Source organism: Lampetra fluviatilis, chromosome 7, assembly GCF_964198595.1.
Source record: "Lampetra fluviatilis chromosome 7, kcLamFluv1.1, whole genome shotgun sequence".
Lineage (NCBI taxonomy): Eukaryota > Metazoa > Chordata > Hyperoartia > Petromyzontiformes > Petromyzontidae > Lampetra > Lampetra fluviatilis.
In genome coordinates this window covers 15,453,153-15,525,241 of record NC_136281.1, presented here as the reverse complement: position 1 = coordinate 15,525,241, position 72,089 = coordinate 15,453,153, and the positions used below count along the sequence as shown (strand labels likewise).

The window sequence follows — 72,089 nt, the reverse complement described above, 5'->3', positions numbered from 1 at the left end:
GCGCACTTGCCCACGTGTCCCCCGCGCACGTGCCCACGTGTCCCCCGCGCACGTGCCCACGTGTCCCCCGCGCACGTGCCCACGTGTCCCTCGCGCACGTGTCTGGCTCACACGTGTCTCTCGCACGGCAGTGTCACCCCCCCGCCCCCCCCGTGGAAGATCATGACCCACGGGAGCAGATATCACAGAATTATCTCCTGCGATCCATTGAGACAGGCGCAAGGGTGACGTAATTGCGAACAACTTGCGCCGGACAGGAAGAATGTGTGCTGCTGGATTCCATTCCCGATAGCCAAGTCGGGTTCTCCGGTTTCCTCCCACAGCTTAAAAGACTAAGGACGTGAAATGTGATTGGTGTTGGTCAACCATTCCAATGCAGGAGCCAGCCGAAAAGAAAACCTCTCACAACTCGGTGTGGTTTTCCTGGTTAAATAGGTATAGATTAATAGCGACCTCTGGTCCGCACGGTACAAGGTGATCCAGATATTTTGTGACCCCACCCCCCCATTTAATTATCTAAAACTTTATTTTAGTTGTATGCCAATGGGTGTGAAAACAGAAATGAATACTCACAAGGGAAAAACTCATGTTGTCAATGGAAGCATTTTTCCACCCGCTCTGCCTTATGAGAGCAGTGCCCGTGGCATGGCACCCATGGTTTTAATTCTCAAAGGTGGATTTGAGTAAAAGTAAGCGCAGCACCAAATTTAATGTGACGGGATTTCTTGTTGCTGCTGTTGTTATTGTTGCAGCATTAATTGCTGATCGGGCTGAAGGCATCAACTGCCATTAATATTATCCAGTTGAAGCACATGTAAGCTTCCTGTTTATTGTTTAACAATTCAATTATTTTAATAAATACAAATTCCGCCCAACAAAAATATTTTATTTTAAAAGCGCTTCTTGAAATGTGTGCCCGATGTGCATTTTGCGTTGTTGCTGCTGATTCGTGTTGCTCCGACGATTTCCTCGCCGAGTCACACAGCCGTCAGCCGCCGCGTTGGTTCCGCTGGTGCGCAATCGAGTGTCAATTGCGGAGTCGCTGTAAGTGTTTCACGCATTGCTGAAAACGCGGTGCTGAGCAGCGCTCAGCTCAACAACCGTCTGCTCTCTCCGAGTGCTTCTTACTTCCACCTCGATCGCGCGGTCTCTGGACGCCCTTTGCCGGCAATCGCTGATTGTGCGTGAGACGTTCGCTTTGACCAAGCACCACCCCCGCCGCCACCCCTGTGCCCTTGTGCCCTTGTGAGCATCAGATCCGTCTCCCCAACTTCCCTTCAACACGCGGCTTACCCCCTCCCTCTCTGTCGCTCTGGCCAACTCGGCGAAGGGCACACAGACGCATGTAATGCAGTGCTGTGTTTCTTCTGAGTGAATGATTAATCGTTTCCTCCCCCCCCCTATTAACCGGTGTTGACAGCTGTTGCGCAATGTTGTGACGGTACCGAAGCTACCCTTGATGTTGTGTTTGTGTTTTAGTTTAGAATCCCAGCGTTGCGTTCAGCGGCAGCCCGCAATGCACTGCGGTGGTTTGGGCTTTAACGGTGCGCAGTGGTTCAGAGGCATCAGCTGTGCTGCGTTTCTTTTTTATTTATTTATCTCGAGGAGAACTTTGTCACCCCTCGTTGTTGGCTCCATCCATTACTTTGTCCAACGTTCCGCGAGACGTGCCGGGGCAGGATTTCCACCTCGAGGTGCTCTGCGTCGGAGACTTCTTCTTGCTCGACGCATTTGCGAGTCTTGATATGGGGGAGCTTTTTTTTCTTTCATTTGTGGATGACGGCGCCACTGATTGGACTTGTCTCTCGAACTGGTCTCTCTGCAATGCGAACGTGGACAGACACCATGCAAGTACTTGTAGCCCCGCCCCCCCCCCCTTCTGATATTGTAAGATGTTCTTCTCCTGAGGATCTCCGTGGTAAATAAATATTGGGTAACACGGTGGCAAGATGTAAACTACCTCGCCTGGTATACAGAAGGCCGTGAGTTCGAACCCGACCCTGACGCCTGCATTATATTTGGAGTTTGCGGTGTCTTTCTCCCCGTGGTGGCGTGGACTTTACTCCGGGACCTCCGGCTTTGCCCTCCACATTTTAGGATCAACATCGCCACCGCGTTCAGAGTATATTGGCCGCTGTAAATGTCCACATGACGAGCCATTTCGTCGCGCGATCATTTGCGGTGGCCAAGTCGCTTCTGAATAAGAGCCATACAGCTCAATGGGCCTTTCCTTGGTAATATTTCTTTGAGCGGTTATCAATCCGGCTTCACCCCATCTCAACGACGTAAGACTCACGGGGCGGCTGAGATCACTGTAAATGCGCTGCTTCATGTAACGGCAGCGTGTGACGTTGAATACTGAAAGCCGAGTCCGGGAAAAGCCTCGCCGAATCTCAGGACGAGTCTACATGATGTGGGGGGTCCTGCGTTGCGATGGTCGGTCTGTACCCCGCCAATGAGCGTTCTGATTCCGCGTGGGAAATGTGGACCGCTGTACCTGGACAAACACCGCGCATTCGAGGAATCGTCCGGGCAGGTGATGGGTCCACTCGCTGCACTGCGACCTCTTGACCACCCCGTAGCCCCGTGCATTGAGAGCGTCGCTTCGCTGGTTGATGTGAGCGTGAACCACCAACCCCCCCTGGGTTGTTACCGCGTGTTCTTGGGTAAGATGATCGACGTTTAGCTCCACTAACGGGGAGCTTCTTCAGTTCCCGAAGAAGAAACGCTCCGAGCACGTGGAGCGAGACTTCGGATATCGTGACGAACGACACGCTGTGTGGCCACACAGCAGGGCCGCGAAAAAACCCTACGGAGTAGTAGTATAGGGTGCTTCAAAACAATTGCAACACTTCAGAGAATTTGCAACAATACCACGAGAAATTTGCCTCCGGGCTCTGGAAACCACCTGGAGAAGATTCCAGGCACGCGTTGACAACGATGGCGCACAAGCGGAGACTTTTTTACTTTTTGAAGCTATTAACATTACATTTGTTATAATGTCACAATGTTTTCCCATTAAAAACGATAGCCCCTATGTAAGTGTTCACATTTTTTCGAAGCACCCTGTACTACTGCAACCCTCTCCTTCACACCGTTGATCCGCCAACCCCACGCTTGGTTCCACGCGTGCGTCGACCCCGCCAGACCAGAGAGAGAGAGACCGCAACACGGGCAGCCTGCATCGCAGTTTATTCCGGGCACTCGACACACGTTCACCAAGCGAGTGGCATTGTGCGACGCAGCGGAGACTTTTGCGCCGTAAACCTCCAAAAAAACACACACGCAGCACATAACTTAGACTTCCGTGTCCCGCAGTAAAACACAAAAACAAAAACCCGCGACACATCGAACAGAATGCGCGCGTGAGCGGCCGTGCGTGGGTCTCCGAGCGAGTAAGCAGGCGGTGCATTCATTGGGGGCACTTCATGGGATCGGTACCAACAACAACAAAAAAACCAACAACAACAACAATTCAACAACAAGAGGCGGTTTACAAGAAGCTTCGCTGCCTTGCTTTTAACTTCACGAGGAGCCGTCGATGGTGCCTTGGGGCCCACACACGAGCAGCCCCCCTGCCGCTCACACAGCATGACACGTGCCCCCCACAATTGCGGCAACGTGCAACTGTAAGAATTGGCAACGTCCCCGTGACTTGCGCGAAGGAAACCAATCCAGGATGCACGCGTTGCATTCGCCCCTGCGTTTAAGCCCTGCGGACTCACCCTACGATACGTGGAACGGGGTTGATTTGCAATCTTCAAAGGCAGATCATAGAATGGCTATACACCTCACTCCATCTCTCTGGCGAGGTCGTGGATGAGTCCATATAAATATAGGCACCATCCTCGACCACTTGTAACAATAATAAACTGCTTTCTCCCAACATAGCAGCCGCACCCGAGACCTCACGAGGAGGAGGACCCCTCGGTTTGGTCGTCCGCTCGAGACGCCCGCTGGGAGCTGTCGCGCGGCAGGTGTGGGCGTCTCGCAGTCCACGCAGGAGACGCGGCGAGCGCGCCACGAGCAACGCGTTCTCTCGGTGGCCTACTTACTCCGCTGCAGCCGACAGTGACCGCACCTCGACCCGCTGCTTTTGGTGCGACGAGGGGTGGGGGGGGGCGCATTCTCACGACGACATTGCGATGCTCCTAGCGTGATCCACCAACCCCCCCACTCCCCCCCCTTGCATCAACTCCAAAGCGCTGGGAGGGAGGGATTGCATCAGTAAAATGTGCGTCACCAGCCCCGCTGCTGTCCGCGTTGATGCTGAACGAGGGTACCGTGTGTGGGAGCTGCCACGGGGTCGACCCATCCCCCCATCCCACAGCCGCCCCCCCCCACCTCCTCCACCGCAACTCCGTGAGTCCGCGGCACCCAGAGGGGCTAACCCCCCGAGTTCACAGCGTGGTGGTGCGTGAAGCGCAAGTCCCGTTGCGGTAGACGGCGTTGTTCGCCTCCACCGCCTCGGGCAGGCTCAGGTCGTTGCGGCTGAAGGCTTTGCTCTTGAGCGCCGTGGCGTAGTAATCGACCGGCTCCTCCATGCCGCCGTCCATCCAGCGCAAGCAGATCGTCCTCTGGAAGGAGCGCTTGAAGTTGTCCGAGAGGAAGCCGTAGAGGATGGGGTTGGCGCAGCTGTTGGCGTAGCTGAGCACCACGAAGAGCTGCGTGACCGTGGGGTCCGTGGGCACGCCGAACACGTAGAGGATCTGGATGACGTAGAAGGGCATCCAGCAAATGACGAACACGGTGACCACCATCACGACGAGGCGCGTGATCTTGCGCTCGGACCTGCGCCGCTGCTGCCAGCCCGCCTTGAGGGCGACGACGCGCATCTTGACGATGATGAGCAGGTAGCAGAGGCAGATGGCGACCACGGGCACCAAGAAGCCCACCAGGAACACGTAGATGATGAACGCCACCGACCAGTTGGCGTGAGGCCACATGAGGTTGCACACCACGGGGCCCGAGTCGGTCGCGGCGTCGTCGTCGTCGTCGCCGCCACCGCCACTCGTTTCGGTGTCGGCGAAGATGATGATGGGCAGAATGACCACGAGCGACAGACCCCACACGCACACGTTGGTCATCTTGGCGATGCTCGGCCTCCGGTAGCGCGCCGCCTTGATGGGGTGCACCACGGACACGTAGCGGTCGACGCTGAGCACCGTCAGGCAGAAGATGCTCGTGAACATGTTGATGCCGTCCACGCTGAGCACGAGGCGACAGAGCAGCGAGCCGAAGGGCCAGTGGTGCATGGCCGCGGACGTGGCCAGGAAGGGCAGCTGAGCATGAAGAGTTCGTCGGCGATGGCCAGGTTCAGGATGTAGATGTTGGTGGCCGTCTTCATCTTGGCGTAGCGGAAAATCACGTAGATCACCATGGAGTTGCCCAGGAGTCCCACGAAGCACACGACCGCGTAGATGAAGGGGATGACCACGGCGCTGGCGTCGCTGTCCGTGTCGTTGTAGCCGTGGCTCGTGACGTTCGCCCAACTCATGTTTGTCAAGGTCCGTGGCACCATCGCCCTCCGCTGCTTACGAGCGAGCCGAGGCTGTGTCTCGCGCTCTCCTCTCTCTTTCTCTCCGGACTAACCCCAACCCCCCCCCCCCAGCATTAAATAAATCCTCCGATGGGTGCTGAATAACCAAAACTCGTGCCTCGTCTACGCGCATACGCACGCACGCGCACGCGCGCACACAATCGAGTGAATGAACACACCGACAATTAAACACCAAAAAAAAACGGTGGAAATTGATTAAGCCAATGCGCCGCGCTGCAACGCGCCTTCAATTAACCGTGTGGCGCAAAAGGCTGTGGCGGGTTCCAGAGCACGCGCACACGGGTACGCGCACACGGGCACGCGCGCACACACACGGGCACGCGCGTGCGTTCCTTCCCCTTCCCGCTACGGCTGTCGCGTGCGCACCTCGCGGCCAGCCACCGCTCGCTCGGGTCCCCGCGGACGTCGTCTCTCCGTTGTGCGTCCGTGTCGCCCTGCGTGGTCCTCCAAGTCGCCCCGTGCGCTGCTGGCGTCGTCGTGTGCGAGCGAGCGGGTAGCGAGCGGGTAGCGACGCCCAGACCCTGGACACTCGAAATCGGCGGGGGCGGCGTGGAGGGTGTGGGGAGCGCTGCCGTCCTCGTGCCGTGGTCCGCGGTTTTCAGGTGCGCGGCCACCACCACCACTACCACCACCACCCCCCCCCCCCTCGGCATTTATTCCCCGCGCGGCACATGCGCGGAAATGACGAGCACGCCATCTCCAAGGTATCTTGCTTGCTCGAGTTGCCACTGGCAACAACGATTTCTCTTTTGTTTTGTTGCATCGTACTACGGTAGTCACTGTTGTTGTTGTTGTTGTTGCTGTTACGTTGTTGTTACTATCGTGGACTGAACGCTATATTGGGTTGTTGGTGCGGTCTGAAGGCCGACTGTACCGGATTACCTTAACTGGGACGTTGACATTTAAGTCAGGGCAAGCAACTAATTACTTTATTGTTTCTTATAAAACAGGGCGCGCTGAACCTGATCATCATCCCGTCGCTGCATCATTCCCTCAAGGCGTCGCCTTCCAAGCGCTGCTGCTGCTGATGATGACGTGCTCAAATACCCGATGCGTTTGAGGTTGAGTCGACCATGGGGAGGCCCGGACTGCGTCAAGATATCAATTAGCACTGGTGATGTCCGTCGTGGTGGGGAATTGAACTCGGGTGTGCGGGATCGTGGGCTTTAAACGATCGCTCCGCGAGCAGTGGAGAGAAAGTTTCGTGGAGATTTGAAAAGAAACATTGCGCGCCACGTGTTTTAAAAAATCAGGAAATCACCTGATATCCGAAACATTCAACACTGACTGTATACTCTTTGGTTCTTTCGGTAGTCACGTAGAAAGAAAAAATACATTAAATAATAGCATACGTTTTGATTGCAACAAAAGCAATCATAATCAGGTACAAATGAAAGAGAAAAGAAACCTAGTAAACTTAGAAATTCTAGATTTGAAGCTTTCGTGACTGCAAGGATTCATACTCTTTGCTTTTTTCGGTAAAGTCACGTAGGTTAAAAGAAAATAAATAAAATCACGACGTTTCGGAGGCAACACAAGCTTCCGTCTTCAGGTGAAACCGTCACAGCAAAATTGCTGTATCACTTGATTTGTTTTGTTTTCTTTTAACCTACGTGACTTTACCTAAAAAAACAAAGAGTAAACCTAGAAATATAATGCAATACAACACAGAGAGTCGGCTAACATAACAGCCAACACCCTACCTGGTTGATTATCGTTCTTCCAAAGATTGCTAAATTTGAGAGAAAGACAAAACACAGCCACGGAGACACACAGACAGACACATAAGTAGAGAGAGATAACACAGAGACACACAGAGAGAGAGACACACACATAGGCGCACAGAGAAACAACGCCTCTGTGTCGAGGCTTTAAACAAACATTTTACCACACTTATTTTACCAGATAAGGCCTACGTAGATCTTTTTCAGAAGCGACCTGGCAATCACAAATGATAGCTCAACGAAGTGGCTTATCACGTGGGAATCTATAGCGGCCAAGAACTCTCTAAACGCGTGACGTTGATTCAAAACATGTGGAGGGAAAAAACCGGAGGCCCTGGAGAAAAATGATCGCGACCACGGGGAGAGAAACATGCAAACTCGGGATCGAACCCACGACCTCCTGTGTACTAAACGAGGTAGTTGACATTTCGCCCCAGCCATATCGACTGCATGAGAATTAAAACAATTTGCATGAACTTTTGAGTTGTCCCGAAAGTAGCCTAAACATATATTTTAATGAACCCATGGAGGCATGGATGATGTCCACTAACTTTATGTTCAGGTACTTCGTATTTTTTCGTATAACTTCAATGTACACATATATACTTCAATGCTCGTGTTGCTATGTGTATTAGCAAAACGTTCACTTATCAAACTGCAAATCCGAAAGTTTGAATCGTACTTAGCTGTGACAGTTTCTAATAAGTCAGTGGAACTTTGCGCTTTTGCTACGTGTCCGTCCTGCGTGTGGGAGGCTGTGCGTTTAACTTTGTGTCGTCTCGGGAGTAAAGGTCTCATCACTCGACTTCCCCCTCCCCCCATCCTCATCAAGGATAGCCAAGGCACTCGTGGCTGAAAATAAGTATTCTGCCGTGAAAATACATTTACGATATCCTTCCTTGTTTTTTCTTTGTAAATTAGGCCAACGTGAATGCCAAGGTCAAGGACACTTATTTGGATTGCTCAGTCTTGGTGCTGCTGTGTTAACCTCCCCCCCCCCCCCCACACACAAGATGCCACGTGCAGAGCGATGCATTGCGCGCACACAACGATCCGCAGGGTAAATTCAGGGCACGCGTCCACAGCAGGCGAGGAGTGCTGCCAACCCGTACACTCAGCTTGGCAGCAGTCTGTGTATGTACGTTGAACTTCTTTTGCATCGCACGTAGCCGAACGCGCTAATCGGAGGTGCGGGGGAAGGACAACAAACAAGACGCTAAAAGCAGTTCTCAATAAATGAGTTTTCAAAACATCTAGATGATGATTTAAAAGTGCATACCTCCAGTGTTTTCCTGTCGGAAAGAAGAGCGTTCCAGACGGCCGCAGAAGCGCATCTGAAAGCGCAATGCGGTCTCCCTCCAGTGTAACGCATGCAGGCTGTGTGGCGTTAAATAATGTGTGGTGCAGACAGACATATGTGTGGGCAAGCGCTGATGAGATGCTGATAGGATGCCCGCACTCGCACCATTTAAGTGTGAAAAGTGTAATAAGCACGTCAGATAATGCACCATCTCTCTGCCGGGTGTAAAGCTTGTATTAAATTTACTTGTCGAATGTCACACCATCAACTGCAGCAAAGTAGAGTCATTGTCTGAAGGTAATTCAAATGATAATTTGTTAATGTGCAAGGTGTTCGTCGTCGTAGCAGATGATATTGCAATGGGCAGCAACACTTTCATCAAATATTTAAAGTACTAGGAACATGAATACTGTCGTAATAATACACGTCCCCAATTTAGGCATCGATTTTTAGTTGCTACTCAGTCCAAATCAATACCAAAGAGAGACAGATATCATGCAAGCGGTTTAATGGCATTCATATCACATGCAGAAAGTAAAGCCATTGACATCTGGCTTCCAAGATCTTGGTTTTGATCAGCTGGGTGCTATAACTTGATTATGGGTTGAGCTAAAATCTGTCCTCTGGCTGAGCATGGACGCTGGGCACAATGATCACCTTTCATGCACTCGAATAACATTGAAATGAATCCCCGGTACTTTACAAATGTTTGATGTAGACACCTCCAAATGTTACATACGTGGGATTTAACATGACGATTAACCTCATGGAACAAATCGTATGTTCACTGCAAATATTTCGATACACTTAATGAAATGTCATTCTCGGTTATTTTCTTTTTTAGGGCTGACATTTATATAGCGCAAGGCATCAGTTTCATAATCTATATGTGAAATGCTGGGTGTAACACACTTGGGATATTAACACGATTGAATTGCACACTCGCCCGCTGGGCTTTTAAAGTCACCACACGATGTGAGGAAAATGTAAATTGATAATATTTGTCTCCATGAACCATGACAAGATGAATTAATTTACTTCATTTGCAATACATTTCACAACTGAAATCCATATTAAATGTTCAGATTTAATTATGTTTGTTAAGCAGCCCGTTGAATCTCGTAAAATAACACAGCAGTAGATTTAGACCGTACGCTTCCCCTCGCATCTTGGAGATTGCCGTGGTGAGCATGTAGAAATACGCGAGGCGATGATGCAATGCACCAATTTCACAACGAGTGAAACAAAACATCACTGGCAAGGCAAAGGTAGGTTGTGAGTAACAATACTCCAGCCCAACCTCTCTGCGACCCGCAGCCAGCTCGCAGGCAACCCTCACAATTCGTCTGCTGTCCATCGTGCACCATCCATTAACAAATTAAAGCGACTCTAAATCTTACGAACCGACGACAGTTTCGTGGACCATTCCGCGTGGCCTTGCAGACACCACCGTGACCAGCAGACTTGGATACCGCTTCTCTCGCCGTTCCATTGCTGAGTTTGCGAGCTCACCCGAGCAACACCCAACGCAAAATATACATTATGTCACTGATGATGGCTTCGTATGACCAATGAATAGCAACGATTACAGATTAGAGTTCTGAGTACTTTAGCCGCTCGTTTGATTTGCTTTGAGAATTGGTGAATTGCATATACACATTGCCTTCAAATGTATGCTTGGGGTAGTGCGAAGGTCTAACGGTCTGTGGTTGGTGTTTGCAGCTGCAGCAGCACACCGGAGCGTGTTTCGTTTGCCACCTCTTAGGTATCCACATCTTTCGTGGGTTTTAAGCACTGCCCATTGCTTCTGTGGAAGATGGAAGTGTGTTGGTGGTGGGCTCGCTGATGAGCTGCGTGTTGTGTAAGCCAGTGAGTTGGTGGTGGGCTCGCTGATGAGCTGCGTGTTGTGTAAGCCAGTGAGTTGGTGGTGGGCTCGCTGATGAACTGCGTGTTGTGTAAGCCAGTGTGTTGGTGGTGGGCTCGCTGATGAGCTGCGTGTTGTGTAAGCCAGTAAGTTGGTGGTGGGCTCGCTGATGAACTGCGTGTTGTGTAAGCCAGTGAGTTGGTGGTGGGCTCGCTGATGAACTGCGTGTTGTGTAAGCCAGTGTGTTGGTGGTGGGCTCGCTGATGAGCTGCGTGTTATGTAAGCCAGTGAGTTGGTGGTGGGCTCGCTGATGAGCTGCGTGTTGTGTAAGCCAGTGAGTTGGTGGTGGGCTCGCTGATGAGCTGCGTGTTGTGTAAGCCAGTGAGTTGGTGGTGGGCTCGCTGATGAGCTGCGTGTTGTGTAAGCCAGTGAGTTGGTGGTGGGCTCGCTGATGAGCTGCGTGTTGTGTAAGCCAGTGTGTTGGTGGTGGTGGGCTTGTTGATCCGGTGTTTGTTAGGCACAGTGCTTGAACCCCATGCTGCTGAAATTCGCGTCACGCGGAGTTTGTGCCGCGTGTTTCCAAACAGGCCAGGGAGAGGCCTCCATAGAGCTGTGCAGTGACAAAGGGCTCTGCATATCGGTGTTAGCCACCACCCTCGTGTCGCCACAAAGTCACGCAAATTGACGATGCTTGTCTCAATGAACTGATAAAGACGTAGGTGACACTTACTGCAAGTGGGTGAGCTTTCTTTTGAGCCTCGTTTCAAACGGTGTTAGACCAGAGGACGAGGCTCAAAAGAAAGCTGTCTCTGGTGTGGACCAATCAGTTTCAAGGACAATGCATATATTATCAGAGTATGTTTTTTGTTTGCATTCTGACCACAAGCATTGTGGTTAATGCAGACATGATTCCTTGTAAAAGGTTTCAGTTTGGTGTTTTAACATCTTAGCACCTGTTTTGTTTTGATTTAAAGCTTTCGTGACTGCAGGAATTCATATTCTTGGTGCTTTCGGTAAAGTCACGTAGAAGGGAAATAATAAAGTAATAATATTGTTTTATATTTTTATTAATTTATTATTTCCCTTCTACGTGACTTTACCGAAAGAACCAAGAATATCTTAACACCTGTTTTGTTGCCAGAAAAAAGGAGAAAAAGCTATTATCATAATAGTTGCAATTCATTAAACCTCAGCCCTCCTTAGCCACCAACATGTGAACGCTAATGCACTCACAACTGTAAATTTTATAAAGCATTTAGATTTTTCAAGTCAAATAATTTGAATTAACAAATGAATATCAAAGTCTCATTTCCACTCATTTAAATTCATGCTTCTTAATAGCCAATTTGAGGCAACACCCTTTTAGTGACCTTATGTGTATAAACAATATAATTGCACGCATTCCAACAAAATTAGCCACAACACTAAACTTACTGTGCACAAATACGCGTTTATTTAACACTGCAAATAAAATTGTAAATTACCGAAATGAAACGAGGGTCACCCTTGGACTAAAATGAACCACTTCCAATTAAACTCCACCTTGAGTTGCGAAATGTCAGTGGGTAAAGCAAATGTATGAAAAAAAAATTGGAAATCGAAAATGAAATGGGTATTTCATGCAGAGCGAAAAAATATATACCCCCTATATATAAAGGCACGATTGCAATCAAGGGTAATTATGCTAGAAAAGTGAACAAACCGAGGGCATAATGTGAAATACAGTATTCTCGTATGAGTTTTTTTAATTGACAACACGCCTCTTTGGCAATAAACATTAACTTAGCAACTACAGTGGTCTTATAACCATGTTTAGTATTTGACACATCTTTTGGCGTATGTTATTGTGCAAATGTTACACCAGTGTAAATAAAAGTGATCTCGGTCTTTAGGATTACATGCAGATGCCATTGTAATGTGGTAAGGCCTTCTTTAATGAAAGCAAATTATACAAATAAATATAACATGTCGAATGTTAAATTGACGTGAATTAGAAATACTTGAAGGTGATGTCCTGAACTTACTGGTATATGGAATGAGTGTCAATAAAGCTTACTTTGCTTTCAAAGCCATTCTATACAGACACGTGTATCTGTCTCCAGGTGTATCCGTATACATGATGGCTTAAGATCAAAGGTTCAAGGTAATTTACTGGTCCAACGAGATTCTGTGTTTTCTCACAGGGATCATAATTGATTTTCTTTCGAGGGGGGGGGGGGGGTTCTGTTCTTTTTTTTTGAAGGACTTTAAAGACGTGTCACCATGTGGGTCAAATACCAGTAACAAGTTTCTATAGGTTCTAGATTTGAAGCTTTCGTGACTGCAAGGATTCATATTCTTGGGTTTTTTCGGTAAAGTCACGTAGGTAAAAAATTAAATTAATAAAAGTAAAATAAAATAAAAATCACGACGTTTCGGAGGCAACACAAGCTTCCGTCTTCAGGTGGAACCGTCACAGCACGCTTGCTGTATCAAGTACTTGATAGAAGCTTGTGTTGCCTCCGAAACGTCGTGATTTTTATTTTACTTTTATTAATTTTAATTTTATTACGTGACTTTACCGAACAAACCCAAGAATATAGTTTCAATAGGCTTCAACTTGTGATCACTGTCAATGTAAAAAAAAAAGGATAATCACATTTTCAGTGACTCTTTTCTCCCCGTCTGTATCTCCACCGCATGTTTATAATCGGATATCGCATCCTCCTTTTTCCCCAGCTTGCCACGGACTTCTGCCCTGCACAAGTAGGTAACTGCATCGTGCGGCTGAAGGGTCAGAGCTGTAACACAAGGGCAAAGCCATTAATGCCACTGAATGGGAAGGCCTTCATTCAGCAGTGGCCTAACAAAGGACTACAAATTATTATTTTATTTTTAAAGACTTTAATTTAAATCAACACAACAGTGTTAATGTTTACAATACATGAGCTATATTCAGATAAACACATTTTGAAAGCCACAATATTTATACAACGCGCAGATTTCATGTATGCCCCTATCTTCCCTCCTAAATGTCTCCATTATGTATGGTGATGTGATGGTTGTGGCACATCAATAGGCCAATGAATACATTTATATCGCCTAAGCTAGATCAAGGTTACATCCATAGACATTTGGTCTTTGCTGCAAACACAAGCTTTCTTCATTCTCAAACATGTGAATTGGCACTTGGTTAAAGTATTTATTTTTCAAGAGAAACCTGCATCGTCAGCCCGCTTGACGGTTCAAGGACTTTCATAGAGCAGACGACTGTGAGCAATGTTTGAAAAACTCGTATAGAGTGAGGTTAGTTTTTAAAGTGGCTTTCAACGTTGTTTACTGAAATAACGGTTTCAGTCACAATCCTATACAAATAAGAAAGGTGGTTCAGTTTACTCGCAATCCTAATAAATAAAACACTGAAATCCACAGAAGTGTGAATAAAAAAAGTGAAAACAGCAGTGGAATGATATTCTTGGTTCTTCCACGTAGAAAGGAAACAATACAATAATAGAAATATAAAACAATAAAAGCATTGGAATGGCTTTGTTTTCTGTCTGCGGAATCTTACCTTCAGTGTAGTCTGCTTCCGCTCGTTTGTACTGACCGAGCATGCAGTGAAGGTTTGCACGATTGAAGTAGATATGTGACGTTTGTGGGCTTAGCGTGGCGGCCTTGCAGAAGTCAGCTAGAGCCCCCGTGGCATCGCCGCTCAGCGAGCGGACGATGGCCCGATTCAGGAAGGCACATTCATCCATCGGATCCAGTTCCACCACTCGGTCATAGTAATCTAGCGCCTGCAGTGGTGAAGGTCACACACACACAGGTTCAATTACTACAGGGGAACATTAGCACAAGATGGGTCATCATACGCTGTGCTTGTGCATCAAGTCAATGCGAGGCATATACCAGATTTCATATGTTGATGTACAATTAATATAATAAAAAACACAGCGGGCCGTTGACATGTGTTTAACTTAAATTAACTTTAAAGTATAAATCAATGCTCGGATGTATTCCATCATAGCAGTAATGGGGAATTGTACCGAAATAGAATGAGCCTGCTTCATTGGTTAAGGTTTGTATGTATGTATGTTTAACTTCTTTCACACCGTACGTATCCAACTGTGCTGATCGGAGATGTGGCAGCTCAAACCTCCACTCTAGCCCGCCATAGCCATCCTTCATCACTAACTTATCATGTGTAAGTATTTACAGCAGTGTCAATCCGACGCTGGATGAATGCTTCCCCGGGACTTTCAGTTTTGGGGGCTGTTAGGCCATACCTCACCAGCCTGAGTATTGGTGCAGGGGGGCCTTGGATTGATTAAAAGTATTACTTGCCACCGATGTCAGCTACGGCGAACTCAGGCTAACAGGTTCGTAGCGCAGTGTGACAACCACTGCACCATGGACGCCACCCTCAATTGAATAAAAATACCAAATTGAAGATGTTCCATCTGCAGGTATATCTCATATCTATTGTATTATATGAATAGCAGCTTTAAAATACATGAACAATAACAACAATCTATGAATGTCAATCAATTGTTTTTATTCAATTGATTTTGTTTATTAGTACAACTCATTGTTTTTTTTACAAACAATTACAATTTTAATTTTAGACAACGTACTTTAGTTAAGGTACTTCTATCCGTAATACATGTGTTTTTTTAAACAACTTGATTATGATGTGCTTGTTTTTAATATAATTATTTTCGCAAACGAAATACATTTCTTTTAATATTACGACAGTAGTGGTTGGTCACGACGACATGAACTGTCTGCAAAAACTTGTTTTCATCAAGTTAAATACGTGGAAAAATAAAAGGTAAAGGTCGCAGCACTGAAATTGCTTACTGTATTTGGCCTACTCTTCTACACTGGCCTGACATCTTGAAAGAGTAAGGGATTACGCACAGTTTATCCCACCACAATGTGAACTGCTGATCGTCTGTGATGTACCCGCATACTACTGAGTCGGGCGGGGGGGGGGGGGATTTAGAAAACGTACCTATGGGACCCTTTTTGCCAGTACCAAGATGCTAAAGTCCGATAGAAGGCTGTCTCTTGTGTAGGCCAATCAGTTTCAACGACAATGCACACATACTCACAGTAGATTTGTTTGCATGTTTTGCACGTATTATGTTAAACTTTTTTCGTACCGTACGTAGCCAAACCGTGGTGCTAATCAGAGGTGCGCATGTGTGGTTAATGCAGCCTTGATGTTTAGTTTGGTGTTTGAACATCTTAAAACTTGTACTATTTCCAGAAAGGTTAATGCCTAATCTTTTTTTTGTTTTCCCTTAGCAAAGTAGCCCATTGTTTCAACTACCATGCTGGGATATCCAACCGGTGGGCTCTGGGTCGAAAGTCAAAGTGTACGTGACCGTTATACCACGGCAGGATCTTAAAGAAGCATTTGCAATAAAAAATATTGCAGACGAAACCTTCCTGAGTTTATATTACATTTTACTTTACCCTAAAAAGTGTATCAAAACTGTATTGCACGCATGTGAGTACACACGTATAATGTAATTGATCATATTCAGCATGCACTATATTGAAAGTGGCAAGTGGTGGTGCAGTGGTGAGCGCATCGTACTAAGTAGCCAGCGACACGACTTTGATTCCTTTCCATGGCTAAAATCGGTGGTAAATTTGATCTGAATTGGGACTTGGAAGTATGGTTAAAATAATACCCATGAACCACAGTGTGGGGAGGCCTTCATCCGGCATTCAATGAACAAAGGACTGCATATTATTCTATTAAAAGTTTGAAAACATTGCTCTCCCAAAATGTATTGTGATAATTGGTACATTATGTACAAGAGTGTGCAGTTCTTTGCAATTTACAATCACTCTAATTAGATGTTCAAATTCTCGAGGTGTTCCATAAAAAGGAACCCATAATAGCTATATTATTATTCTCTTCTTTTCTATTCTCTGATATACTGAATGTGTGTATTCATTAAAACTTCACGGCAGAACAAAGTCTTATTGCAAACTGAAACATTTCCATCCCAACCACATTTATTTTCATTCTGAATTCAACTTTTACACGAATGATTCATGTTGAAACAAACGTTTGCAGAGCCAGATTCGTGCAATGTTTTTGTTGTTGTTGTCCCGTCTCTATTCACAACAATGGGTCAAATGTCCAAGGCAATGTTGTTCGGCCGTCTTGCCGAGAAACAAAATGAGCCCTCTGTTATTCGAAACACCGAGTGTGTCGCCTGGCTCCGGGACGTGAGCGTAACAAAAGGGTGCCTCGTTTGCAGCGTCAAGACCACCTGCGTCAGCTGGCGGCCGTGCAGGTACACGTTGGCGGCGTTGTAGTAGGCGAGGGCGTAGTTGGGATCGGCGACGATGGCTGCCTGGTAGTCGCGCATGGCGCTCACCACATCGCCTGAACCCTGGTGGATCGCGCCGCGGTTTGTCAGCACCTCCGCCGACTTCCCCAGCTGCGCCGCGGTGTTCGTTCGGGAGGGGCGTGAAACCGTGCACACGCGCGTATCGCCCGGGTCAGTTGCGATGGCCATTGAAGCAACACGTGTCCAAGTAAATTTTTTGGCAACAAAAAATAACGCTCTCCCTGAGTTATAATGATTATGATATAGGCAGAGGATTGTATTAAATAATTTACGAGCTCATTAAATATGGTACTTTTATTGTAATGCAAAGTACATTATTTTTCAAAGGTGCATCCTTAACTTGTTAATATATAAATTGTTGCTGCAATCATGATCATAAGCAATAGATAGGTTTATAAAATTAATTATTGGTTTTATTGTGTTTAGAGAGGGCGTACCATACATGCTTCATAACAATATATTATTTATTATAATGTAACGCAACGCATTACATCTATTTAACGATTGACTTATTTTGAAGGCCCATATGCACGACACTTATTTCTTCACATGTGCATATAATATAAACTAGCCTTTTGCCCGTCCAAAGACGTGTGTATTGTAGTAAATCTGAAACTTGCAAGCGAAAAGCAGAGCACGACGTGATATTCATTGCATCAATTCGCATTCAATTTGTAGGGCCACGGTGACAAAGACTTATTTAATTTAAAGGTTCTAATCCCTTGTTCATCATGACGTCCTTTTTACTTTGATGTCTCAACAGCGTTACGGAGATCACGTGACGTGAGGGTTCTGCCTTTGTAGTGAGGGTTGTAAGTTGACACTGAGGAGGGGGGAGGAGGCGCCTCGCCCCCCCATGTGGAGTGACGTCACCTGCTAATTATTATGAATGAGGGGCGGGGGTGTCCATTTGGAGACGTCACCTGTTCATGATTATTAATGAGGGGGGCTGTTTGATGTGTAGTGACGTCACCTGCTCATGATAATTAATGAGGGGGGGGGGTCCATGTGGAGGACGTCACCTGTTCATGATTATTCTTTGGGTCTTTCGGCAAAGTCACGTAGATAGGTTCTTTCAAACTATCTCCGTAAATTTACCGAAAGACCCAAAGAATATTAATTCCTGCAGTCACGAAAGCTTTAAGGCAAGATCTGTTCATGATTATTAATGAGGGGGGCTGGTCGACGTGGAGTGACGTCACGCGCGGGACACACAGACATTCTTGGCTCATTATAGCATGGAATTAATATTGAAATGCCTTGATAATCACGGTGACTGATAAAACATATGTATTGCACAAGCGTTACTTTGAGCAACCTCTTGACACTTTTCAAACATTCTAATAGTCACCACGAGTTTATGCTTCTGTGTTCAATGTGTCAAAGGCGATGTACAATCCATATGAAGAATGGCAAACTTCCACCTTCACGGCTGTATTGATGTCTTGCAGTGCGGCAAACGTGCTGTTCATCTGGAGGTTTACAACTGCACGGCCCTCAAATGCTTCAGCGCATCTTGTGTTCAGCTCAATTGCTGTTGTGAAATGATTCCAAGCCTTCTGAAATCTTCCATTCGCCTGCAAAGAAACAGGGGGAAGCTTTTAGATTCTTACGTAAAATGATTTCTAGGTCGGTGTGCTGCTAATTTTGTACAATTTAAGTATGGATCATCTATACTGCAGTTATGCTCATATACAATGCTGGTAAAATCCTATGAGCTTTACATTGTCATTGTTAATGTTGTGATTTAAAAAGTTAAATTCCAAGACTCTCACAATATTCTCGAACATTGTTGGATATAAAATATTTCTCAACTTTTTCATTGACTGCCTGGTAGTAAAGCTTGAATAATTCCTTTTTGCAATTATATTTTATCAGCCATTAGCATGTTCCAATTTTCTAGAATTTAGCTATAATTTATCTGGTATTTTGGTGGTTTATGGTGTTTTTAAAAGTACAATACACCTACAGAAATAGTGCATACCATTACTAATTATCAAAATGTGGTGTGAAACAACGTGTCAAGAGCTGATGCGGTACATAGCTTTCTTTAAAACATCAGAAAAAAGAGGTTAATTAAAATCCATAATATCTCACAATCTTTAGAAAAATAAGTGCAATTGTGCATTATTAGAAGAGACATTAACAATAGACTTTTATCTGAATGAGCGCTCACCTGGTTATGAATTAACGTCTCGTTTTTTGTACGTTTTCAACCGATTCCCTATACCTGTGTAACGACATAAATGGGCTGTTCTATGGCTACAGTGGGTGTACTATACACAAGGGCTCACTAGGGGGCAGACTCCGGATGTCACGGAGGTCGGATCAGGACATGACACTCTGGATGAACCGGAAAGAGCACGTGACCGGAGGAGGGGGCACGGGGGTCTCCAAAAGGGGGCGAGTGGGCCACGTGATGTGGACCCAGAGTCTTCGCGAAGGATCGAGAAGGGGGGCGTGACCAGAGGCGGAGCTCGGTGACGTCACAGGAGATATAAGCCGAGCCCCGAGAAGGAGCATGGCTTCGATTTAAAGCTTTCGTGACTGCAGGGATTCATCTTCTTGGTTCTTTCGATAAAGTCACGTAGAAGGGAAGTAATAAAATAATAAAAATAAAACATAATAAAAATAATTCTCACGACGTTTCGGCTGACGCTGTCTCCCCGACAGACCTGGTCTTCACCTGAGGACGGCTGCTTGCGTTGTGGCCGAAACGTCGTGAGAATTATTTTATTATGTTTTATTTTTATTATTTTATTACTTCCCTTCTACGTGACTTTACCGAAAGAACCAAGAAGAAGGAGCGTGGCTGTTCAACCCGGGAAGAAGTCGTCTTCTCCGATCTTCGCTCTTCAGTGCGCAGAGACACGACGGCGTGTTGGCAGTTCTGGTTCAACCATATAGAGTCCGCTAAAGTGGTTAGGTGGTAAGGAACGGTGGCCTCCACCTTATGTAGTTAACCTGTAATGTACATAGTCGCTCGGAATGTACATAGTTAACCTTGAAACATTGAATTTAGTTATTTTTTTTTTTACCTACGTGACTTTACCGAAATAACCAAAGAGTACTTGGAACATTGAATAGTGTTGGTTGTGTTAGAGAATAAACTCCCAGTCTTGGTGTGCGCCTGATTAGAACCCACTACATCTGTAACATGTAAAGCAAACCTACCGATACTCGCTGTTCGTATCACGACCAATGTAACCATGATTGTAACTAAGATCTGTACCGTATAACAAAAGTAGTACCATCGCAAGACGCCCATAAAATATAATACAAATCTCCATCGGAGGTCTCGGATTACGACTTTGCCTATGTTCTTTAAGTATTATTTTTGGTTGAGCCTTGGATAAAAAAAGGTTTGTAATAGGTTGCTGTAGGGCTATGTAGTGGGGAGTGCAGAAATAAAAATGTTCGTACTTCTATGCTACCACGTATGCGATCCCCACCTTTAACAAGCACAGTAAAATAACCCCCACGACTACCGTGGCATGGGGAGGCCCTCATCCAGAAGTGGATTGTTGGTTGTAATCAACACGTAAGTATTGATGATAATGAGCTATTGTTAACCTTCTTTCGTATGGACCACCTGAACGTGAAATTGCAGTCGTTGTTTTTCAGCTACATCAGCCAATACAAGAAGAAGAATTGTAAAACCAACACGACGGCTCCGACTGTTGCTTCGTTCCAACCTGAAGGCTGTAGGCCAGGTTAACCCTGGCATGGCCGCTCAGCGGGTCGAGATGCAGCGCTCGGAGGTAGTCACGCTGAGCCGCCCTGGTGCCGGACGCGTGGCCGTAGTTCATGAGGGCGTTGCCGCGCCCAACGTACGCGCTCACGTAGAAGGGGTCCGCCTTGGTGGCTTCGCCAAATGCAGCGACGGCTTCTTTCACGCGGCCGAGCCTTGGGACGAAAAGGGTTTTGCTGCTTAATAACAGCGGGCAGCGAGACGTGCCAAGGGAAGCAGAGAATGGCATGGGAAATAAATGGCAGCGATAATAAATGAAAAGAGAATCTGAGGCCACTTACTGGGCAGCAATTATAAAGAAAAGGAAGGAGTAGAAGAGAATGGGGTTGGCATCTGCCCAGCAGTGGGAAGTTACAGGCTTATAATAAAGGTTTTGTTTTTGGGTGAGATCACGTAAATAAAAATGTGTCATTAACCCACCACCACCACCACCCGACACAGCCAATTAGCAAGGGTTGTCACGTAAACAAAACGTGGAAATTAGTAACGACTTTAGCACACTGGTGTGTTCGAGAGTAAATCTCACAACATTAACAATTGGAGTACGACGTTTGACTGGTGATTACAACCAGCTTCATCAGGTTTTTTGCCCAGAATTTTGAATCGTGAATAATATCAGTAGCGAAAGCCTACGAGTTACAGGCTGACAACAGCAGCAGCAACAAGGGCCCAGCAATTGGTGACCTCCTTGACATTTATATTTACAAATATTGTTTGTATCTTATACCTACTATAATCACCCAGGAATGTCCGTCCTTAATGCTCGACCAGCCCCCCTCATTAATATTCATGAGCGGGTGACGTCACTCCACATGGAGCACCCTCCCCCCTCACTAATAATCATGCGCAAGTGACGTCACTCCACATCGAACAGCCCCCCTCTTTAATAATCATGAACAGGTGACGTCCTCCAAATGTACAATCCCCCCATTATTATAACCTACTATGAGCCAAGAATGTCTGTGTGCAATGCTCGTGACGTCACTCCACGTCGACCAGCCCCCCTCATTAATAATCATTATAAGGTGACGTCCTCCAAATGGACACCCACCTCCCCCCATTCAAAATAATTAGCGGGTGACGTCACTCCACATGGGTGGGGGGGGGGCCGAGGCGCCTCCTCCCCCCTCGTCAGCGTCAACTTACAACCCTCACTACAAAGGCAGAACCCTCACGTCAAACGGTCTCCGTTAACGCTGTTGAGACGTAGAAGTTTAAAAGGACGTCATGATGAACAAGGGATCATAACCTTAAAATTAAATAGGTCTGTGTCACCGCGGCCTTACAAATTGCAAACGAATAAATGCAATGAATATCACGTCGCGCTCTGATTTTCGCTCACAAGTTTCAGATTTACTGCAATACACCCGTCCGTGGACGAGCAAAAGGATAGAATATATAGTCAAGATGTAGGTGCACATAGATCACAATTATGCAACTAACCTGTGATAGCATATTCCCAATGCCTGGAGCAGTTTGGGGTCTGGAGGACCGATCTTGCTGGCTGCATAAAAATCCTGTATCAAGGCAGAGATGTGAGTGATTATCTAAACGTATTACTGGTATCATGACATTCATCTATATGTGCATGAAGTCATCTTCGTCACTCAACCTCCGACAACGATAATCACCTTCAATTCGAAGTTGGCTTTCACAATCTCGTGGTGAACTTGTTAATATCCTTTACTCTAACATGTGATTTCACTTGGTTTATTTATTTATGAGGATGTAGCTATTGTTTAATTCAACTGTTCTGCAAAGTCCAATTTATAAACGTATATCTCACATGGAAAAAGTAGCAATATATTTTTTATCAGTTACATTTCCACGAATTATGAATGTAATGCTTTATATTTAAATAAAAATTTGCATCCCTTTGAAAATCAACTGATGAATGAGGGCCTTCCCATGTCACGTCGGTAGTGTGGTTTGTTTGACCATACTTCACCATGCCGGTCAGTGTGGGGAGGGGGGGGGCGCGCAAGTAAAGCTTTAGATATCTTAACTCAGCCACTGGTTTTACCTGTGGCCAGGAATCGAACTGAGCTTGCAGGGTCTACGGTGCAGTGTGATCATCACTACACCATCATTCACACCTCCGACTAGGAACACGCTGTATGGTTTTAAAATTGCGAGCACGACAAAATTGCTGTAGAATTATTTTTTTTTTAATGACTGCCAATAGCAAGATTGTACTTTAATTGTAAATTAATAGAAATGTTCACTATCACTTCCAGAATTTGCTTTTAACTGATTAAATAATTTGTCCATCAACTGCAACGTATATGAATTATGTATTCATCATATAACTGTTAAGAGATTTGCCGGGGGGTACATCACACCTCATCACATTCGTCAATCACACTGCCTTCTTACTCTTTGGTTCTTCTCGGTGAAGTCACGTAGGTACAAAATAAACTAAATCACGACGTTATTTGAAGCCTTGCCTTGTAACAGAAGGTATATACAGAATATATATTCGAATAATTTGTTTGCTATAGAGAAGGGCCAATGCCCGAAATGTCACTAATTATATATTTTCCTTTATACAGCCACGGTGTTTAATGATGTGCTAATTGTGCCTGAGCACCGGTGCAAACGCAGCAGCATCACCACATAATTTGTGGTCGGTGCTTACATGTGTTGATTCTGACGTGCTAATACTACTACTACTACTTCGAGGCCAAATTTAAAATACAGAAAAGCACGAGTGTAATTACGTGTATCACTAATGATAATAATTATGATGGGTAATCATTTAACTATTTACACAGGAGAACGACACTGAATCGTAGGACTCTCTTTTTGCAGGAGGGTCCTGCAAAAAGGTTTTTTGTTAATTGAAGATGTGTTCAGCCAAATTAAGGAGCTCATTTAACAGGGGGGGAGGAAACCAGATCACCCAGGTGCACGAGGGGGCAACATTATATCCCATACAGATGGAAACAGATTGCGATTAGTCGCGATTACGTACATACATCTGGGATGTATACAGTGTTTATGTATACATATACTCAATTATTTAATGCAAGTAATGGCACCTGGGTGCATTCTGCTTAGTCCTTTATATGCACGTCATATAACTCTAAAACCGATTATAAGCAGTGATCTATGAAAGTTTGTTCAATGCTCCAGGCCCAGCTAATAGCTGCGCATTATACGCTATGTAGATAACCTACACTTTTCTCAATCAACTCCGCTTAGTGAAGCGTTATCTCAACTGTTGCGCAATAACACAGCTCAACAGTTTTAGAAATTCATCACAAGGCTTTCATTTATTCTGAAGATTTCTATTGCTTGAGTAATCACATGCATTAAGTAACAGTACCTAAACCCCTTTTTATAAAAGACAACACAGTACATTGTTTCTTTCCTGGGTAATGTATATCCTTGTGCTACTAAATTGCACTTTATTTGGTCTTAATCATTCGTCACCAGTTAAAGTATAAAAAATTACAAATTTTTACATTAATTTGTAACGTTCGTGTAGCTGGAACAAGATAAGATGAGGATTGATAGTTCATAAGAATACCTGTTAGATAATAATAAACCATTAATGTCTATGTTACATTTATTTTGCACAGCACCGCTACTTAGCCAACTGTGCTAACCGGAGGTGCGGGGGAAGGACAACACATTTAACACAAAAAGCAGTTCTAGATTATTTAAAATGACAAAGCTCCAGTGGCTCTCTAATATGCAGTGACCGTCTTTGTTCCATGCAATATCGATACGGTGGAATGTTTACGTATAAAGCACGCCAATGTCACCGCATCTCAAGACGTACATTCTATGGTGAGATTATTTCAGAGGGGAGAAAGCGAGAGGATGTAAATGTCAAGTTGTCCCTAGTGATGAGGCTGGGCTTGTCCACAAGGTAGCTGGAGATGCCTGTACTCCACTGATCATTCATAACGATGATGAAACGGGTATACAGTTCCGCTTTTACTGCCCTCCTCATGTCGAAAATGATTTGCATTTTTTTATTTGAGTTAGTGGTCTAACACAGCTGAGTGCATTGCACGTGCAGTATGGTGTGGTAACGCGACATGCAAGACATGATGGGAGCGGATATCCAATGGTGACAAACGTCTTTTTTGCCGTCTAGAAATGATTCCTTGTGGTTGTAGTATTACCCTTATTTTGCCTAGCCTGCACGCACTTGTCTGCACGCGAGTTATCTCATCATTTAGAGAAAGTGTTTCAACCATTTGAAATAGGACAGCAGGATGATGAAAGTGCATTCGTAGAGAAGGGACAATCAATCACAGGCAGAGGAGAAGAGGGCAATCTAGAGCCTACACTTGAAAACAGGAATTGGCAGGACAAAGATTCAAGAGGGAAACACACAAGGAATACATCTTGACTTAAAGCTTATGTGACTGTAGGAATTCATATTCTTTGGATCTTTCGGTAAAGTCACGTAGATAGGTTCAAATTAATTAAAATAAAATAAACAAAAAACCAAGACGTTTCGATCACAACACAAGCGATTGTCATCAAGAGAAAGAAAGAGGTAGAAAGCTGCTGAGGCAGACTGTTTTAAAGGTTTAAGATGGGTGTAGCCCAAGGGTCAAAAACGGCGTGGGCAGGGCTAGTGATGTAAGACCATCCAGGCATCCACTCTACGTCCGTCCTTGTGGAAGAGGTACGTAGATGACACGTTCGTCATCTGGCCACATGGCCGACCAGCTCTGAACCAATTCCTCCACCACATTAATTCCATACACCCAGCCATCAAATTCACCATGGAGGGGGAAAAGGATTGCAAGCTACCATTTTTGGATGTTCTAATCGAAAAGAGACCACATGGCTCAATGGGCCACTGTCTACAGGAAAGCCACCCATACGGATGCCTATCTAAAACCTGACCCCCACCACCATCCATACCAGAAGAATTCCCTCATCAAAACTTTACACCATAGAGCTCGATGTATCTCTGACCATCATCACCTAGCCAGTGAACTGAAACATGTGCACCAAGCTCTCAAGATAAATGAATATTCGGACCACACAATCTGTAAAGCTATCACCCCAACTGTTGGGAAAGAACCATCTGAGGACCCAATCAAAACCATCACCTTGCCATATATAGCAGGGGTCACCTAAAATATTTCCAAAATCTTTAGCAAACACAAGATCCAGGCTTGATTTAACACAGTACATACAATTTGTGATCTGATCCCATCTGTGAAGGATAGGATCCCTGACATGCAATACCCCGGCGTCTACAAACTAAGCTGTGTCTGCGGCAGTAGTTACATTGGGGAAACTAAGCGACATGTCTCGGACCATGTTCGTGAGCATAAGGCAGATTTGAAACACGGTAGGACCAACACTTCAGCCGTGGCTCATCATTGTTTGCGGCTCGCTCACACGAAATTGATTTCTCTAAGACGAAGGTACTTTGTAAGCCCACTGGCTATCAACAAAGATTCGTTCGTGAAGCCATCCACATATACAGACACAATTTCAACTGAGAAGATGGGTACAAACTCACCAATCATTGGAAGGACGTCATCAACCAGTTTAAGTCATGACTGGCAGTGATGTTCTCATCCTGCCACCTACCGATGTTAGTTTTTATTTTCACAGTGGCTTTGGCTCTCCGATTTAACATTAACAGGTAAAAAAAAATGTTTTAAAGTCAACATAGCCACCTACGCGTGCCGACCTCGACGTGGCGGCGGATCTGCGATCTCACATTAACATCACTAGCCCCGCCCTCGTTGTGGAGGCCGCTCTCCGATCTCACATTAACATGCTAATTTATCACATTAACATAGCCACCTCCACGCCCTCGTTGTGCAGGCCGCTCTCCGATCTCACATTAACATGCTAATTTATCACATTAACATCACTAGCCCCGCCCTCGTCGTGCAGGCCGCTCTCCGATCTCACATTAACATGCTAATTTATCACATTAACATCACTAGCCCCGCCCTCGTCGTGCAGGCCGCTCTCCGATCTCACATTAACATGCTAATTTATCACATTAACATCACTAGCCCCGCCCTCGTTGTGGAGGCCGCTCTCCGATCTCACATTAACATGCTAATTTATCACATTAACATCACTAGCCCCGCCCTCGTCGTGCAGGCCGCTCTCCGATCTCACATTAACATGCTAATTTATTACATTAACATCACTAGTCCTGCCCTCGTCGTGCAGGCCGCTCTCCGATCTCACATTAACATGCTAATTTATCACATTAACATCACTAGCCCCGCCCTCGTCGTGCAGGCCGCTCTCCGATCTCACATTAACATGCTAATTTATTACATTAACATCACTAGCCCCGCCCTCGTTGTGGAGGCCGCTCTCCGATCTAACATTAACATGCTAATTTATCACATTAACATAGCCACCTCCACGCCCTCGTCGTGCAGGCCGCTCTCCGATCTCACATTAACATGCTAATTTATCTCATTAACATCACTAGCCTCGCCCACGTCGTTTATGACCCTTGGGCTACACCCATTTTTAAACCTTTAAAAGTCTGCCTCAGCAGCTTTCGCCCTCTTTCTTCCTCCTGATGACGATCGCTTGTGTTTTCATAAAAACGTCGTAGTTTGTCTTTATTAATTTGAACCTATCTACGTGACGTTACCGAAAACTTCTCATTGACCAGACATTGACTAGGGCTGGGGTCAGCAACCTTTCAAAGAAGAAGAGCCATTATTTTTTTTGTCTTTGACCAAAATAGTTCGAGAGCAGCATCACACGTGACAGCTACTTGTACACACACACATCAGGTATACAGAAGACAAGCATATCCTGACCTAAATAAACAAAATAGGTGAAAAAATAAACTGTCTATTTAGTTTCTACCAACCCCCCCTTAATTATTAATACAGTTTGTCTGTACATTTTGTTGTCACCATGACATTCCATAGTGACCCACTTGATGGTCATGTTTCATAAACTGCTTATTATCTTTGCGTTCAATTACGTTGAAGATTCAAAGTTTTGTTGTTGTTGTTGTTACGGCTGCCCGCAAGCGGGCAGAGCCAAAGAGCCAGCATGCGGCTTGGGAGCCGCAGGTTGCTGACCCCTGGACTCGGGGCCTGGTAGAAGGCGTTGATTGCCAGGCAGACAGCATGTGGAGGGGACTGGAGCAAGGCGCGTTGGCAGGAGCGAGTCTGTGGGGAAGACTAACCACAGCGATGGTGATCTTGCAATGGACTGAACGGCTTTATTTGCAGCCACTGGATGCATCTGAGGATCGGGCGTTGATGTGGTCCTGATTAGAGATGTGGCTGAAAAATGTGGTGGCGTTAATTTGGATCATTTGGAATATGGAGGTGAGGGATTTGGGCAGGTCAGAGGAGAGTTACAGTGGTTGGATCAAGACGTGATGAAGTCACAGGTATGGTTTCCTGCAGCAGTGAGGGATGAGTGAGGTGGGATAGAGCATCAACAGAGATGGAGGCTAGGGGAAGAAATAAATGAAATAATAGCAGAATCAAACACCAGCGTGCCACTGGTATTTTTTCTTAAACAGTACACAAGCAGACACACACACATCAACAATCTTACAAACGTTATGAATGCATGCGTACACAATCCTGTAATAAAGTGTTAAAGGAAACGCTACCATTTAATCTGATGTTTATATTATTTAGCCTATTTACATAAGGCACATAATCTGTTAGCAGGTGTTTTTCTAATTTCACCGATCTGAGCTCTCTATTCAACAGATATGCATAATATTGTATATATCTATATTAACAAGCCTGTAATGTTTACATCAATTAATTATCATCAGCCATGATCTATCCGTCTGGAACACCCTCCCTTCCGATATTAGGAAGCCACTGGAGCTATGCACTTTTATAATCGAGATTGAAAACCGCTTTGTTTTGTTTAGTTTCTTGTCCTTGCCCCGCACCTCCGATTAGCACGGTTGGCTATGTATGGTGCAAAAGAAGTTCAACACACATATATACAGAGATTCAGTGATGAGATCAGCTCGTGCGCTGATCCTTGCATATAGCGTGACCGTGACAGATGGGGGTGGCTTGGGAAGATCTTCATTAATTGACATGGCGAGGTATTCAATTGTAAAACCAGTCACGAATAAATATGCTTTACCCTTGTAATTGACAAATACAAAACCCACATTGTCGCACAAGGGGTGCTATGTTCACAATACGGTTTAATACCCTGCAATGTTCCAGACTTCCAAAACAGCTACGCATACATAGAACCAATGTTCTATTTACATTGACCTTTTGAGAGGTATGTTGACTCTGTGTGGGAGGGATGCAGCATCTCATTTTTTGTTTTCTCATATTTCCCAGCCACTATCTGGAGTGTGACAGATAGCGGTAGGGATTGTGGCTGGTAATGTTTGACAATTGTAACCTGACATCAATGGAGCCACCAGTCTGATGCGTCAAATGAACCTCATGGCGGGACCCCGGGGTCCCATAAGCCCCCCCCCCCGGCTCTCGCATAAACTGCGTTGCGACGTCATTTTATGTCTGTTGAAGGCGAACGACACGGCAATCTGTTCCTCTCGACGAGCTCTACACGATGCGCTAATCAAAGTTTAAAAGTTATTTTTTTCTGCGCATTCGTCCTCGCTGCACTTGGACGACACGACAATAGAATGATCTGTGCCAGGTGAGTCGCGGTGTTTATGTGCGCGGTGGGACAGAGTCGCCATGAATAAATTAATTATGATTTTGACTTCCGTTTATTCGGGACCCCGGGGTCTCGCCATAAGGTTCAATTGTTGTGAAAAATAATTTCCAAAAGTGTACAATTTATAAGAAAAATAGCAATAGTGTATATTAGAATTGTAAACTTGTTTCAAAGATTTTTGGCAAGAGGTAATTTAATTGTGTTTGGCATTGTAGATCCTAAATAGTGTAGCATGGTCAAATCAACACACATTTGTACATGGTAAAAAAAAATATGTTAGACTTTTGTTAGATTTTCTTCTTTAATGGTCGTTTTACTTGCTTAACTCTGAGAATACATGAATTATATTACTTTTTCACAGAGCAAAACAAATCTGTCATGATGCTAAAACTGGAGTCAATTAGAATATAAAATTATACCACAATCTTGGTTTTCGGGTAATGACATGGCTTGAAAGGCACCAAGCAATGAACAAAAGTTTTACTTTTAGCATAAAGATCCTTTTTTGAGCATGATACATTTCTGATCACAGATTAAATAAGAAAGTGCTGTGCTCATTTTCTTTGCATTCACAGTACCTGCTGTGCATTTTGATAGTCTCCTTTGTCAAAGTATAGCAATCCTCGATTTGTCATCACGTTTCTGCACAAGTCATTTTGCTTTCCAAGCAAGGCAATGGTGCTGTAATCCTTCACAGCCTGCATTGCGAGAAAACAAAAGCTTAAAGAAGACCTTGAGGCAGAGGTCACACATGCATATAGCACATTTCAATGACAAAAAAAGTCATATACTGCAAGATTTTCTTTCAATAATGTCAGTCACTTATTTTCTCCACATTCACATTTAGAGTGCCAATTTCGTCTGGTACTCCCAATCATTCAGGGCAGAAGGCATTGTGAGTTTGCGAAACTAAATTTTTCTGACCACCCAATATTTGCGTTGGCAAGTATGGGCTTCTTATCCTCTAAAGTCCAGTTAAGCTCACTTTTACTAAATTACAATGACATTTGTTGAGCATAATATTATGCAGTCGATATGATTATTTTCATAATCAATCATTTGCTTATACAGCATTTGAATGTGTTGAGATTAGCAATCCAGACAAACATTGTCCAGTACATTGAATGATAATCACAAAATGCATTGAAAACTAATACCATATATTTAAATAATATCTGCAACTGTTATCTGGAGTAATTTTTCAACTCCCTTCTTGTTGGCATATCAAGTTGCTGGTTGAGTTCATGCATCAACAATGCAATTACTGGGTTGGATTTTTTTTTAAATCAAATGCTACCAATGATGAACGGGGATCATTTCTGCCTGAAAGCTATATCAGGGATTACACATTTTACATATGAGCCATTAGAATAAAACAAACACGGGCATTATTTCCCAAGGCAGAATACAATATTATGAGATGTATTTGTTTCAGGATGACTAAGACAAATACGTCCTAAGAACACTGTTAAATGTGAAAGAGGGTACAATTATTCTACTAATAGCACTATATACGCATTACTCGTACATTAAGAGATAATGTAATAAACACAGAAAACTAAAATATCAAAATTATATCTGCTGCATTGAAATGTACTGCAATAGAAGATGACATCAGTATTACATAATGCCCTTCTTTTATATGCATATTTTTAAAAGGAAATCATTGGTAAGCCCCATATATCACACTTCGCAATGCTGTCATTTTTCTATAAATAGGGAATTAATGACCTTGTGCACACATGGATAAAACATTGCTCATGGCTAACAAACTGACTAGCATGCTGCTGCTGTACCAGCAAGGTCCTGGCTGGTGTGGAAGGTCAGGTGTGCTCCTGCAGTCAAGGCGGTGGATGTTAACTTTAAGGACTCAATTTCTCACACAAACCGCTATCCGGCTGATGGATGCGAGATTACTCGGCTATCCACCACACTGTGTGCCCTGAAGAATACACGTGTGTGCAAAATATTAATGCAACACGCCCAAGCAGCAAAGTACACTCAGGAGCATCGTAACGCAATGATGTCCCCATTGATTTTGTTGCTACCTTGTCAGTCTCATGAAGCTCTTGATAGCAGATGGCACGGTTGTAAAAGGCCAGTGAGCAGCTGCCGTCCAGGTAGATTGCAGAGCTAAGGTCTTCCACTGCTAGCTTGTATGCCTGTGGCGGTGGTGGCGATAGACTTATTGAGGTCACACACCTTAAATATTTGCTTACAAAACAAGGTATTATACGCCTTATTATCCGGATTGTAAGACGCACTTCCCCCCCCCCCTCCCCCTTTATTTGAAAGCAAAAGTAGGCAGTGAGTTTGAGTTTCATAATTTGGTGCGAGTGTGACCAGATTTGTAAAACTTAATGGACACACGGGCAATTGATAGGGGTGCGTTTTACTGTCCGGAGCATCTTATAATCCAGAGAATACAGTATATATACACATACACACTACATAAAGCTAACTTTATTTCATGCAGAACTGTGTATCCATGAAAATAAATACGTATGGAAAGTCAGCCTATATATTTTTTGTTTATATACCGGCTTCTGCGCACGCACATATACAGCATATACAGGGTGTTATATTCAACAATTGAGCAGGAATAACTGTTTCTGACAAATTAATCTCGTATTATATTTATTTTATTATGACACGTATTTCTATCAGAATATGCACAAAATATGTGTTTGCATAGGCTGACTTTCCCTATACTGTATACGTGCGTGCAGAAACTGTTGTGCTTTGAGACTTCGTATTTCTGCACAGAGTAAATTTTCATTTAGCAACTATAAGCTTATACATGACATTTCACACCTTCTAACAATGGTTGGTATTGAGATGTCTTAGCTTAGCGTAATACAATGCAGGGACAATATTTGTAATTTACAACTTTTCAAATGTTCACTATTTAGATGTCAAGATTGTTAACAGGTTTTAATGGTATGTTTGTATGTTGATCTTCTCTTACACCTTATGTAGCCAACCATGCTAATCGGAGGTTTTAAAGAAATTAGTCTTCAATCTAGATTTAAAAGTGCATAGCGCCAGTGGCTTCCTAATATCGGAAGGAAGAGCATTCCAGATGGCCGCAGAAGCTCATCTGAAAGCGTGCGATGCAGTAATACTCTTAGGTTTTTTTTCGGTAAAGTCACGTAGGTAAAAAAAAATAAAAACATTAGAAATAATGATAGAAATAAAATAATAAATCACGACGTTTCGAAGGCAACACAAGCTTCCTTCATCAGGTGTAAAAAGGCACAACAAAATAACTGTAGTTATTTGCAGTTAAAATAATTACAGTTATTTTGCTGTGCCTTAAAATAACTACAGTTATTTTGCTGTGCCTTTTTACACCTGATGAAGGAAGCTTGTGTTGCCTCCGAAACGTCGTGATTTATAATTTAATTTCTATTCTTATAAATATTATTTGTATTTATTATTTATTTAGTTTTACCTACGTGACTTTACCGAAAAAAACCTAAGAGTATGAATCCTTGCAGTCACGAAAGCTTCAAATCTAGAATTAAAACTGGTGATACGATATTGGAATACACGTAAATGCTCTTACTCAATGGATACAATTAAGAAAAAAGCACATACCTTGATGCAATATTTAAGTGACCCACGATACAGGAATGCTCTCACACAGCTGGGCTGTATCCTCAGCACTTCATTACAGTTCATGATGGCCTTTGTAAATCTGCCCTTCATGCCATAGTATGCTGCACGGGTCAGATACGCCTGCAAACAAGATCGTCTTACAATGTAGCACGCAACACGAGCAAAGTCCCTTCGGTCATTGTCAACATTTTGGAATGTATATCTTACACGGTGGAACATTACTATTTTAATACACAAAACATTAATATAAATGATTGACAGCCCTTTTGTCAATCCACATGCTGGATCAAGATCTCCACGTTCCACGTTTGACCATACTTCACTACACTAGTTAATGTGGGTTGGTGAAGGGGGGGGGGGGCCCAGGACTTATTTTGATATATATTAGCCACGGCTGGTATTGAGACTCTGTTTACTCGGTTGGAACCACTATTTCAACCATTTTTTAAGAAAACAATATCTCTAGTGATATACTTGGCCACTGTATTAAATGTTTAATTGGTCCCAATGCATCTCAATGTGGTCAATAAATATGTAAAGATGTGCTTTGATTATGGTGGGTGAAACAAAACTATCAATAGCTTAATACTATGCACTGGCAAGAAGTACACAAATACAAATGTAAACATTCCTCATTTGTCAAATACTATCATTTTAAATAGACCAATGTGTACACAAGACAACTTTGCTAGTAAAACCCTTATAGGTGGAAAGGATTATAGGAATATAGGGTACAATATAATAATTGTAATTCACGTCAATGCCATACCCACTCTGCTTTTTCGAAAAGCTAAGTCAAGTGCTTGAGCACCGTTGTTCGAATATTGATGTGTTTGTTTTTAAGAGTTTAGAGAATATTTGTACCCGTCAAAACCAACTGCATAATATAAATAAGCAATGGCAACTTCAACATAATACTTCTGTAGAATCCTCTTTTGTTACCTGAATATGGTGTGGGTTGAGAGCCAATGTCCGGTTGATGTCCAGCAATCCTGAAGAATCCTGCAACTTCAAGCGACAGATGCCTCGCTTGTACAAGGCCTCTTGGTGCTTTGGCACGATATGCAGAACAGCGCTGAATGCCTTCAAAGCCTTTAACAAAAACACACAGTGCAACGAGTCTGAATGTTAAGAAGCCTGGGGCATAGGCTTCAATAAATATCTAAAAAGTGTCATTCCATTTTGGAACTATGATTACTTTTTAATGGCTTAAAATAATGTTTTGGCACTTTGCATAAATAAGGTTATTCGGAAGTCTTTCGTATAAAATAACAACCCTTCACGTGCAATATTACTATTTCAACATATTACCGTGGAATACAAATATATTTTGTCACCACATTCGTAAAAATATAACAATTAAACACAAATAAACTGATAAAGTATTCTGCAGTCGTGTATTCCATTGGAACAATTTTAGATGCACTGTATTTGCATTTAGATTGCCCTTATGTGTGTATAGGGTAATGAGTAAATTTTAAAATGAGCATGAGATTAAATTAAATGTTAAACAATGCATGTTTATGCATGAACACAAAAAATCCCCAAATATATGCACAAGGAAACTTGCATTCAATAAATGATCATAGCATCCAATGCTTAATTTCAGCCAAAGAGTCCAGAACGCCGTGGCAGGAATTATTTTGAGACACCACATCCATCTCACCCTTTTCGTTAGCACACTTGACAACAAGGGTGCGTCTCTGCATCTAATTAGGGCACATTATTATAGGATTGTTATGGGTAGGCACACCTTGTATTTTAGTGGTAGTGCCTTGTGCCAATAATCTCTACCCCAAGACAGCCTAGAAGTGTTTCGGAATATATCAAGTGAGAAATTAAGCCCCGACAGTAACTAATGTAGGTAATCAGGCAATGGCCTCATGCAGTGAGCAAAGCGAGGGGGTTCGACACTGAATGTTCATGCTAAATGGTGACCATCATAACATACAGCCTGAATGACAGGTCTGTCCTATTTGCTTGCAACAACACAGGAAACAGGTGGGAGGATGTCTTGGTGATGCTTATTGGAGAATAAAGACTTCCAAGCCTATTTCTGAAATTATTTCATAACTTCCTGCTGTGGTAAATCAGAGGTCATTGGTGGCAGGCCACCAAGGCTTTTAAAAGTGACACATTTCCCGCGGCATTTGATAGCTAGCCATCGAACAAAGACGGCCACTGCATCACACTCTTTCAGATGCATTTCTGCGGCTGTCTGAAATGCCCTTCCTTCCTATGTTAGAAATCTAGATTGAAAATGTAATTGTTAAGAACTGATTTTTGTGTTTAGTTTGTTGTCCTTCCCCCGCACCTCCGATTAGCATGGTTGGCTACGTACGGTGCAAAAGAATTCAACATACATCCATACACAATCAACCCATTATACAGCAACGATTAAATAAAATCTGTTATGGTCAATTTTGATGACATTGAGTTAAAATTGATACCTCTTTGAAGTTAGTTTGCTCTATTAGACACAGCCCCAAAAGGAAATAAATGTTGGCCCTTGAGGCATCAGCTGACTGCTGGTCTTTGTTGACTGAGTTGCTCAAGTGTAGCGCTTGCTCAAAGCTCATTTTTGCCTCCTGCAACACAACATGAAAATAATTTTTAACACATTTTATGAAAGCACTCTTTAATGTTCATCATAATGAATTATTCAAACTATTAATTGTGACAGTTTTTGGAATGTGGTATATGCATTTGGTGTATCAGCATTCAAAACTAATAGTTGTGTATTTTATACATTATGCATTAGAGAAAGGTGCAATATTTTCATTGAAAAATATGTATGAACAGTAATTGAAAATGTGTTAACAAGAAAGGCAGTGGAAAACGATACGGTACAGCCGTATCGTTTTTCATTTACATTTTAAGGTCAATAATGTAATTAAAATGTCAACGGTGTAATTACCGACAGCAGTAAAAATGATCCAAGCCAACTTTATAAATTGCATCCACCTTTTCCTCAACCTCCATTTGATTCATCTATGCAGGTGGGCTGTTTTACATTACAGACATTATATACTTAGTCACAGGGCTTGAATCATGTGTATAAAATTGTATAGATATATCTTTACCAAACCACACTCAAGTTATCTTTTTGTAAACGAAAGTCAAAGTGTAATACAGCGTGAACTACACTGCTGGTATGTCAGCAGTGAAGCTAAATATCATATTAACTTATTTCGCAAGCCTATTTGCTGACCTCAGCAACTGAATTGTCAATGTTATATTTGATCATATTCTCGGAAATGTAAGTAAGATGAGTCCAAGATAAACATAGACACGGCGTTAATTTATGATTTTAAATTAGTTACAAACAAAATCTTATTCCAATACACTTGCAGAAAGCCCACAGAGATTCAATGTTTATAAATTACTATGAGGGAGTTTTCTACCAAAATCTAGTATTGTTAACGTTATGTGTAACCAACAATAATAGTCATACTCTTTGGTTCTTCCGGTAAAGTCACGTAGGTATAACATAAAATAATTTATTTTATTTTAAACCCACAGTCACGAAAGCTTCAAATCAATAATAGTCATAGGTAGGAATACTTATGCATTACATGATTTTGAAAAGCGGGTCACGTCACATTCCCAGGATATTATGAATGGTAGAGTGGATAAGCAGCACTGGGTATGATAAGTCAAATTAGCTGAATTATAATGAGAGCTCTCATTACTCTGATAGTGCATTCTCTTTGTGCTGTACGCCTTTTGGCGTCCTCTGGTCTAACACCGTTTTGAGACGAGGCTCAAAAGAAAGCTGTCTCTGGTGTGGACCAATCCGTTTCAAAGACAATGCATATATTATCAGAGTATGTTTTTTTTTGCATTTTGACCACAAATATTGTGGTTAATGCAGACATGATTCATTGTAAAAGGTTTCAATTTGGTGGTTTAACATGTTAACACCTGTTTTGCTGCCAGAAAAAAGGGGAAAACCTATTCTCATATTTTGGTACTGGCAAAGGAGGTCCCATGATGACGATACACATCCACAATGTTTTTGTTGACACTGCATTTGCAGTAGTGCCTTGAAGGAAAAATATATAAGTGGTATTTTGGACAATAGCACATAGAACCTATAGCACATAGAAGCTATGTGCCAAGAAGAAGGACTAGTGCCTGAAACATGACTTATTACATGTTGTTATGCGTTAAGGACAGGGTTACTGATGCACGTGTTGAGTTTTTGCTTCGTAGATATGGGGATGAAATGGAAGTTTTCAATGTAATCCACCACAATAGTGCAAGCACATTTACTGCCTCTGTCTTTGCTGCGATTTTAAGCGACACTTATTTAAATGTATAAGTATGACACTCTAAACTCAATTGTATGGTGATTCATCCATGGGGAATTGCATATACTGGAGTTGTATGGAGATGGATATTATGCCGGGATGATACACAGCTCAGTGATTACTGTATTGCTACCACCCAGTGTGGCAATTTCGAAAACACATTTTCTTTAAGCGTTTTATTTCTGAGAATCAAACAAATGATAGCGAGTTCACGGTGGTAGCTTTTCATCGAAATGTTTTAATCTAAAAATGGTGCCATTGTATATTTGATAGAGAATATGTATTTGAAAAATAAACCGTGATATGAAGCATCCAGGAAATATGAAAATAGAAACAGTGTCTATAAAACAGAGTACACACCCCAGTGTATACTGCGAATGGTGGATATTTCTCAAGGTGGATACTTGTAGCATATGCCACCCGATGTGGTAGCATCCAACCTCCTTGGCTCATGGGGGCTATTGCAACCAGCAGCTTGATGTTACCGAGACATGTGTGAAAAAGAGCTTCATAGCTCATCGGATTTTTCAGGATAAATAAAGTATTCTGATTCTGAGAAGGCGATGCAATCTAGTTTCGCCAATAGAACACAACGTGTGTGCGTGTGTGCACTACAAAGCTATAGATATATACAATATATATTTGGCTAATTTGCGATTTATAGAAACGTGGCATGCATGTTATACGCTGTATTGCGAAGCCTATCTTGTGGTATGATGAATACATTATTTTTTCCTCCTTTTGTTACCCTACCGATGTCATCAAACTTCATATTCTCATTTCCAGTTCTGTGCAAATATATGCTTTACAGACTTTGTGTCCAAGATAACACTCGACAATCTAATGCTATACTCTCTTTTTCTATATAATGCAACAAAGTTGCAGAAGCTCAAGGGAGGCAAGATGCAGGTGGATGTAACTTCTTGCTTAATGAGTCATACAAATGTTAATGCTCCCACTCAAATTGTTCCGCAGTGTGAGGACACATTTGAATGTTCACGGTGTGTCAGCGAGTACGGTGAATTCACACCACCTGGCTTATTGCCTTATGCTGTAAGCTTTTAGTTACGGTATACACACAAAGTGCTTGCCACAAATTCACCACAATACCTGGCTAATCTCGTCAAGGAGCATAAACCATCTTGCAATCTTTGGTCATCCTCGCAGCGGGCTTTTGGCTAGCCATCGAACAAAGACGGTCAATGCATCGCGTGCTTACCCGTACCCGGCCGCACCAGGGTCGCAAACGGGTACCCGTACCCGGCCGGGTACGGGTAGCCGGGTATCGGGTAGGGTACGGGTATCGGGTACCCTATTGCGACCTCTGTTTCAGTTGCACTTCTGTGGCTGTCTGGAATGCTTTTCCTCCCTATGTTAGGAAGCCACTGAAGTTATGCACTTTTGTGTCTAGATTGGAAACTTATTTCTTTTTTGTGTTTAGTTTGTCCTTCCCCCACACCTCAGATTCGCATGGTTGGCTACGTCCAGTGCGAAAGAAGTTCAACATACATACTACATACATGCAAAGTGATTTTACAATGATATATGCATGTACCTTTATATAATTGTAGCATTGTGGTACGTGGAAAAGGACAAAAAAATTCACCTTTGAATGTGATTTAACACGAGCCATCCTTATACTTACTGCAAAGGATAAATCCGCTGTTGGAAATTGAGATTTTTTAACTTATAAAACCTTTTTATACCCCATAAATGATAATGCATGAAGTGAATGTTCTGTCTGCTGTGTCTAATTATGGTGTATTATTTATCTAAACACGTTTGTTTTCTCGGCGTTTCTAATTTCTTTTGGAAAAATCAGAGAAAATTAAATTATGAAAGACATCAACCGAAATACTGCGTCCTGTGTATTTATGCAAAATATGTCTCTCCCTCTCTGAAATGGCATGTTATTACCTGGAACTGCTTGGCCTTCAACTGAATGTTGCCGAGCAAGGCAAGCGTGGTGACTTGCGGCTGCATGCTGCACATGCCAGCCAGACACTCGATGGCCCGCTGATGGTCCTTCAGAAAGGACTGGATGATCGCCTGCTGCATTGAGCACAAGCCCAACTCTGACAGATGGTACCAACACATTAGTATAAGTTGTGTACAAACATCCAGCATTAATTCGCACGACGACTCAGATAAGCACTTTTGAACTTGAAATTTGAATTCTATATAAAGCTTGATACTGCCCTCTGCAGTTCGTTTTGTGCAAAAATGTTTACAGGTATTCCTCTACTTACGATGGAGATGCGTTACGACGACCCCATCGTAAGTCAAAAATATCGTAAGTCAAAGATGGCCAAGCCTACCCAGGAGTCTTAAAGAATGGTGATAATTTAGCAAAACAGAGCAATTTACAGTACCGTACTGTATCAACTATATACTGTATGTATTTATTAATTACAATACTGTATTGCACAGTAAAATGTAAAGTAAAAAACCAAGGTAAATTATTAGCCTACCTATATGAACTGCAATTCAACAGAAAGTTTTTTCAGGAAATAATCCTATCTGCTACAAAAACCTTTAACATGCAAAAAAAAGGTGTCAGTTTTGTTGCCAGATAAAAGGGTAAAAACACAATTATCACATTTTGCTACTGGCAAAGGAGGTTCCAATGGTCTTTAACATGCATTGAACGTATCGTATCGTGGTAACCCTAAAATTAAATCGCTAAAGCTACCTATTATACATGCATTGAACGTATCGTAACGTATCATATTGTCCTGTACTCACCAAGATTAGTACGCTGCTGCGTTTGCCTGCCGCGCGAAATTTAAAATAATTTACAATTTTGTCGTATCGCTATCGCCATCGTAAGATCGAAATATCGTAAGTCGGACCATCGTAACTCAGGGACAATCTGTATTTAATGTTAATCTAAGAAAGACTGCATACTCTTTGCGCATAATAATACTTATATTTTATATAGCGCCATTCATGCCAACATCATCCCACAACGCTGTACATTAATTATATATAAGGACCAAATCCCAATCACACGATTAGCTACACACGGCGCGAAAGAAGCCCAACACACGTACGTGCATATCAAGCAATTGAAAACCCAATAACCAAGCAAAATCTAATATGAATAAACAAATTAGGAAATGTGATTGATTCATAGATTGATATCGATTTGTTAAAAGCCACGATAGATCGAATCGCGTGTGCGAGAAGCAATGTTCTTTTGGTGTATGGTATATTATCTTGACATCTCTGATAAAAAAAGAGCTTCAAAGCTCATCGGATTCCTCCAGTATAAATACAGTTTATGATTCTGACATTAAATGCCAATAATATGGCAATGTGAAATTTAGGATGTTGAAGAAAACTACAAATTGTAAACATTTTAAACGAGTCTGTGAAAATAAGGCACAAAATTATTGACTCCTGAAATATATTGCTGCAACCAATCGTGATGTCATCTTACACAACTGAAACATATTGCATCTAAATATGTTCAAATTAGATTTGAATTGCATTTAACACTATCTATTTTATGGTGATTGACAGTTTATCACATCACATTCATTTCCCAATATATACCACATTTGCATTGGAAGTCTACTTCGCATACTAAAATGCCTTTAAAAAATGCAATGCTTTGACAAAAATGTGTAAATGAGCACAATTGTTCATGCAAAGGCAATGGGTGAATGGAAAGACTGATAGAAAAATCTTGCAATAATTGAACTTTTTGGGATATTTAAGATGAATATCAAGTCAATTGACATACGTTTCGTATGTAAATTAGAACATTACAAAATCAGAAACCTGCAGCCTTGACTATGTTCCAATGATTCTGAATTTCTTCATTATGTTTTTTTTAAACCCTGCACTTTATCATCTATTCTATGTCTTATATTCCATCTCTGAATCTAAACCAATACTCACCAAGCTTTTACTTTCATGACAATGTTTACATTTTAAACATGTACAAGTCGCATTATTATGGCGTATTTTTGTATTCAATATGGAATTTATGAAATGTTTTCTATTATACCAGATATTATGTTGAGCTTTGTTGTGTCAACATGAAATATTTATCTGGGATTCACGATAAAGGTTACACTTTATGCTGAATGACATATCACATTGAATGTATGCAACAAATGTGTCTTATAAAATAATGTATGTGAATATACAATGGTCACGTAACAAGGATATCCATGAAAAATATATTTGGCTCCTTTATCCTTAATATAGACTTACTATATACCAGTGAAACTATTCAGAGATTACACTACATATACTACATATAATGCAATATATTAACAATTTAATGTAATATACCGATAAAATGTAAACTCACCTTTAATATAAAAGTGTAGTGATTTGTATATTCAAGGTCGATATGGGTCAGAGCCAACGCAAATTGCATCAATAAATCTGCTTTTAAAAGTTCCATATTTACTCGTGCATTTGTGTACATGTATGTAATGCAGAAGTGTGTGCGCGTGTAACCTCACCTTGACTCATTTCTAAAACGTGGCACAGGCAAAAGACAGCCAGTTCCTTGTTGTTCATTTCATACAGATACTGCCCTCTGCAGAAGAAAATACGAAATGCAAGCACATTGCGTTGACTTGTCATTGGGTGGCCCTTTCTGCCACGTCCTAATCACGTAATGAATAGATTTTAGGGGTGTAACGTCTCTAATAATATTTTTTTATACAAAAGTTAAGCATTTGTTAAATGACCTAGTTTGCTCAAAGTCAGGCACACATGGACCCAATGGCTTGACAGTATAATTTTTTCACAATTATATTCTCAACTGACAAAAAACGGCCCTTAAATTGTATGTTGTTTGTGTATATCATACATTTATTATAAACTATGTCAGCGATTAGTTAAATCTTTGCTCATATCTACATTTAATCTCATTTTTCTTTGGAAATGTTCTTAAAAAAATAGCTCTACATTGGCCTCTGATTTATATGTTAGTGGTTTATGCTGTAAAACGTTTGGCTAATTATGATCAAATACTGTGGTGGCAAAAACTGCATTTCTGTCAAAATGAATACAGCCCTCTCTATTTTGAATCCTGCACATTACCATACTTATTTTGAAGATAGTGACTATATGAATCAATCACATTCACAAAAATGAAAGCCATTGTTTACTTTAATATTTTGTGAAACTTATAATATGAATAAGTACGTAGAACAATCTCAGATACCTACCACATTGCATACAACAGTTGTATACAAAAGTTGCTCTGCCATGCTTCTATGGAATACATTTTCCAGCAGAACACTTATGATGATCAACAAGAGATTAAGTGACCGTTTTATATTCGTGCAATTTCAAAAAAATCATGCAATACATCGAACAAAATGTAGAGCAATATGTGTAATTCTAGAAATCCCCGCATAAATGTACACATACATTCCATTAGAGTCTTGAAACCAAAACACTTCGAATGCTGATGAGTTAATGACATTATAAACACACGAATACTTTTCATCGTCAACGTTGTTGCATAGATGATGTTAATATTTTATGGGCTCAAGAAAAAAAAAGACACGGTTGCTAAAGAATGGCTTTAAAAGGTAGCGAGTGATAATCCAATACTAATACCACAGTGTCCAATTACTGCTTTTTTTTCCGTGCCTTAAATGCTAATGTTGTTTGCTCTTCCCTGGGTGGCAGCAGGAGTTAAGGAAGGGAGATGCGAGCATTAAACAGAGCTCTCGGAGACCCCTTTTATTGTGCTCAGGCTCAGGGCCCCGTTCCCGGGGGGAGACGCGCAAGGTGTTAATCTGCCGATTGTCTTGCGATGGGGTAGGGGGGGGTAGCCAATGTTGGCCATTGTGCATCGTCAGAGCTGATGGACAGCAGCAAGAAATGGAATCCGTGTGAGAGAGGGACCCGCACGAGAAGAGGGAGGGAAAGGTAAACAGAGATTAAAGCTTCATTGTGCACGCCAGGCAGGGGGCCCTTTGTTGAAATGGTAGGGGAAGAGAGAGAGATGGGGGGGGGATAGGAGTGGTAGGGTAGAAAGGGGGTAGGGATGCATCAATCCCATGCTGGGGTGGGCGTCTCCATGACAAGTGTGGCAGACCTCGACTCTTCTATCCCAAAAAAATGACAAATGAAGCAAAGGCCGATATAGGTCTTATCATCCATGAAACATGATTGCCTTTGATTCCACATTAGTCTTTGATTCCAAAATTACAACATCAGAATTACGTGGTCTTCGCGTGGCAGCTGTATGAAGGACACAAATCCCATTGTTATACATGTACAGCCGTTTTTTCAATCCACTGCTGGATGAATGTTTTGTCGTGCCATGTAAGTCATGGAAGTTTTTTAATCAACCACACATCACCACGCTGGTCAGTGCAGGTCAGTGAAGAGAGCAGGGGCCCATGACTGGTTCAGTTGTCACGAACTAATGATGTTTGCCGTGGCTGGCAATCAAGAACCAAGTTTGCTTGGTTCATAACACAGCGTGCTAACCATTGCGCTACCACTACACCCCCCATTGTTATAAAACGCACTGTCAATTCAATGTTGCATGCTACAACTGAGCGGTGAAGCAGCGGGTTCGCGCACTTTCGTTATAAGCCCGGCGACACGAGCCCAGTTTCCAGCCGCGGCTAACATCAATGGCGAGAGCAATATCTAAACGGGATCTCGCCGTCCCCATCACCAACCCGCACTACTGCCCAGCGTGGTCAAGTGTGGTGAGAGGGCCCATATGCCTCCCTCGCACCCTCCTTTGCCTCCCCAACAACACTCTCCTCAAAGCATCACTCTCCACTGCGTCTCTCCCACCCATAACGTTCACCCCCTGCGTGGGACCCTAACTCCTCCGTTGGCTACGCACGGTGCGATAGAAGTTCAACATACATATGTACACAACTCGCTTGGTGGTGTTACTCCATTTTCCTCTTAGCCCTCTCGTATTCCCATGTTCAACCCCGTCTGACTGTACGCTAATACCTTCCCCTGTTTTTTTTTTCAATAATAAAATACTTCTGATAAACAAGATAAAAACATCCATAATAGAGGTTTTTGGGGGTTAGATCGCGTAAATATATAAATGTGTCGTTAAAACCCGCCACCACCCGACACAGCCAACTCGTGAGGGTTGTCACGTAAACTAGTTGGCTGTGTTGGCTGAGTCGGGTGGTGGCGGGTTTTAACGACACATTTATAAAGCCTACGTGTTAAAGATAAAAACACCATGCCTGACATAACGTGGGGAGACCTTTCATCTGGCAATGGTTTGATGAAGGGCTGTAAATTATTAATATAACAATTACAATTTAGGGGGACTTCACGTAAGAAAAGGCGAATATGATCAAATGTATGATGTATGATATACATTTGATTATCAAGAAATATTTCCCATTGCACTAAAAATCAATCGCCATCTATGCACTAAATTTCGATTTAAAGCTTTCGTGACTGCAGGGATTCATCTTCTTGGTTCTTTCGGTAAAGTCACGTAGAAGGGAGCTAATAAAATAATTAAAATAAAACATAATAAAATAATACAATTCTCACGACGTTTCGGCCAGGACGGCTGCTTGCGTTGTGGCCGAAACGTCGTGAGAATTGTATTATTTTATTATGTTTTATTTTTATTATTTTATTATCTCCCTTCTACGTGACTTTACCGAAACAACCAAGAAAACATCTATGCACTGTTGAAGAAAAGGACAATTGAGCTACTGCTATTGTATACAAGTGTGGGTTTAATGCATTTACTGTGGACATGTATATAGCATTAAATATTGGCATGAGTAGTAATAGTTTTAAAATGAAAATTTTAATATTAAAAACACTGTCAATATTGGAAGTTACCACGTCCCCGTAACTTAGCAACCAAAAACATTTGACACAAGCTCACTCCCAGGCCGTGCACTTTGGCACCAAGCGCTCATCAACAGCTCCAATCAGATCATTATCCTGGCCTTTGGACATTTTTCTGTCGGAACGCTGAGAAGACAAATCAGGGTCTGGCCTGGGAGAAACTTAATCCAATTGTAAGCTGCCGGCAAATGCACAAAGCAAATGAAATCCTGAAACTCTTTTGCAGAAAGCTGACCTCCCGCAGAAGCTAAATGGCCGCAATGTTCCGGCCTGGCAGAGGATTTGTGCCGTGGAGCGTCTCACCTCATCAGGTAGAGGTGGAACGAGGTTGGCTGCAGGTGGATCGCCTTGGTCACATCACAGAGGGCGCTGTGGAGGTCGCCAACCTGTTAGAAAATGTAAACACGTTTGACAATTGAACATTACTTTGTAAAAACAGGAACAGAAAGAGATACAAAAACGTTGCATCGATCGGCATTTCAGAGTAATACAATCACTGAACTTGCAGTGTTTTATTTGTATATAAAATGTGTTTAGTTATTTCAGCCCAAATTCACCATTGCTTTCCAAACTATATAATATATGTATATATTTTTTTTCCTTACAGTAAGTGTGACAATCTTTATAATATTTATATATATGTCTTGAGTTGAATAATGAACGAAACTGGTGGGTGGCCTCAGAATTCTTAGCAACTGTTCTTTGACCCATTGTGAAGCCTTCAGTGTGGTGATCTTTGATGTCTTGCTTGCGTTTGTTTTGGGTGTCTTCTCATTGATTCTGGTCCCTTTTGTTACTATAGATAGTGGTATTTGCAGATCATCCTTAGCTACCAACCAATGCATTCAGTCCTAGTTCATTATACAGAGCAACAGCATTCCACCCAGTTGCCAATCAATGCAACGTGGTAACCACATGCAGTCAACTTTAAATTTGCATCAGTGCGATACATATACACATCATTGATGACATGTTGGGGGAATTTAAAACATTATTCACTTACACAACATCTTCATACAACATGTTGCAAAAAGAGTAACTTATTATTGGAAGAATATACGTGAAATTAAGTTCTGCTTTGATTGTTTTACTTTGTTCTATGTTCCAACACTCTCTAATTTGGGGGAGATCACTCACAACTGATCTTGGATTCAGATTCAAATTGGAAAGAGATATTGCATTTCCATGGTTATCACCTCGTTTCAAAGACCGCGGTTGACCTGGTGGAATTAACACACAGAGTAGAGAAAAACGTGGCAAAGGCCCGTGTGCCCAGCAACGCGAATCCCACCGCCTCTCCCCATGAACACGAAAAGAAGCGCGTGGCAGCAGCTTCGACCAACCTTATGGTATGCGTCAGCCCGATGCACGTAGGCGCGGGCGCAGGTAGGCAAGGTCTTCAAGGCCGCAGTAAAACACTTTATGGCCGCATGGTATTGCTCCTTCACCGTGAGCAGGATCAGTCCTAGATTCATGTGGGCTAGAGCCACAGTCCTTCCATTCATCACAGTGTAAGTAAAAAATACTAATTTACAAGCAAATATATCATAAAGGTAAATGTTTAAATCAGTACAGAAAAATAAGCGTTGCACGATCTTGACTCCACAGCTATTATTCGTTTTGGAACTGAAGAATGTATGCATATATTTACTTAATAATATAATGTAGTTCAAGATGATCTTTACACATTAAACAGAATGGAAATGTGTACGTGAAAATCACTTACGTGTGGGATGCTAATACAAAGGTCATTCCATTCATTTCAATATTCCCTCTTTTTTTAAATGCCCAAAGTAAATATGGTGAGCTTATGGACACATATTATCTTATTATAAGTGGATTATGTTATCGGAGTCTTGATGATAGCATACTTTGTAACCAGTCCGTTGCGTTATTCAAAACTCTTGTACACAGCTGCAGATGCCACGAAGAGGCATCTTACAATTATTATTCCCTTTTAGTGATTCAATTGAGTGCCACAATTCGTGGTTGAGATCAAATTTAGGAAGAGTTAAAAATATATATTCTCGTGCATGCATAGCCTCACGTAGCTGCAGGGTCTATGCGAACAAATTACACGCAATAATTTAAAATAACCGATTCTTACACGCACAATTCTAGCTCTGTGAAGGCATCGTGAGAGTAGGAATCGATTTGAATCAATAAATTGATGCAATGCTACGTGCTAAAAAAATACCCAGTACTACTTAAGATGCACTTCGTGGTATGTTGACAAAACTGGTATCCGCTGCTAAGCTACAGGGGCATGCGATCACATGACCCATTAGACCTCTTGACTAGGATTCATTATTGCATAAGCCACACACTTGTCTTTCAATGTATTATTGCTCACAAGTGATACCAGGAACATGCAAATGGAATACTAAGCAATGCTGAAAGGCTAACGGTGGATTGATGAAACACACCAACCTGTCCATCTGCTGTACAATCTCAAAGTCACAGATTGCTTGTGTCCACCTTCCCATCTGGGCGTACAGCATCCCACGGTGCAGGAAAGCCAGCATATTGTCTGCCCGGTTGTTCAAGAGGACTGTAGAAACAAGGACCACAAAGAAAAGTAAAGTATTCAAAGCTGGTAAGAAAGCAATGTTACTTGATTGCGATCTAAGTTCATATAAACTAAACTAAAACTAAACTTTGTTTTATTTTGACCAGGTAAGGCCCACTGACTTCTTTTTCAGAAGCGACCTGGCCACACACGATAGCTCAACGAAGTGGCTTACCATTGTGTGGAAGTGGTATAGCAGCCAAAAACTCTAAACGCATGTCGATTCTAAATGTGTAGGGAAAACAGGAGGGCTCGGAGAAAAATCCATGCGACAACGGGGAGAACATCAATACTCTAAACGTACAAGCGTCAGGGTCGGGATGAACCCACGACTTCCTGCATACCAGGCGAGGGAGTTAAGATCTCGCCTCCACGGCACCCTATGCACAAACACAAGTTGTCAATGCACGTTGCAAACATGTAACTAAAATTATGATTTGAACCCAAATGCACTGTACATATTCAAACTGAACCTTGGAGATAAATTAAGGTAGGTTTAATGATTAACATATCGTATCTAAACTTACATCTGCACTAAAAACAAAGCAAAGTACAATACAATTTACAAATTGGACAAGGCAGTCATTCATAGGCAGAGGACAAATATCTTTAGTCCAGCATAAGGGCAGGGAGTCTAGAGCACGAATGGCTGGGGGAAGGGAGTTCGAGATGATGGGGGCAGCAGGGGAGACTGAGCGACCTCCCACTGAGCAAAGGTTGCCTGGAGCTTGGTTGCTGGAGCAGAGAGTTGCGTGGAAGAGGGTGAGATGAAAGGGGGCCAAAGTATGTAAGAGCGAATCGTCCATGGAGGATCTTGAAGGAAGGACAGACTATTTGGATGATGTGTTAGGGGTGCCACAGTGGCGAGATGTTAACTACCTCGCCTGGTATACAAGAGGTCATGTGGATTTTTCTCCGGGTCCTCTGCTTTTTTCCTCCACATTTAGAAACGTGCGTTTAAAGTATTTGGCTATTATAACGTTTCACAAAAGCCACTTTGTTGAGCTATCATCCGTGGCTAGGTCGCTTCTGAAAAACAGCCATATAACTCAGTCGGCCTTACCTAGTATAATAAAAAAAAAAGTTCAGTTTGTTTAGTTTTAGTGTTATGATTTCCTGCAGGTGCGAGATGTCTTGCCGGTGTGAGATCTCTTGCTGGTCAATATTTCAACAGCTTTCAATGACATCACACCTGAGATGCTGAGGTCCTGCAGAGCCTTTGTCGGGAGAGCTTCACGCAGGAGGCACCCTCGATGGTAGAAGCCGATCCAGTTCTTTGGGTCCAAGCGGATGCTCAACGTAAAGTCTTTGATTGCCTCCTTGTAGCAGTTCACACCGGCGTACGCTATTCCTCGATGTGTACTGGAAAAATAAAAAAAGATAATTTAAAGCCCTTCGTTAAGCCATTGCTGGTTGAAGGCCTCCCCATGTCGTGTAGGGTATGGGGTTTGTTAGCTCTACGTGATCACACTGATCAGTGCCGATTGGTGACTCTACGTGATCACACTGATCAGTGCCGATTGATGTGAGCTGTGGCTGGAAATTGTGCTCAGGAAGGGAGGTTCAGTACAGCGTTCTCACCAATTTGCCACCTCTCTCCAAATATGTGCTTTATTTGTACAAATTGTAGCACAAATGTGCAATGTATGATTGGCCAACAGAAATATGGCTTTGAGAAAGTATGTTTTAATTACATAATGGTTGCTGTAAAGAATTACCTGGGAATGTAAGGATGCATCAATTCATTGATTTAAATCAATTCTGTACGTTCACGATACAGACAATGTAAAATTTGTATTTGAATACATCAATTACAATGCATGAAAAAAAATACGCAAATGACATGCTAATGTTACATTATGGATTATAAGGCATGCAATACTGCACAATAACGAGAAACAATTAAGAACTAATACCGATGCAATGTAAAAAATGACAAAAACAAATGGGCTATCGAAATGAATCATTATAGGTGCATTAGTTACCGATGCAGTGCATTGTTCGGCTCTCGATCAATCAAAGTTGTAAAGTCCTGGATGGCAGCAGCCCAATCTCTTTGCTTCAAGTGAAATCTTCCACACCTTATCAACGCTTCCACCTGGCTTGGGTTGATACGGGCAGCCTGGAGGTGACATTTTTCAGAGTTAAGATGTATTCTCCAATTTAAATAAAATACTGCAGTACATTTGGAGGCAATGCAGTACCTGAATTTAAATTACTTTGTAATAATGTAAGTTAAACATTTAATTCCCGTTGTCAGTGCATTTGTACAATAGACAGCACATAGCAGGGCTATTTGAATATAGACATAAGCATGGGGAAATAATCTAAATATCACTTGTACAATATGCATATGAAATAGAAAGATTTTAATCGTGCCTTATTACATTGCAGTGAAACATAAAATTAATTTTAAAACAACCACGAAAAAATGTGCGTGTACCTTTAAACATCGTACAATACGTAATAATCTCTACACATCAGTTGTTCAATCCTTACATATAAAAATATTTAGTTTTTGAACCAACCTTAATCAGGATGCCGTTATGAATAATGACTTAGAACATACGTGTGCAATTTTCACATGCCAAAGATTTATAATTTAAAACATACAGCACCTGAGCATAATCCTGCATAGCCAGTTGCATATCCCCTCTCCGCTGATTGGCTTCCGCACGTCGAAAGTAACTCTCATAATCCTCAGAGTTGTACTTTATAGCCTGGCTGTAGTTGCACAGAGCCATGTCGATGTCTCCGAGACTGCTGTGTATTTCTGCGCGGGATCTATATGCGTCTTTGTGAAATACAGGACAGAATTGCCTTCACATTTGCAGAGCTCTGAAATGTGACGTGCTTTACAGACATTGCAACGGATTTGCCGCGCAACACTTTGCTTTTGTTACTGAAATGTAGTAGAGTACAATGTCGCATGTCATCTGACTCACTGCGAACTGGGTAATAGATAGATATATGAATATATGTAGAAAATGACCGTAGGCATATATAAAATAACTGGAGCAAAAGTAAAGCACAAACTACTTGTTAAACATGGGAAAATGTACTACTATAGATTAGAAGCGAATGGATACTGTACGTGAACGTGTATAGAAAATGACAGTAACACCATGCACTGAGTTTTGGTGGTGAATAGGTCAGGGCGGATATGTGAATTGGATACGTGACGTTGTACCTTTACTGTATAATCGTGTCTTGTGAAAAATACGTGTGTATGTAGGTATGTATGTGATTAGTGAGTCGTAGGGTAATACCTGCACGTGTCTGGTTATGTTTGAGGATGAAGTTCAGGTCATGTAGTGCGGCACGCGGATTGTCTAGCAGCAGGTGAATAAAGTGTCGATGCCAGTACGCGTCCAGCAGCATCACTTCCTTGTCGATGGCCTGAAGAAAATTGTGTTCATGACAATGAGGAATACATGTATCGTCCTATTATTATTGTGTGCGTTATGGCAATTATGTAAAGTCATACTTTTCCCATGTTGAAAACCAGCCGAGCAATTATACGGTCAAATTTTGCACGCAACACAGGCGATGGTTCTTAGCGGAGTAGGAAACGGAGGTAATAAATGATCTCACGGCAGGCTGAACCGCGAAGCAATTTCAGAATTTCATCACAATGCATACATGTCGGTGAAAAGAGAAAAAAATGCAATGTATAAAACTGCATACAACTTACTGTATCTAAATCTGACTTTGCCAAATCGAGCCGCCCAAGCTTTCTGTAGACAGCTCCCCTGCGACAAAAATGAAATGACGAGGGCTGTCCTTGAGCCTCAATGAGACCAGAGAGACGTTCAACTTCTGCTTCAAGATCCTCCTTCCCTGGCTTCAGCTCTGCAAACCCCGTGTTCACACCAGCAGGCGCAGCACTAGCATCACGAATTTCAACATCTGTCTTATCTACTGCTGATACACCTAACGCCTCCGAATTGGTCCCTGTAGCCGCATGCAATAAGTTGTTGCTGGGCTTTGGTTGAGGAGGAAACACTTCATCAAACCAGCGGTTCCAAATGTCTCGGACCCACTCCCGAGGACTTTCATCTTCAGGGATTCTGCCCTGATTGTCGGCAAAGCTCCCAAAATCCAAACACCGTGGAAGGCTTGGTCTACGGCGGTCACGATGAACGCTGTGTAAAACCCACGAGTGTGGCTTCCTGCGTGGGCTCTGCAGATGAGGATCTGAACAACACCTGCAATAACAAAGCAAACGGAGATTTTTTTGTAAATGACACACTTTAGGAACCGCACGCGAAGAAAAAAATACGTCTCGAAAACCCCAGTCGGAAGGATAATATCTAATATGAAGTGTGTACGGTATTCCGTGCAACGCCATAGAATTGTTTATGTAAAGGCACACATAATACCTTGTCAAGAGCCTTGGGGGTAACTGGAGCTGATCCAAGACAGCTTCGAGCTTGTCTGGGTGGAGTGAATGTCTTTTTTTCTTCTTTTTCTTTGGGTAATGGACATATTTTAGACCTGCTTCTCTGGCCTTTTCAGCTGGAGTTAATTTGGCAATTTTTTGCCTTGGCTTAACACACACTTCTGTTTGATCAGAACTTTTTGCAGAAGCATCTTGAAGTTCTTTGGCAGCAAATTGTAGCATCGCTTTGTGAGCTTCCAGTTCATCCATGCAAGTCCTGAAGTCAGAAGGTGCTTTCAAATTAAAGTCAGAATCTTCATGATTTAAAGATGGCTCAGATGTGCATTTCCTTGGTTTTAACATGTGGTTTACCTTCTCGACTACAGAATATACGTGCCAATTTAAAAGTCTTGGATCTTCGCATTTTTCACTTGAACATGTTTCCCACACTTCTTGCTGTAACAAAGCAACAAAAAAACAAATGCTATTCATGCACTGTTTGACAGGAACGTATCCAATTAGAGGCAGCCAATTGCACTACATTGTCTCTGTTTTTTTACGTGATGTTAAAAGTTGTATTGACCGTTTTATTCCAAAACAGTATGAACTAAGGAAACTAAATCACTCATGAAAATGAACTCGGGATTCCATAACGGGACTCCACTGGCTACATTCCTCAATTTAGAAATAAAATGCGAGCTATTTTAATGCAATTGGACGTTCATAACGATGCACGTATCACACGCCACCCTGTAAAAAGTTGCTATATAAACAGCAACATGCAGTTATGCTAAACACAAAAAATAGTATACAAACATCAAAACATATTAATGCACCTGCTATAGATAACCAATTTTGGGGCAGTTTGTCAGAGATAGATATTAACATGCACACCTCTAGTAAATGAGACACACACACACATTAGAAGTTGTTTAGAAATCGTACTGCATTTTTTTTGCTCTCAATAACAAAAGCACATACACACAGAGTTGGACATTACCTACACACGCACGCACTTTGTCTCAGTAACAATTTATGAAGATTCGCAAATTGTTGGGAATGTAAAAAATATCAGTGTCAATAATTTAAATAGCCTAAGGAAAAACCTCAGCTTTTGTAAAAATAGGCAGAACACAAACAACATCGCTGTGTTTTATATTTATATTATTTTATTATTTCCCTTCTATGTGACTTTACCGAAAGAACCAATAATATGAATCCCTGCAGTCACGAAAGCTTTAAATAAAAAATCTCGACTTGTAACAATATAATTTTTCATACAGGTCACCATTTTGAAGACGACGCCACACTTATCATTACATTCGGCTGTACAGTATTTGTTTAAAAATGTTCCACTTGAAAGAAAAACAATCCCAAGGTGAGAACATATATATACACGCAATGTTTTTTTTACACTACACCTTTTCATCTGTAGTGCGGCTACACCCAAAGTGCAAACACGTGTGGGTACACCCAAGAGCTGGCCTGCGGTGGTAAATAAAGTGTGTGGCCAAGCCGGTGTTGAAAGCTCGTCAAGAGAGCTAAACCTTGCAGAACAATGGCCTGTGTTCAGTGTGGGGGGGGGGGGCATGTCAGTGTGGGGGGGGGGCATGTACCTGTCTCCGTGCCCCGCCAGAGCCTGCGCAGGTCACCACGAGGTCACTGAGTGACCGCAACGGCCCGGGTCTGCCCAAGGCTGGCTCTGATCCATAAGTCCGAGATAACACACGACCCTATTCAATTCCAGGTCGCCAATTATTAACCAGCAAAGAGCGAATGCTCTTTTAAACAGAGTATTTACTGCAAGTGACGTGCAATATATATATAATTGTGAGACATTTACACTTTTGTGCAGAGTATGGTTTGAGTAAAAGTGCATCGTTGTGTTTTGAAATGTGTGAAAAATAAAGTGTGTAAAGCCGCAGCTTTTATTTCACGTATGTCCTATGTTGGATGTTTTACCAAGATTACATTTAAATATGTATTCAATACAGTCATAAAAAATAAAGATGGTTATTAATAGAATTCTGTGACTCACGATATGATCTCTCTCTTCAAGACGTTCTCTCATCTCTTCTTCATCATCATCATCATCGCCTTCATTATCCATTTCAGCAGGAAGTGCCTCTGTATCGGCCATTGTTTTCAACAGATCAGTCTGCTCGTAACAGAAACGTTGTTTCACAATTGTATAATGCCCCGTAAGATTAAATGACATTGTCAGTCAATTATTGAAATTCATATTTTTTTCTAGACTGAATTATAATACCTAAAGAAAGCCTGGCAGTGTTTGAAATCATCCACCACCTCCTTCCCAAGTAATTTATTATTTTTATATACACACAAGGTGGAGCGGTGGGTGAGACAGTGGCTCACGCACTGAACTATGAACCCGGTGACCTACGTTTGATTCCCAGCCATGGCTATTATCAGCAGTGAGTGATAGTTTAACTGATCATGGGCACCTTCACAAAGCCACACTGACTCATTAGTGTGGTGAAGCATGGACCACCAACCCCCATGACTGTGTGAATAACAAATTATTTTGTTATTCACACATTCAATACATATTTATACACAGCACGGCACATATATAAGAGATAATATATTAAAGGTATGCACTCACACTTATTACATTATACTGTACTGTATAAAAATACAACATGCTGTGGTGACATCTGAAACCAATGCATTGATTAAAAGATCATATGAAAATGGAACTTAAAAATAAGGCTAGCAATCAAGTTCTACTTTTTCATTCCTCATTCTCAAAATGTTCTTATACATTCGATATAATGTACTGTTATTGTAGAAAATGTATAATGGTATAATTCTTATCCTGCAACTGCAAGCCTAGCAGAAGGGAGACATGGTTACTGGCAGGATCACAAATAGAAAATGTATTATTTAAAAAGAGTACTGTTGTTTTAATTTTGCCATCGGTGTCATGTCATGCAACGACATAGCCATCTGTGTTAGGAAACAGCCCATTAAATAGGACACTACAGAGCTACTTCTGAGATTCCATAAATTGACCAATGTCCCAGTAGTGGGCAGGACATTTCCAAATGATCCGCACAGAGATTGACGTCTGTGGCATGATATTCAAAACAATATTTTAAATTCTCAATGCTGAAATGGAGTAAATGTAAAAATGGTGGGGTTTTTTTTGAGTGCAGTCATTGGTGACGACACTTAAGAACCGATTGCATTACAGGCGGCTAGCTGTCTGAATTTGAACCCCGGCTCTCAGCCCTGTTAGCTCAGCACTCTTGACCTCTGGGCCACCCCAGGCAGCTCAAACATACCTGCAGAGTACATAAGATGGCATTCTAGTAAAAAAAATTTAAGGACAAGAAAAAGGCAGCTTTAAAGCATCAACTGCTTTTTTTCAGTTAGAAGATGCAATTTTTCTCCGCAGACATCGAATAAAGCCTATTTTTTTTATATGACCGCAGTTTAAATTTGCACATAACCAACAAAGAAAATCTTACCTGGTATATGGGACAAAGAAGCTGTTTGAAGTAAGAGGTTGGGCAAGCAAACTTAGGAGGCGAAGGATTCCAGAACAACCTTGAAACATCTATCTTCAGTGGCACCTGGCATTAAAAAGCAACCAAGGGTCTTTATTACACAGTACACCAAGGCTCTTGACAAGCACAGGTGCACATTATAAAGCATCGGGGAATTAAATGAATGAGCGTAAATGGGTGTATATGTATTTACACACACGATGGGAAATAAAAGTTCGGAATGACATCAATGCCATAAACTTACCTGCTTCCCAACCACACAAAACTGAGGACTTTGTACGCAGATCTCTGCGACCCTCTGCCATTCCTCTAGACTTGAAGGACATAGTGTTGGCATAACAGGTAGACAGTCTTTCTCAGAAGCTAATACTTCTGAAAGGGTGACTCCTTGCTCTAGAGTTCTGAAATACATTTTAAAAGAACAATAAAGTACCTATTTGATGCCGATCTGCAAGCCACCATCTCCGATGAGGGCACAGCTGGCTATCTACGGTGCGAAAGTTCTACATATGTACTACTTTATTATGTCACTACGTTAAATTTGCAAAACTCTGATTCAGAACACATTCTGTTAATTACATAAATATTAGTAACCAGTGGTGAAAAATTGCTCATTGTTGTGTATTGTTAAACAAAACATGTTATAGAAAACAAAAACCTCAAATAGAGACTTTTATAGACTTTTGGGGCAACTGCTATTAATGAGCACCTGTTAAGACTGGCACAGCATACATGGGGGTGGTATGACCAGCACACCACGTGGCCGTCTTTGTCTCCCCATAGTGTGATGTTAACACACCACACCAGATACTTATTGAAGGTTGAATTGACCTATGGGTGACTCAGGACCAGTTCAGATTGCACTCGCCACTGATATTAGCTGTGGCCAGGAAACAAACTGAGGTCAATGGGTTTGTAGCGCAGTACACCAACCTCTCAAAAGTTATATACAGACACATACACTTCTACTTACATCCACATACGCACACACATACACGTTAAACACATACCGACACATACACATAAAGTATATAAACACACAGTCATACGTACGTACACACATTCACGCATAAAGATTAAAGATCCCCCATATAGCTATACAGCCTGACGGGGGGAGGGGGGGGGGCTGTTAGCAAGCATATATTAACGTCACCACTATCCACAAAGGGTTGTTGTGGCTAGCACCCACACCTTTGTCTCCTCTTTGTTGATGTTTGCTCACTGCACCAGGTAGTCATCTAAGGCTGAGTCAATCTCGGATAAACCTCAGAAAAGGTTCAGGTCCCACTTGGCAGCGGTGTTATCTGCAGCCAGGGTTCAAACCCAGGGTACCGAGTTGGTGGCACAGCATGATAACCACTGCACCACCATCAACAACATAGACATTTAAAGTAGCTTCGTTATTTGTGTCATGAGTAATTTAGGTACCTTGCCGTTTCCGAATTGAAACTTTCTTCAGCTAATTTACTCCAGGAAGGTGGATACTTGCTGGGTGCATGACAAAACCTGGAAAACTGCTGCAACCTTGGAGGAACAACATCGCTTAGGTTTCCAGTGCAGAAATAGTGGATGCTGCAAGCACCAACCTCCCTGTCAAAACACAAAACAATATTATAGTTCTTAAAGAATATATAAGTGTACCATGTGTCAAAATATCATTAAAAAAATTCAAACGATTAGCCCGTAAGCACAAACTAGACACTTGCTACACAGGTGGCAAATGTCGCTGTGGTTATCAATGGTGGCTAAGTTCACAGAAAGAGACTGTGTATAGTAAAGCATATATACTATTAGAATTAACTTTTTATAATCATGACAACAGGACGTAATTAGGATCTTTGTTCCAGAGTTGTGTTGGCATAATAACACAACTGTGGGCACATTGAAGGCTTTGTAAACAGTTGATTATCAACAGAGACACATGAATGGTCCCAGGAAAGAAAACTCTCCAAGAGAGGATGTCCTCACAAAAAACACCATCAACAGGCCATGATCAAAACTATTTTTTATTTTACCAGGTAAGGCCCACTGAGCTATATATCTACTTTTCAGAAGCGACCTGGCCACAAGTGATTGCTCAACGAAGTGGCTTATCATGTGGAAATTTATAGCAGCCAAATACTCTATACGCACGTTGATACTAAATGTGGCGGGAAAAACCGGAGGACCCAGAAAAAAATCCACGCGACTACGGGGAAAGAGACACGCAAACTCCAAATATACAGCAGGCATCAGGGTTGGGATCGAACCCACGACCTCCTGTATACCAGGTCGAGCTAGTTCACATCTCGCCACCGTGGCACCCATCTTCACAGAACATCTTCAAAGAACATCTTCACAGAACAGCACATGTGTCAGTTATAAAAACATGAGATACATGAACAGTGGCAAAGCTATTGAGTGTGCAGGCGGTGCATCTGCATTGAGGCCCATGGGACGAAGGGGCCCACAGGCCGGAGGGGCACAAGTGCAGGGTTACAAAGAGTGGTGACATTGGACAGGGGGCACCATTTCATTTCCGGAACCAGGGCACCACTATGCTATGCTATAGTTGGCATGGGCCATACATGAACATCACTTGATTGGGATGTCTTAACTCATAACATAAACAATTGTGTTTTTTTATGATTTCATGAAATATTTGTTAGTTGTTTTCATTTACACATCATGCTGTCAACGTGCAACTAATAATAATAACACACACATATCCACAAAATAAAATAGAAAATATCCCACTTATCAGTAGCTGCCTTTGCAGGCAGGTTGTGCAGAGGCTTATCCGCAAACTGTTTCCTGTTCTCTGAGCCACCAAGTTTCCTTTTAACAAAATGTTGCTTTATTCTTTGTACTTGAAAAAAGTTGGCAGGAGAAATCTGGACAAACATAATGACACTTAAAGTTAATGTACATCACATACAAGTTTCTGAGCCCACCATAAGTTCGAAATTAAGTTGTAAAACACATCTTAACACTTTTTGACATATACCCTATGACATAAATGTATTGATGTGAATATGACCAAAGACCACTAACATTAATCATGACGTATGGTAGTGCTGTAACAAAAACAATAGATTTATTGTCATGGCAGGATCACTTCTAAATCAATCTGTTACCCTGGAATAAGAATGCATTCAGCTTTTTTTTACCTTTTTGTGTCGAAACCACTCTTTGCAAGTTGTTCAAACATTTTACAAAGTCATCTGTCACCAAGGACTGTCAGGTCCTGGGTGCACGCCTCCACATACTGGGGTGGAGGAATTTAGACTGGGTAATGAGATAGTTAATTAAGGAAAGGCAAACAGTCGCCTTTCTGCATTTCACAACCATCAATTCTTGCTTGCTAACGCATCGAACGGTCATCTGAACAACAAAATGTCAGGTCATCTACTTATTTCCCTTAATCGATATACATTTGGATTCAGTTTGCACAAAATTTCACCCTGACCTCGCCTAACCTGTTTGCTGGAATCCATGAAATACCTGATCGGGAAGCATGGCATCTTCTCTTTCATTAGACAAATCAACAGTTCGTTTTCCGTGATTGCTGTGACTGGAATCAAGGATTGTCTGGGATTTCGAAGAGACCTTGAACATTTTCTTTGTCACCGCACAATCTTTCATCTCTGACGCAGCGTCTGGCAAGCATGTGACAAAGACTGGCGCTTTGTTTCGGCTGCCACAAATTGATGAACTTCCATCTGCTTGATTTTTCTTGTTTTCTGCACGTTTCTGTATGTAGACATGAACTTTGCATCATCAAACGATTAATGAAACATTATGTTTTTCTAGCTCTATGGTGTTGAATGTATAACGCAACAATGGAAGTACACAATTCATTATTACAATTGTTTAAGATAATAATAATTTACACTTACTAGGCACCATTCACAATGTCTGCAGGTGCCAGGATTGAGGCAGCAGAAGGAAAAAAATACTTGACAATATTGCATTTAATTTTAATGCAAGGTACACATTGGTTTGACATGGTGATGAAATATTTAATATCATAGTAATATATCTACTGACCTGCTCAAATTTGGGCGTAGAGGTGTGCATCACTCCTTCATTATCTTTAGTCATCTGATGCGTGTCAATGCAGAATTCTTCCCGACACATATTCCTGTTATTTAACGTGACCTTGTCAGACAGGCTTGGTGAGTGTAGCACGAATGGTGCAGGATATGGTGGTAGATTTCCCTTTCCACCATCTTCATCCTTCATATGTTTCTCAAACATTTTTGGAGCGTCAGGTTTAGCGATCTCTTTAGCCTCTTTCAACAGCTCTGCAGCTGACTTTTGGGAAGCCATTATTTCATGAGTTTTGGTCGCAGCACATTTGTCCCTATGTATTAATTGTGCATCTTCTTGCGAAAGCCAACGCGAACCATCTTCCTTTTGTTGTTGATCATTTGGCTTATTTCTGTCCAGAGAGTATGACTTATATATTTTATCGCAACTTTCACCGTCATTGTTTTTGTATCCAAAATTATGTTTTTGATTCTGTAAAGCAGATTTTGTGGTAGCTCCAGGTGCTGTCCTTCCTGTGGAACTCTGTAGTTGTGGCACAGTAGATTTAGCAAATGCTTGACAAGACGAATTTACAGTTGGCTTGGCTCTGGTATTTATGACAATCTGAGTAGTAGTCCCAGCAAAAGGTGCTATAACCGGTTTTTGGCACGAGGGCACAAGCACATTTGGCACCATTTCTTCATCACGTTTACCATGAATATCAGGGATAGATGGTGTTGATGACCATTTCCCACGTTTTTTTTCCTGTGTCTTATCTACATTCCCATCTTTATTTATTCTGGGAATGGCTGCACCACCCACAGGTGACTTACAAATTCTGACAGCATTCTCTTTAGGGATGCGTAAATCACACGATCCAGCGGGTTCACTCTTTGTACGCAGTGCACACTCGGTTAAAACGATTTTATTTTGAAAACCTGAAAATGCAACTTTGTTAACGCGGCCGTGGGATGAGACACTGGCAAGTCTGGTTTGGCTACGAACGAGCTGCGGAGAAGGTTCAAGTTCTGGGAAAAACCTGGGCGTCTGCGCGGCTGCAAGCAGTTCTGTCTGCACACTGCGCCGTGGTTTGCTCAGCAGGCAATCTTCTTCCCCGCTTTGGCCACACGCGCGATCGATGCGGTGATCGTTCGATGCCATATTTAAGGAGTGGTGAATCCTGTAAAATGTGAAAAATCACAAGTTGCATATATAAACACTTCCTAAGCGGGCTCACTGTCAAATAGTTTGCGTGGAATTAAAAGTTCAATTCCTGTATCAGCTACCTGGTAATTTTTACAATAAATTATAATAGCTATTTGTCTACTGTAAAACATAAATTGTCTAAAACGCAAATTTGAGGACTATGTCTTCTTGGTTCTTTCGGTAAAGTCACGTAGAATGGAAATAATAAAATAATAAAAATTAAACATAATAAAATAATTCTCAGGACGTTTCGGCCACAACGCAAGCAGCCGTCCTCAGGTGAAGAACATTTATTTTATTATTTCCATTCTACGTGACTTTACCGAAATGTGAGGACTATGGTCGATCATATTAATATCCGGGTCCTCCATTTATAAACATGCGTTCAGAGTATTTGGCTGCTATATATTTCTACGTAATAAGCCACTTCGTTGAGCTGTTATTTGTGGCCAGGTCTCTTCTGAAAAAGAACTATATAGCTCAGTGGGCCTTACCTGGTAAAACAAGTTAATAGTTATAGTTAAATAGTTATAGTTAAACAGATATTAGAAAGCATGCGACCCGAGTGTGAGCCATTATCGAGAAAACAATGTAGGCCGGTTTCCTGTTACATGTTTATTATATGTTTTGACCCATTAATGAGCTGCAAACGTGTTCATGTATAGAGGACCACGGAGATTTGACAATACTTGTTAGAACCGGCTCCACCGCCCGGCTGATGCTTTTGCCCCGTGTCTGTTGATTGCTCCTCGCACCTCTGAATCTCCTACTGGACACGTGTTGAAAAATAGCTTTATAACTCATCGGATTCCTCCAGTATACATATTCTGATTCTCTCTGTTCGAGAGTGACTACAAGTTCAAATGATGATTACTCTATAAGACGCTCCGTATACTAAGACGCACTCCAAATCTTTGCAAGGTTGTTGAATTAAGTTAGGGGCCGTCCATAAATGACGTCACGCGATTTTGGACGATTTTTGACCCCCCCCGTCACAAAAAGTCAGACCCCCCCTACCCCCCTCAAATATGACGTCACAAAGCTCTGCCCCCCCCCCCCCACCAAAACCATATTTCCATTTTGAATATAAAACATACTTCAAATCGCTTCAAACTATTGTCACTGTAGTGCGTATTTAATGTGGCGCTGCACTCTGATGTTGTAGGAGTGTTGTTATGTCAATTATATATTTATTTAAAGTTGCGAATTTTGATGTGACGTTACATTTCTCACCCCCCCCCCCACTCGTCACACATCGTCACAAATATGACCCCCCCCACCCCCCTAGGTGCGTGACGTCATTCATGGACGTCCCCTTATACAAATCTAGTCACACGCACGCCTACCGGATTATAAGACGCACCAGTGACACATCTCATCAACAGCACCTACAACATTTCCTCAACATTAGTGGGGGTTGGTGGGGGGGGGGGAATTACGTCTTATAATCCAGATTAAACGGCGTTCGACACCTTAATTGTCCGCTCCGGCGTGGTGAGGGTGCGTTTTATAATCCCGAGTCGCTCACCGTCGGTGTCGTGCGGGCCTTCATCAGTCGCTCCTTGAGTCGCACAACACGCGCACTCGGTAACAAGCTTCGAATTTAATTCCATTTGCAAAAAACTAATTTTTGTTTCCACTCACGAGACGAGCGGTCAAAGTGGGGGAAGAGGCCGTTGCCACGGTAACAGCAACAGGCAGTGGCGGTGACGTACCGACGCGATGGCGTCATCACGCACAGCGCGGTGACGTCATCACGCGCAGCGCGGTGACGTCACCGCGGACATCGCAAAGACGAAGATGCCCCCTCCCCAGTGTAGCTTCGGCAGACTGTTGGGGCAAGTGCTGTGAGCGAGCGGCGCTTATTGAAGTCAGCCGTGGCACGGCATACGAGGGGGTGGGTGGCCAGCACCACGCCCGGCCGCCTTTGTCTTCCTGGTGGCATTTCTTTTTTTTTGCAAACCACACCGGATAATCGTCACCGGTGTTGGCCGTGAGTGGGAATCGAACTCGGCGCACCGGGTTCGGAGAGCAGCGCGCTACCCGCTACACTACCCGGTGACGTCTTCGTCATGTGACGTCGGCGCCTCCGTGTGTGACGTCATGGCAAGCATCGAGTACGCCACGTGCGTAAGGAGCGAGTAATGGTTGGTGCCAACGTGTTGACGTTGGAAATGACCAACTTTGATTTATGCTAATTTTATGTAAATGTTAAATTCCGTTTTCGGGTTGTAGCGTAAAGTTGCTTTTGCTCCGATTTGATGGGAAAATAAGCTAACGGCTCAATGGGCTTTACCTGGTAAGATGAAAAAAGTTTAGTTGTATTTGTATGTAAGTTATTTATTTACCTTTCCTATATACTTAATACTCTTATCGTGTTTTTGCATTGTTTGTTGTTGCAACGTTCTGACCCACCCCTACGGGAGATCTGAAAAAAAGAGCTTTATCGCTCATCGGATTCCTCCAATATAAATAAATATTTTGATCCATGCTTGCTTGATTTTTTTTGTACTTTATTTCTCAAACAACGTTAATTCCCCGTGTTGTTTAAAGCCTGTGTTTTTCCATTGTTCTGTTATGCTAGCTTTTGGGGTTTTCTCGTCCTCTGCAAGATGTGTGTTTACGTGATTCGTTTTGCTGTGGTAAGGTTGGAGGACCCATGCAGGTCAACCTTGCACATGCGGCTATCCTGGCCTCTTCAGTTCTCACGGGTTAAACAAATTTCGCTTCAAAGTTGATGACTAGGATAATGATCGCAACGTATGAGAGTCCCGAGACAGAACATACGAGATCGGGGCCGTCCATAAATTACGTCACGCACCTAGGGGGGGGGGGGGTCAGACATTTGTGACGATGTGTGACGAGAAGGGGGGTTTGAGAAATGTGACGTCACATCAAAACGCGCAACTTTAAATAAGTATAGACGACACGTTCTACTTAATTACATAGACTTTTTATAAATGTTTTCTCCTACAACATCAGAGTGCAGCGCCACATTAAATACGCACTACAATGACAATAGTTTAAAGCGATTTGAAGCATGTTATTTTCTTTTTTTGGGGGGGGGGGGGGCAGAGCTTTGTGACGTCATATTTGAGGGGGGGTCTGAATTTTTGTGACGCCGTGTGACGAAGGGGGGGGTGGGGTCAAAATCGTCCAAAATCGCGTGACGTCATTTATGGACGGCCCCATACATCAAAGTTTGTTGTCCTTTTCTCGCTCCTCCGACTCTAGCTACGTACTATTGGCTGCGTACTGTGCGAAATAAGTTCAGAATCCGAATATGTATTTATACAGGGGGAATCCGATGAGCTATAAAGTTACAAATAATAGCTCAACAAAGTGGCCCACCATTTGAATATTTATAGCACCAACATTGTCTAAATTATCTCAATGCATCGAAATCATCTCACACCAATAGCCCACATACGCCACGAAGTTAAGGTGACGTCATCGCGGAGTATGTGCCAGGCCAGGTGCACTTTGAGGCCACGTGAAGTGTCGAAGGCTCGCTGACAGGTCACGGGACAGACCCAGGTGTCATGGGTTGACTGACTGAGATGACTGACAGATCAACATACGTACAACGAGACAGCGCAGGTCGAGAACGAACGAGGTAAACAGTGATAAATTAGACAAAAACGAGACAGACGGTACAAAGGTGACAGCAGAGACGAGACAAAATAATCGTTGCAAACGACACAGACCGAACGAGAAACAGAACGAACGAACGAACACTATCACTTAACGAGACAGAGCGAGAGTCAGAACAAAACAGCGTGTGAATCGCGATCCATTCGAGACAGATGGCACGAACACAACGGAACAAGGAGCAGAACGCAAAAGGCAGGGCAGCACGCAGAGTCTTGTGTATGGAGCGGTAGCGTAGCGGTTAGCGCACTGCGCTTTGAACCCAGTGGACCCGAGTTCGATTCCCGCTCACGGTCAACACCAGTAACGATTATCGGAGTCGGTTCGTGGTCCTCCTCTAGGTCGACTTAGCCTCCAATGAGTACCCGGTGCGGTGTGCAAACATCGCCAATGGGGAGGCAAAGGCGGCCGGGTGTCGTAGCTGGCCCACCCCCTCGTGTGCCGTGCCGGCCTTCATAGGTGCTCGCTTGCAGCACTTGCCCCAACAGTCTGTTAAGGCTATTTAGGGGATCTTTGTCTTTGTGTGTACTGTATATTGAATTTCTTTCGCGCCGTACGTAGCCAACTGTCCTCTCCTCGTCGGAGGTGCGCGCGTAAGTTTGTGCCCAATGCATATATTACTGATGGCGCAATTGATTAGCACATCGCGATATGAAAACCGACCGTGTTCGATCACCGGCTACGAGTCACATTGGTGACGAGTGGCGGATAGCTTTATACCTAAATGGTATATGGAGGTTTGAGACTGTGCGTAGGAAATTATGCCATAATCATCATCACCATGATCAATCTACTGCTGGATGAAGGCCTCCCCAACAATCCTCCACGCGGCACGGTCACACGAGATGGATTTCATCGATCCATCTTCTCGAGTAGACGATCACATCGGTCGTCCACTCCGTGATTACTCTGAGATCACCATCCGTCATCCCAAGCCCACTTAATATCATAGATAGATATGTTATATATATATATTTCTCTTTAAGGCAATGTAATTGACGAATGTGTTGACGTTTAAACAAATATTTCTAAAATGATGATTTATTTTTTAGCGTGTGTTTTCTAACCCATACGTTTTACGCTCTTTTCAGTATTTCAATAAGAAATCCAAGCATACTGTTCAAATTTAATTCCATATTTTCCCTTAGCGACGCTATTATATTATGTGTGTATTCGAAAACTATTTTTTTCTATTAAGTTGAAAACTATTATCATACCCCCTCTTATACACGGCCTGACTTGAAGATACGTGCATTGTACAAATTGTAATAATTTGTATATTTTAAGTCAAAATTATACATATGGTTATCAAAGTAAAATAAACCAAAATACGGATATGAACAATCGCAAACGCCGGTGCTGGTAGGTCTGGTGCTCGTGTGTACACGCGCAGACGCCAAGTCAATCCACTGGTGGATGAGATGCGGGGCTATCCGCGCCGTGTGGGTCTTGTGGGTTATTTGACCATTCTTCATCACGTATCGGTCAGCGCCGGTTATTTAAGAGAAGAGAAGAAGGGGGTGGCCGACGTCAGATGTAGAGATCGTCGCCACCTGAGTTCGGTTCCCGGCCACTGCTCACATCGGTGTCGAGTCATATCTCAACTGCATGGTCCTGGGAACGCAACATGCAACATTAAGTACGTCATTGCATACACATCGCTGCGTCGTTAAACACGAAACAATGAACCCATTATTCCCGTATTTCTCTCCACGGAAAAAAATAAAAATCCCAACGATGTTTTTTACGCAATAGCAGGAGGGGTACTTTCTGCTCATTTATTTTCCCCTTTAAATTCGCCGCAAGCGCGCTAATGATGCTGTTGCGTGTTGCGTATTTACTGTCGCTTTGCGTCGAACCGAGGACCCACGTCCAACAGAGCGGGCCCTTGCCTACGAACATCTGCCAGTGCACGAGCATTGCTGAGCCCTGCCACAGCATGTGCCTGCTGATTGTATTCAACCAAACGCTGCTGACTTCGTGCACCGCTCCGGGAAGGTCGAGTGACGAGTGATGGGATGCGTTTCCTATATATATATTTGAAAAAAGTAAATTCCGTAAATTTTGTATGGCAAGGAGGCGAATCGCCCGGTTATCGCACCACCGATTCGCACGGCTGGCCACGTACGGCGCGAAAGAAGCTCAACATGCATATTCATCGTGTGTGCCCGCTTAGGTGGTGGCTGCTGTCTCGTGGAGGAGGGAGGGGGGGAGGGGGTTTTGGGGGGGTGGGTAAACGTGAGTAAACATTCCCGCGTGTGGTCCCGTATTGACCCCGCGGAATAATCTGGAGCCCGAGACGGACAATGCCGCAGTGAAAAGAGCCGTGCAGATTGTGAACATTAAGCCGGGGAAAAGGAGACTTGTGGGACGCCTTCTCCAGACTTTGTTCCGCTAAAAATAAGAAATATATATGTGTACGTGTGTTGGGGGAGCGGTGGCGCACTGGTTAGCGGTACGAACCCGAAATCAGAAACCAACAAGATGCGAGGCGAGCGGTGGCGCGGTGATCCGCGCACTGCCCCCACCTGAGTTCGATTTTAGACGCACAGCGAACATCGGTTGAGGATATTGATTGAAAGCTTTCGTGACTGCAGGGATTCATATTCTTGGTTCTTTCGGTAAAGTCACGTAGAAGGAAAATAATAAAATAAGATAATTGTATTTTATTTTATTTTTATTATTTTTATTGTTTCCCTTCTACGTGACTTTACCGAAAGAGTCAAGAATATCAGTGGAGGAGTTGGGATAGCTGAAACCGTTCCGCCTATCCTTCACCACCCTGCAGTGACCCACGTGGCGAAGTATGATCAAATAACTCCCCCCCCCCCGCCTCCTTCCTCGCCACGACCTACGACAATTGATCGCCAAAGGGGATGCGAATTTGCCACGCAAGACGTATCGGCGATCATGAACGAGTGTCTGTTGTAAATTACTACGATGTTCTAGGGAGGCGATACATCTAATAGTGCCACCCCTATAGCCGATTCGAGACTCGTGCAGAAACTTAAACCCATCCGATAACGCGCACATCGGGACACCGCAAAAACGTGCATCGGTTTCACGCCTAGTTCTAAATCGATCTGTTGTCTCCTGCAAAGCACTTAAAATATATTGACCTTCGTAATCGTTGAACCGGGTGATCGGCCTTCCGTGGAGTGTGACGCTGAAGCCAACACAGAGCGAGAGAAGCCAGCCGCTGCTATCCGTTGGGGTCCCAAGTGTGTCATACAGAACGACGTGCCAGTTGAAATATGGATTCACTGATGACAAGGGTCATTCGCCTGAAACGACGAATCTTGTAATCTTCCACAGTCGTGCTTTGTTAATGGCTAGTCAATGTTGGAAGTGAAGCATCGTTTAGTTAACATGATCAAAACATGATCAGAACATGATAAAAAAAACAAAGGGTTGTTTTAGGTTAGATCGCGTACATATAAATGTGTCGTTAACCCGCCACCACCCGACACAGCGAACTAGTAAGGTTTGTCACGTGAACAAAACGCGCGTAAACTCACAACATTTAATACTCTGGTGATTGCGACCAGCTTCATCAGGCGATTTGCCAGAATTGTGAAGACGTCTTCACAGTTCTGGTCTTAAATAGAGCAAGATGACGAAAGCCCACGCGTTACATTAACATTTGCAAGCTACGGGACTTCGATCGAGATCACAATTACCGACGGCACGTGTCTATCTATCTGAAACGCCGAGCGGTCGGCAACAGACATGAGTAACGCAGTTGCTGTAGACGGGCGTCTAAAACGTTCATTTAAATCTAGCGACGTTGCTGCGACGTTGCAGGGTGACGCGTCGGCGATTCTCACCGGAGGACTCTACGCAACGTTGTCGAATTCGCGCCTCTCCCGAATATTCGCGGTTGATTGGATTCACTCACGGAGCGGGCGGGGGGGGGGGGGGGTTCGGCCTTCCCCTTTGCCTCTGCAAAAGTGTGACGATGAATCCGAAACAACGCGAACAAAAGACGTGGTCCAATCTAGCGATAGATGAAGGTCATGACGGTCGTGGGATGGGTGGGAAGGCGGCACCGGTTCTGATCTCACTCGCCAGTGATGTTCAGAATCAGAATTTGTATTTATACTGGAGGAATCCGATGAGCTATAAAGCTTTTTTTCACAGATGCCCAGCACGGGCGGGTCAGAAAGTTACATCAACAAAAAAAACGGAAACGCGATATGAGTGCAAAGTATAGAAAAGGTAAGTAAATCACAAATAATATGCATATATATTTGTTTATATATTTACCAGGTAAAGCCCACTGAGCTATTAGCTTATTTTTCAGAAGCGACCTGGCCACAAATAATATTGCTCAATGTTAGCCGTGGCAGCGAGCGGGGTTCATGACGCAGCGAGATAACCACTCTGCCACCGCTCCACCCCAAAGGCCACACACGTATCGGTGACTATAGCCAATCATACCGAGAGAGGTTACACAGACTCGATATGATTTGTCGGAGTCCAATATTTTGCTAATTTAGCAGCGTTAGTTTCACAAGCCTGACTCCGCTGATGAGATCGAGAAGGTCGCATGATCACACCGGTCTGGAGAGCCAAGAGGCCCGGTGACCGCAATTTATATTTTACTTTAGTCTGGAGACGCAGAACGGAGTTTCGATCATTGCCCATAGAGGGCGCACTCTACTCGAAAACGCGCGCGGGGCTCTCTCTCTGTGGGTGTGGATGATCTCGCATTATCTATGTACTTTCGTTTTACTACTTTAAAAAAATATATATTTTAACAGGAAAGGCCCACTGAAAAATATGTTGACCTGGTCACAAATGATAGCTCAACGGGGGGGGGGGGAGAGTGGCTTATCTTCATGTGTACATTTATAGCAGCCGAACGCTCTAAACGTATGTTGATTAATTATAAATGTGGAGGGTAAAAATCCACGCGACCAGCGGGAAAAGATTCAAACTCCAAATATATAAATATATATACAGGCGTCAGGGTCGGGATTGAACTCACGACCTCTTCTATTTCGGACGAGGGAGTTAAAATTTCACCACTCATCAAATACACACTCGTCACACACAAACGCACACTCATTACACATACTCATCTCACACACACTCATAAAACACACACACACTCATCACACACACAGTCATCACACACACACACTCATCAGACACCAAGGCCGTAGCCATGGAGTCAACATTGGGGGGAACCAGATCTTCCAGGGGGTGTGTGGGCCCCCCCCCCCATAAAAAATAAATCCAAATTTGAAAATAATTTCCTGCCGTTTCCTGGACTTTTATTTTATACAATAATGTCTAATAGTGTATTGTATTACATTTCTCTGTTTCATTGTATGTAATGGCAGAGATTAGGGATTAATAAAGTACAACCATAACTAAAATCATATACACAGAAATCTCTTTTATAGCAATGTATTGGGGGGGGGGGGATATTTTGAGCATATTTTAATATTGGGGGGATGTGTCCCCAATATATATTATAATTACGGCCTTGTGTCACACACACTCATCACACACACACACACACTCATCACACACACACACTCATCACACACTCATCACACACACATCACACACACTCATCACACACACACTCATCACACACACTCACTCATCACACACACACTCATCACACACACATCACACACACACACTCATCACACAACTCATCACACACACACTCATCACACACACACACATCACACACACATCACACACACACACTCATCACACACACACACTCATCACACACACATCACACACACACACTCATCACACAACTCATCACACACTCATCACACACACACTCATCACACACACATCACACACACTCATCACACACACTCATCACACATACACACTCATCACACACACACTCATCACACATACACACTCATCACACACACTCTCATCACACACACACTCATTACACACACACACGCAGCAAACACGACGGACACGCGGCCAAGAGGAGTCGTGGACGCGCGCGTTGTATACCCAAGCCAGGCCGCGGCCAGCATTGTTTCCCTAGCGTAAACTCCCGTCCACTTAAAGCGCCCCTTAGCCAAAGATAACATCCATTAAAATTAATCCCATCAGCAGACGATTACTGCGGAGGACAGACGCATAGCCCCGACCGCTCGTCCCGGATTAATCATGTTGGTTTGTCCCAAAACCCCAGCCAGCCAGCCAGCGACTTGGGCAGTCAACAATAAATCTGCGCCTCTCACCTTCACTGCGAACCCCGTCACCATAACCACCACCACCGCCAACTTCCCAGCTTGATAAGCGAAGTGTGCACGTTCGTTGGGGATAAACGAAGGCGAACGCGATATTTGTTTGCGTGTTAACTACTGGGGGGGGGGGGGGGGGTTAGCAGGTGAGACCCCCATTGTGTGCGGTGTTATTGGGGGGGGAGAGCGGTGGTGCAGCGGTGTTATTGGGGGGGGGGGAGCGGTGGTGCAGCGGTTGCCGCGCTGCGCTACGAACCCGGCGACCCGAGTTCCATTCCCGCTCACAGCCAACACCGGTGATGATTATCTGAAGCGGTCCTGGGCCTCCCCTAGGCCGACTCAGCCTCAAGCAACGAGTACCTGGATACGGTGTGCAAACGTCGCCGCGAGAGAGACAAAGGCGGTCGGGCGTGGTGCTGGCCACCCACCCCCTCTTGTACCGTTCCCGTCTTCATAGGTGCTCGCTAACAGCACTTGCCCCTACAGTCTGTTGAGGCTATGCTATACGGGGGATATTTGTCCTTTACTCTGTTGCGCATGTATGTGTTTGTCTACGCTATGTATGCATTTGCATGTTCGTCTATAAGCTGCGGGTGTCGTAGGGCAGTGAGATTTGTGTTCATAATCAACGTTTTTGGGTTTAGAACGCGTTATTTATAAATGTGTCGTAACCCTCCACCACCCGCCACGGCCAATCAGTAAAAAAGTGTCACGTTGACAAAAAACAAATTAGTTCACTGCTTTAGCCCACCGGTGTGTTGAAGCACGAAACCACAACATTTACAATTTGAGTACTGTGACGTTTCGCTGGTAATTGCATCCAGCATCATCGGGCAATTCGCCAGAATGGTGAGGCTCTGCTGTGTCTCCCGTTCTTATACGTGTTAAACTGAGATTTGTGTTGTTTATGCATCGGGTATTATGTGTTTGTGTCTTTGTATGAGTATAATCTGCAGGCTATTTAATTTGTGTTGTTTATATGTAACACTTCATTTTATAACAACGGCTATGTATATAGCTGCGTATTAATATGCGCGTTCGATTCGTTAGTCTGATGGGTACGGTGTGTTTGTGGGGAGCTGTGGCGCAGTGGTTAGCACACTTGGCAACGAAGCTGACGGCCCAAGTTCGATTCCCGCTTGTGGCCAACAATTAGCGACGATCACCTGAACCGGTACTTAGCCTCCCCGAGGTCGATTCAGCCTCCAACGAGTGTGTGAACATCAGCCCGGGGGAGACAAAGGCGTCCTGGCGTGGTTCTAGCCACACGCTTCGTGTGCCGTGGTGGCTTTCTTTCATGAGTGCTCGCTCGCAGCACTTGGTCCGACAGTTCTGCAGTTTACGGCTGTAGGGGGGCGGGATACTGTATTTGTCTTTGTGTGTAACTGTGTGTGTAAGGGCGTGTTTATATGCGTATAATAGTAGGCACCCGTGTGTTTGTATATATGTGTATACGAGCGCACGTGTGTCTGTGCTCTTACGTGTGCAATATTTTTTCCGTTGCGAATATAATAACCCTCGGCATAGATAA

At 43.0% G+C, this 72,089-nt stretch overlaps 1 protein-coding gene and 1 pseudogene across 3 annotated transcripts; both read right to left on the bottom strand.

The window, feature by feature from the left end:
- Window positions 1–4,400: 4,400 nt before the first annotated feature.
- On the bottom strand, window positions 4,401–5,521 carry LOC144933313 (somatostatin receptor type 1-like; annotated as a pseudogene).
- Window positions 5,522–11,884: 6,363 nt separating this feature from the next.
- TTC6 (tetratricopeptide repeat domain 6) lies at window positions 11,885–62,396 on the bottom strand. Of its 3 annotated transcripts, none has more exons than XM_078858648.1 (32): window positions 62,200–62,396; window positions 61,361–61,437; window positions 59,484–60,645; window positions 58,938–59,186; window positions 58,191–58,327; window positions 56,883–57,044; window positions 55,699–55,855; window positions 55,416–55,520; window positions 53,960–54,082; window positions 53,538–53,654; window positions 51,923–52,377; window positions 51,235–51,748; window positions 50,810–50,939; window positions 50,159–50,334; window positions 49,526–49,662; window positions 48,733–48,902; window positions 47,402–47,522; window positions 46,315–46,465; window positions 45,275–45,357; window positions 41,617–41,693; window positions 39,053–39,210; window positions 35,273–35,410; window positions 33,765–33,914; window positions 32,802–32,942; window positions 31,250–31,363; window positions 29,780–29,899; window positions 21,996–22,069; window positions 20,497–20,707; window positions 18,226–18,378; window positions 16,721–16,891; window positions 13,999–14,224; window positions 11,885–13,228 (listed from the first exon to the last, which is right to left on the bottom strand). In XM_078858648.1, exons 1-32 carry the CDS (start codon window positions 62,221–62,223, stop codon window positions 13,083–13,085), a joined length of 6,129 nt encoding a protein of 2,042 aa, XP_078714774.1. In that variant the 5' UTR covers window positions 62,224–62,396; the 3' UTR covers window positions 11,885–13,082. The 3 variants fall into 3 exon arrangements, with proteins under 3 accessions (XP_078714774.1, XP_078714775.1, XP_078714776.1); XM_078858649.1 differs by having other exon boundaries at window positions 53,960–54,079; XM_078858650.1 differs by lacking the exon at window positions 61,361–61,437.
- Between the last annotated feature and the right edge of the window lie 9,693 nt (window positions 62,397–72,089).

Excerpts from the sequence above, each read along its gene's own strand:
- TTC6 (XM_078858648.1), bottom strand. The coding sequence starts at position 62,223 with ATGAAGGCCCGCACGACACCGACG. Across the intron at positions 55,521-55,698 it reads TTTGTGTGGTTGGGAAGCAG|GTGCCACTGAAGATAGATGT; the intron begins GTAAGTTTATGG and ends TTTTAATGCCAG. Across the intron at positions 33,915-35,272 it reads AGCAAACTAACTTCAAAGAG|GCTTTGAAGGCATTCAGCGC; the intron begins GTATCAATTTTA and ends TTTTTGTTAAAG.